The 72089-nt window shown below is 42.4% G+C and overlaps 1 protein-coding gene across 1 annotated transcript; it reads right to left on the reverse strand.

The window, feature by feature from the left end:
* Positions 1-21138: 21138 nt before the first annotated feature.
* Positions 21139-28126, reverse strand: LOC123052565 (DNA repair protein RAD16). The gene is made up of 15 exons (XM_044475809.1): positions 27952-28126; positions 26791-27878; positions 25285-25407; positions 25139-25212; positions 24573-24633; positions 24252-24398; positions 24071-24156; positions 23563-23632; positions 23267-23395; positions 22947-23174; positions 22161-22265; positions 21927-22079; positions 21685-21773; positions 21528-21608; positions 21139-21449 (listed from the first exon to the last, which is right to left on the reverse strand). Exons 1-15 carry the CDS (start codon positions 27980-27982, stop codon positions 21377-21379), a joined length of 2538 nt encoding a protein of 845 aa, XP_044331744.1. The 5' UTR covers positions 27983-28126; the 3' UTR covers positions 21139-21376.
* Positions 28127-72089: the final 43963 nt, after the last annotated feature.

Consider the following 72089-nt stretch of genomic DNA (forward strand, 5'->3'; position numbering starts at 1 on the left):
CGATGGTGATCATGACGGTGCTTTGGAGATGGAGATCAAAGGCACAAGATGATGATGGCCATATCATAATACTTATATTGATTGCATGTGATGTTTATCCTTTATGCTTCTTATTTTGCTTAGTGCGGCGGTAGCATTATAAGATGATCTCTCACTAAATTTCAAGGTACAAGTGTTCTCCCTGAGTATGCACCGTTGCTATAGTTCGTTGTGCCGAGACACCACGTGATGATCAGGTGTGATAAGCTCTACGTTCACATACAGCGGGTGCAAACCAATTTTGCACACGCAGAATACTCGGGTTAAACTTGACGAGCCTGGCATATGCAGATATGGCCTCGGAACACTAAGACCGAAAGGTCGAGCGTGAATCATATAGTAGATATGATCAACATAGTGATGTTCACCATTGAAAACTACTCCATCTCACGTGATGATCGGACATGGTTTAGTTGATATGGATCACGTGATCACTTAGATGATTAGAGGGATATCTATCTAAGTGGGAGTTCTTAAGTAATATAATTAATTAAACTTTAATTTATCATGAACTTAGTACCTGATAGTATTTTGCATGTCTATGTTGTTGTAGATAAATGACCCGTGTTGTTGTTCCATTGAATTTTAATGCGTTCCTAGAGAAAGCTAAGTTGAAAGATGATGGTAGCAATTACACGGACTGGGTCCGTAACTTGAGGATTATCCTCATTGTTGCACAGAAGAATTACGTCCTGGAAGCACCGCTAGGTGCCAAACGCGCTGCATGAGTAACGCCAGATGTTATGAACGTCTGGCAGAGCAAAGCTGATGACTACTCGATAGTTCAGTGTGCCATTCTTTACGGCTTAGAACCGGGACTTCAATGACATTTTGAACGTCACGGAGCATATGAGATGTTCCAGGATTGAAGTTAATATTTCAAGCAAATGCCCAGATTGAGAGATATGAAGTCTCCAATAAGTTCTATAGCTGCGAAATGGAGGAGAATAGTTCTGTCAGTGAGCATATACTCAGAATGTCTGGGTACCACAATCACTTGATTCAGCTGGGAGTTAATCTTCCAGTGGATAGTGTCATTGACAGAGTTCTTCAATAACTGCCACCAAGCTACAAGAGCTTTGTGATAAACTATAATATGCAAGGGATGGATAAGACGATTCCCGAGCTCTTCGCAATGCTAAAAGCTGCGGAGGTAGAAATCAAGAAGGAGCATCAAGTGTTGATGGTCAATAAGACCACTAGTTTCAAGAATAAGGGCAAAGGGAAGAAGGGGAACTTCAAGAAGAACGGCAAACAAGTTGCTGCTCAAGTGAAGAAACCTAAGTCTGGACCTAAGCCTGAGACTGAGTGCTTCTACTGCAAAGGGACTGGTCACTGGAAGCGGAACTGCCCCAAGTATTTGGCGGAGAAGAAGGATGGCAAAGTGAAAGGTAAATTTGATATATGCTACCTCTTGAGCTTGCGTTGGTTTTTCCCTTGAAGAGGAAAGGATGATCCAGCAAAGTAGCGTAAGTATTTCCCTCAGTTTTTGAGAACCAAGGTATCAATCCAGTAGGAGATTACACACAAGTCGCCTCGTACCTACACAAACAAATAAGAACCTTGCAACCAACGCGATAAAGGGGTTGTCAATCCCTTCACGACCACTTGCAAAAGTGAGATCTGATAGAGATAATAAGATAAATATTTTTGGTATTTTTATGATTCAGATTGAAAGTAAAGATTGCAAAGTAAAAATAGATTGGAAACTTATATGATGGAAAATAGACCCGGGGGCATAGGTTTCACTAGTGGCTTCTCTCAAGATAGCATAAGTATTACGGTGGGTGAACAAATTACTGTCGAGCAATTGATAGAAAAGTGCATAATTATGAGAATATGTAGGCATGATGATGTATATAGGCATCACGTCCGCGACAAGTAGACCGAAACGATTCTGCATCTACTACTATTACTCCACACATCGACCGCTATCCAGCATGCATCTAGAGTATTAAGTTCATAAGAACAGAGTAACGCATTAGGCAAGATGACATGATGTAGAGGGATAAACTCAAGCAATATGATATAAACCCCATCTTTTTATCCTCGATGGCAACAATACAATACGTGCCTTGCTGCCCCTGCTGTCACTGGGAAAGGACACCGCAAGATTGAACCCAAACCTAAGCACTTCTCCCATTGCAAGAAAGATCAATCTAGTAGGCCAAACCAAACTGATAATTCGAAGAGACTTGCAAAGATAACAAATCATACATAAAAGAATTCAGAGGAGATTCAAATATTGTTCATAGATAATCTTGATCATAAACCCACAATTCATCGGATCTCGACAAACACACCGCAAAAAGAATTACATCGAATAGATCTCCAAGAGAATCGAGGAGAACTTTGTATTGAGATCCAAAGAGAGAGAAGAAGTCATCTAGCTAATAACTATGGACCCAAAGGTCTGTGGTAAACTACTCACACATCATTGGAGAGGCTATGGTGTTGATGTAGAAGCCCTCCATGATCGATTCCCCTCCGGCGGAGCACCGGAAAAGGCCCCAAGATGGGATCTCACGGGTACAGAAGGTTGCGGCGGTGGAAATAGGGTTTCGTGGTGCTCCTGGATGTTTTCAGGGTATATGGGTATATATAGGAGGAAGAAGTAGGTCGGTGGAGCTGCGAGGGGCCCACGAGGGTGGGGGTCGCGCCCAGGGGGTGCAGGCGCGCCTCCTTGCCTCGTGGCCTCCTCGCTTCTTTCTTGATGTCCACTCCAAGTCCTCTGGATCACGTTTGTTCCAAAAATAACTCCGAAGGTTTCATTCTGTTTGGACTACGTTTGATATTCCTTTTCTGCGAAACACTGAAATAGGAAAAAAGACAGCAATTTGCACTGGGCCTTCGGTTACTAGGTTAGTCCCAAAAATAATATAGAAGTGCTTAGTAAAGTCCATTAAACATCCAAAACAGATAATATAATAGCATGGAACAATCAAAAATTATAGATACGTTGGAGACGTATCAAGCATCCCCAAGCTTAATTCATGCTCGTCCTCGAGTAGGTAAATGATAAAAATAGAATTTTTGATGTGGAATGCTACCTAGCATATTTCTCAATGTAATTTCCTTTATTGTGGCATGAATGTTCAGATCCGAAAGATTCAAGACAAAAGTTTAATATTGACATGAAAATAATAATACTTCAAGCATACTAACAAAGCAATCATGTGTTCTCAAAATAACATGGCCAAAAAAGTTATCCCTACAAAATCATATAGTATGGCTATGCTCAATCTTCATCACATAAAGTATTTAATCATGCACAACCCCGATGACAAGCCAAGCAATTGTTTCATACTTTTGATGTTCTCAAAAAATTTCAATCTTCACGCAATACATGAGCGTGAGCCATGGACATAGCACTATATGTGGAATAGAATGGTGGTTGTGGAGAAGACAAAAAGGAGAAGATAGTCTCACATCAACTAGGCGTATCAACGGGGCTATGAGATGCCCATTAATAGATATTAATGTGAGTGAGTAGGAATTGTCATGCAACGGATGCACTAGAGCTATAAGTGTATGAAAGCTCAACAAAAGAAACTAAGTGGGTGTGCATCCAACTCGCTTGCTCACGAAGACCTAGGGCATTTTGAGGAAGCCCATCATTGGAATATACAAGCCAAGTTCTATAATGTAAAATTCCCACTAGTATATGAAATTGACAACATAGGAGACTCTCTATCATGAAAATCATGGTGCTACTTTGAAGCACAAGTGTGGCAAAAGGGTAGTAACATTGTCCCTTCTCTCTTTTTCTCTCATTTATTTAATTTTTTTATTTGGGCCTTTTTCTCTCTTTTTTTATGGCCTCTTTTTTTTCTCTTTTTTTTTTCTTTTCGTCCGAAGTCTCATCCCGACTTGTGGGGGAATCATAGTCTCCATCATCCTTTCCTCACTTGGGACAATGCTCTAATAATGATGATCATCACACTTTTATTTACTTATAACTCAAAAATTACAACTCAATACTTAGAACAAAATATGACTCTATGTGAATGCCTCCGGCGGTGTACCGGGATATGCAATGAATCAAGAGTGACATGTATGAAAGAATTATAAAGGTGGTTTTGCCACAAATACGATGTCCACTACATGATCATGCAAAGCAATATGACAAGGATGAAGCGTGTCATAATAAACGGAACGGTGGCAAGTTGCATGGCAATATCTCTCAGAATGGCTATGGAAATGCCATAATAGGTAGGTATGGTGGCTGTTTTGAGGAAGGTATATGGTGGTTGTACGATACCGGCGAAAGGTGCGCGGTATTAGAGAGGCTAGCAACGGTGGAAGGGTGAGAGTGCGTATAATCCATGGACTCAACATTAGTCATAAAGAACTCACATACTTATTGCAAAAATCTATTAGTTATCGAAACGAAGTACTACGCACATGCTCCTAGGGGGATAGATTGGTAGGAAAAGACCATCGCTCGTCCCCGACCACCACTCATAAGGAAGACAATCAATAAATAAATCATGCTCCGAATTCATCACATAACGGTTCACCATACGTGCATGCTACGGGAATCACAAACTTTAGAACAAGTATTTCTCAAATTCACAACTACTCAACTAGCATGACTCTAATATCACCATCTTCATATCTCAAAACAATTATCAAGTATCAAACTTCTCATAGTATTCGATGCACTTTATATGATAGTTTTTATTATACCCATCTTGGATGCTCATCATATTAGGACTAATTTTATAGCAAAAGCAAACTACCATGCTGTTCTAAAAGACTCTCAAAATAATATAAGTGAAGCATGAGACATCAATAATTTCTATAAAATAAAACCACCACCGTGCTCTAAAAGATATAAGTGAAGCACTAGAGCAAAATTATCTAGCTCAAAAGATATAAGTGAAGCACATAGAGTATTCTAATAAATTCCGATTTATGTGTGTCTCTCCCAAAAGGTGTGTACAGAAAGGATGATTGTGTTAAACTAAAAAGCAAAGACTCAAATCATACAAGACGCTCCAAGCAAAACACATATCATGTGGTGAATAAAAATATAGCCTCAAGTAAAGTTACCTATAGACGAAGACGAAAGAGGGGATGCCTTCCGGGGCATCCCCAAGCTTAGGCTCTTGGTTATCCTTGAATATTACCTTGGGGTGCCTTGGGCATCCCCAAGCTTAGGCTCTTGCCACTCCTTATTCCATAATCCATCAAATCTTTACCCAAAACATGAAAACTTCACAACACAAAACTCAACAGAAAAATCTCATGAGCTCCGTTAGCGAAAGAAAACAAACCACCACCAAAAGGTACTGTAATGAACTCATTATTTATTTATATTGGTGTTAAACCAAATGTATTCCAACTTCTCTATGGTTCCTACCTTCCGATACTAGCCATAGATTCGTCAAAATAAGCAAACAACACACACAAAATAGAATCTATCAAAAACAGAACAGTTTGTAGTAATCTGGATCAAACGTAAACTTATGGAACTCCAACAATTCTGAAATAAATTTCTGGACGTGAGGAATTTGTCTATTAATCATATTCAAAAAGAATCAAGCTAAAATCACTCTCCAGTAAAAAAAATGGTAGCTAATCTCGTGAGCGCTAAAGTTTCTGTTTTTTACAGCAAGATCATAAAGACTTCACCCAAGTCTTCCCAAATGTTCTACTTGGCACAAACACTAATTAAAACATGAAAACACATATAAACAGAGGCTAGATGAATTATTTATTACTAAACAGAACCAAAAAGCAAGAATATAAAATAAAATTGGGTTGCCTCCCAACAAGTGCTATAGTTTAACGCCCCTAGCTAGGCAAAAAGGCAAGGATAGATCTAGGTATTATCATCTTTGGTGTGCAATCCATAAGTGGCTCTCATAATAGATTCATAAGGTAATTTTATTTTCTTTCTAGGAAGGTGTTCCATGCCTTTCCTTAACGGAAATTGGAATCTAATTTTCCTTCTTTCATATCAATAATTGCACCGATCGTTCTAAGGAAAGGTCTACCAAGAATAATAGGACATGTAGGATTGCAATCTATATCAAGAACAATGAAATCTACGGGCACATAATTCCTATTTGCAACAATAAGAACATCATTAGTTCTTCCCATAGGTTTCTTAATGGTGGAATCCGCAAGGTGCAAGTTTAAAGAACAATCATCAAATTCACGGAAACCTAACACATCACACAAAGTTTTTGGAATCGTGGAAACACTAGCACCCAAATCACATAAAGCATAGCATTCATGATCTTTAATCTTAATTTTAATAGTATGTTCCCACTCATCTAAAGTTTTCTAGGAATAGAAACTTCTAATTCAAGTTTTTCCTCATAAGATTGCATTAAAGCATCAACGATATGTTTGGTAAAAGCTTTATTTTGTCTATAAGCATGGGGAGAATTTAACACGGATTGCAACAAGGAAATACACTCTATTAAAGAACAATTATCATAATTAAATTCCTTGTAATCCAAAATAGTGGGTTCATTGCTATGTAAAGTTTTGACCTCTTCAATCCCACTTTTACCAATTTTTGCATCAAGATCTAAAAACTCCGAATCATTGGGACGCCTTTTAACTAAAGTTGACTCATCTCCAGTCCCATAATTATCAAGATTCATATTACAAAACAAAGATTTAATAGGGGACACATCAATCACTTTTAGATCTTCATCCCTATTATCATAAAAACTAGAAGAACACGCTTTTACAAAGCAATCTTTCTTAGCACGCATCCTAGCGGTTCTTTATTTGCACTCATCAATGGAAATTATCATGGCTTTGAGAGACTCATTGATATCATGCTTAGAGGGAATAGATCTAAGTTTCAAAGAATCAACATCAAGAAAATTCTATCCACGTTCCTAGCCAACTCATCAATCTTAGGCAATTTTTCTTCAAGCAAAGCACTGAAATTCTTTTGAGAAATCATAAATTCTTTAACACTAGTCTCAAAATCAGAGGGCATGTTATTAAAATTTCCATAAGAGTTGTTGTAGGAAATACCATAATTATTAGAGGAATTACTAGGATACGGTCTAGGATTAAAGTTTCCTCTATAAGCGTTGTTACCAAAATTGTTCCTATCAACAAAATTCACATCCATAGATTCATTACTATTCTCAATCAAAGTAGACAAAAGCATATCATTAGGATCAATAGGAGCACTCTTATTAGCAAACAACTTCATAAGTTCATCCATCTTTCCACTCAAAACATTAATTTCTTTTATCGCATGAACCTTTTTACTAGTAGATATTTCGGTGTGCCATTGAGAATAATTAACCATAATATTATCTAGGAGTTTAGTAGCTTCTCCTAAAGCGATTTCCATAAAAGTGCCTCCCGCGGCCGAATCTAAAAGATTTCTAGAAGCAAAATTCAATCCGGCATAAAAAATTTGTATAATCATCCATAAATTCAAACCATGTGTAGGGCAATTACGTATCATTAATTTCATCCTCTCCCAAGGTTGTGCAACATGCTCATGATCAAGTTGCTTAAAATTCATAATATCGTTTCTAAGAGAGATGATCTCAGCGGGAGGGAAATATTTAGAGATAAAAGCATCTTTGCACTTATTCCAAGAATCAATACTATTTTTAGGCAAAGACGAAAACCAAGTTTTAGCACGATCTCTAAGCGAAAACGGAAACAGCTTCAATTTAACAGTATCATTATCCACATCTTTCTTCTTTTGCATATCACACAAATCAACAAATTTGTTTAGATGGGTAGCGGCATCTTCACTAGGAAGGCTAGAGAATTGATCTTTCATGACAAGATTCAGCAAAGCAGCATTAATTTCACAAGATTCAGCATCGGTAAGAGGAGCAATCGGAGTGCTAAGAAAATCGTTATTGTTGGTATTGGAAAAGTCACACAATTTAGTATTGTCTTGAGCCATCATGACAAACGATCCAACACACAAGCACACAAGAAGCAAGCGAAAAGAGATGAACGGAAAAAGAGGGCGAATAAAACGGCAAGGGTGAAGTGCGGGAGAGGAAAACGAGAGGCAAATGCCAAATAATTTAATGCGAGGGATAAGAGTTGTGATGGGTACTTGGTATGTCTTGACTTGACTTGGCGTAGATCTCCCCGGCAACGGCGCCAGAAATCCTTCTTGCTATCTCTTGAGCTTGCGTTGGTTTTTCCCTTGAAGAGGAAAGGGTGATGCAGCAAAGTAGCATAAGTATTTCCCTCAGTTTTTGAGAACCAAGGTATCAATCCAGTAGGAGATTACACACAAGTCGCCTCGTACCTACACAAACAAATAAGAACCTTGCAACCAACGCGATAAAGGGGTTGTCAATCCCTTCACGACCACTTGCAAAAGTGAGATCTGATAGAGATAATAAGATAAATATTTTTGGTATTTTTATGATAAAGATTAAAAGTAAAGATTGCAAAGTAAAAAATAGATTGGAAACTTATATGATGGAAAATAGACCCGGGGGCCATAGGTTTCACTAGTGGCTTCTCTCAAGATAGCATAAGTATTACGGTGGGTGAACAAATTACTGTCGAGCAATTGATAGAAAAGTGCATGATTATGAGAATATCTAGGCATGATCATGTATATAGGCATCACGTCCGCGACAAGTATACCGAAACGATTATGCATCTACTACTATTACTCCACACATCGACCGCTATCCAGCATGCATCTAGAGTATTAAGTTCATAAGAACAGAGTAACACATTAGGCAAGATGATATGATGTAGAGGGATAAACTCAAGCAATATGATATAAACCCCATCTTTTTATCCTCGATGGCAACAATACAATACGTGCCTTGCTGCCCCTGCTGTCACTGGGAAAGGACACCACAAGATTGAACCCAAAGCTAAGCACTTCTCCCATTGCAAGAAAGATCAATCTAGTAGGCCAAACCAAACTGATAATTCGAAGAGACTTGCAAAGATAACAAATCATACATAAAAGAATTCAGAGGAGATTCAAATATTGTTCATACATAATCTTGATCATAAACCCACAATTCATCGGATCTCGACAAACACGCCGCAAAAAGAATTACATCGAATAAATCTCCAAGAGAACCGAGGAGAACTTTGTATTGAGATCCAAAGAGAGAGAAGAAGCCATCTAGCTAATAACTATGGACCCGAAGGTCTGTGGTAAACTACTCACACATCATCGGAGAGGCTATGGTGTTGATGTAGACGCCCTCCGTGATCGATTCCCCCTCCGGTGGAGCGCCGGAAAAGGCCCCAAGATGGGATCTCACGGGTACAGAAGGTTGCGGCGGTGGAAATAGGGTTTTGTGGTGCTCCTGGATGTTTTCGGGGTGTATGGGTATATATAGGAGGAGGAAGTAGGTCGGTGGAGCTGCGAGGGGCCCATGAGGGTGGGGGGCGCGCCTCCCTGCCTCGTGGCCTCCTTGCTTCTTTCTTGGCGTCCACTCCAAGTCCTCTGGATCACGTTTGTTCCAAAAATAACTCACCCGAAGGTTTCATTCCGTTTGGACTCCGTTTGATATTCCTTTTCTGCGAAACACTGAAATAGGCAAAAAAAACAGCAATTTGCACTGGGCCTTCGGTTAATAGGTTAGTCCCAAAAATAATATAAAAGTGCTTAGTAAAGCCCATTAAACATCCAAAATAGATAATATAATAGCATGGAACAATCAAAAATTATAGATACGTTGGAGACGTATCAATATACATGTTATTGATGTGTACCTTACTAATGCTCGCAGTAGCGCCTGGGTATTTGATACTGGTTCCGTTGCTAATATTTGCAACTCGAAACAGGGGCTACAGATTAAGCGAAAATTGGCTAAGGACGAGGTGACGATGCGCATGGGAAATGGTTCCAAAGTCGATGTGATCGCCGTCGGCACGCTACCTCTACATCTACCTTTGGGATTAGTTTTAGACATGAATAATTGTTATTTGGTGCCAGCGTTAAGCATGAACATTATATCTGGATCTTGTTTGATGCGAGACGGTTATTCATTTAAATCAGAGAATAATGGTTGTTCTATTTATATGAGTAATATCTTTATGGTCATGCACCCTTGATGAGTGGTCTATTTTTACTAAATCTTGATAGTAGTGATACACATATTCATAGTATTGAAGCCAAAATATATATGTTAATAATGATAGTGCAACTTATTTGTGGCACTGCCGTTTAGGTCATATTGGTGTAAAACGCATGAAGAAACTCCATGCGGATGGGCTTTTGGAATCACTTGATTATGAATCACTTGATGCTTGTGAACCATGCCTCATGGGCAAGATGACTAAGACTCCGTTCTCCGAAACAATGGAGCAAGCAACAGACTTGTTGGAAAAAATACATACTGATATATGTTGTCCGATGAGTGTTGATGCTCGCGGCGGGTATCGTTATTTTCTGACCTTCACAGATGATTTGAGCAGATATGGGTATATCTACTTGATGAAGCATAAGTCTGAAACATTTGAAAAGTTCAAAGAATTTCAGAGTGAAGTGGAAAATCATCGAACAAGAAAATAAAGTTTCTACGATCTGATCGTGGAGGAGAATATTTGAGTTACGAGTTTGGTCTTCATTTGAAACAATGCGAAATAGTTTCGCAACTCACGCCACCCGGAACACCACGGTGTAATGGTGTGTCTGAACGTCGTAATCGTACTTTATTAGATATTGTGCGATCTATGATGTCTCTTACTGATTTACCGCTATCGTTTTGGGGTTATGCTTTAGAGACGGCTGCACTCACGTTAAATAGGGCACCATCTAAATCCGTTGAGACGACACCATATGAACTGTGGTTTGGCAAGAAACCCAAGTTATCATTTCTTAAAGTTTGGGGCTGCGATGCTTATGTGAAAAAGCTTCAGCCTGATAAGCTCGAACCCAAATCGGAGAGATGTGTCTTCATAGGATACCCAAAGGAGACTGTTGGGTACACCTTCTACCACAGATCCGAAGGAAAGATATTCGTTGCTAAGAATGGATCCTTTCTAGAGAAGGAGTTTCTCTCGAAAGAAGTGAGTGGGAGGAAACTAGAACTTGATGAGGTAACTGTACCTGCTCCCTTATTGGAAAGTAGTTCATCACAGAAATCAGTTCCAGTAATTCCTATACCAGTAAGTGAGGAAGCTAATGATAACGATCATGAAACTTCCGATCAAGTTACTACCGAACCTCGTAGGTAAACCAGAGTAAGATCCGCACCAGAGTGGTACAGTAATCCTGTTCCGGAGGTCATGTTACTTGACAATGACGAACCTATGAACTATGAGGAAGCGATAATGAGCCCAGATTCCGCGAAATGGCTTGAGGCCAAGAAATCTGAGATGGGATCCATGTATGAGAACAAAGTATGGAATTTGGTTGACTTGCCCGATGATCGGCAAGCCATAGAGAATAAATGGATTTTCAAGAAGAAGACTGACGTTGACGGTAATATTACTGTCTACAAAGCTCGACTTGTTGCGAAAGGTTTTCGACAAGTTCAAGGGGTTGACTATGATGAGACCTTCTCACCCGTAGTGATGCTTAAGTCCATCCGAATCATGTTAGAAATTGCCGCATTTTATGATTATGAAATTTGGCAAATGGATGTCAAAACTGCATTCCTTAATGGATATCTTAAAGAAGAGTTGTATATGATGCAACCGGAAGTTTTTGTCGATCCAAAAGGTGCTAACAAAGTGTGCAAGCTCCAGCGATCCATTTATGGACTGGTGCAAGCCTCTCGGAGTTGGAATATACGCTTTGATAGTGTGATCAAAGCATATGGTTTTATACAGAATTTTGGAGAAGCTTGTATTTACAAGAAAGTGAGTGGGAGCTCTGTAGCATTTCTGATATTATATGTTGATGACATATTATTGATCGGAAATGATACTGAATTTCTGAATAGCATAAAAGGATACTTGAATAAGAATTTTTCAATGAAAGACCTCGGTGAAGCTGCTTATATATTAGGCATCAAGATCTATAGAGATAGATCAAGACGCTTAATTGGACTTTCACAAAGCACATACCTTGATAAAGTTTTGAAGAAGTTCAAAATGGATCAAGCAAAGAAAGGGTTCTTGCCTGTGTTACAAGGTGTGAAGTTGAGTCAGACTCAATGCCCGACCACTGCAGAAGATAGAGAGAAAATGAAAGTCATTCCATATACTTCATCCATAGGTTCTATCATGTATGCAATGCTGTGTACCAGACCTGATGTGTGCCTTGCTATTAGTTTAGCACGGAGGTACCAAAGTAATCCAGGAGTGGATCACTGGACAGCGGTCAAGAACATCCTGAAATACCTGAAAAGGACTAAGGATATGTTTCTCGTTTATGGAGGTGACAAAGAGCTTGCCGTAAACGGTTACGTCGATTCAAGCTTTGACACTGATCCGGATGACTCTAAGTCACAAACCGGATACGTATTTTTATTAAATGGTGGAGCTGTCAGTTGGTGCAGTTCCAAGCAGAGCGTCGTGGCAGGATCTACGTGTGAAGTGGAGTACATAGCTGCTTCAGAAGCAGCAAATGAAGGAGTCTGGATGAAGGAGTTCATATCCGATCTAGGTGTCATACCTAGTGCATCGGGTCCAATGAAAATCTTTTGTGACAATACTGGTGCAATTGCCTTGGCAAAGGAATCTAGATTTCACAAGAGAACCAAGCACATCAAGAGACGCTTCAATTCCATCCGCGATCAAGTCAAGGAGGGAGACATAGAAATTTGCAAGATACATACGGATCTGAATGTTGCAGACCCGTTGACTAAGCCTCTCTCACGAGCAAAACATGATCAGCACCAAGACTCCATGGGTGTTAGAATCATTACTATGTAATCTAGATTATTGACTCTAGTGCAAGTGGGAGACTGAAGGAAATATGCCCTAGAGACAACAATAAAGTAGTTATTTATATTTCCTTATACATGATAAATGTTTATTATTCATGCTAGAATTGTATTAACCGGAAACTTAGTACATGTGTGAATACATAGACAAACAGAGTGTCACTAGTATGCCTCTACTTGACTAGCTCGTTAATCAAAGATGGTTAAGTTTCCTAGCCATAGACATGAGTTGTCATTTGATAAACAGGATCACATCATTAGAGAATGATGTGATTGACTTGACCCATCCGTTAGCTTAGCACTATGATTGTTTAGTTTATTGCTATTGCTTTCTTCATAACTTATACATGTTCCTATGACTATGAGATTACGCAACTCCCGAATACCGGAGGAACACTTAGTGTGTTATCAAACATCACAACGTAACTGGGTGATTATAAAGATGCTCTACAGGTGTCTCCGATGGTGTTTTTTGAGTTGGCATAGATCGAGATTAGGATTTTGTCACTCCGGTTGTCGGAGAGGTATCTCTGGGCCCTCTCGGTAATGCACATCACTATAATCCTTGCAAGCAATGTGACTAATGAGTTAGTTACAGGATGATGCATTACGAAACGAGTAAAGAGATTTTCCGGTAACGAGATTGAACTAGGTATGATGATACCGACGATCGAATCTCGGGCAAGTAACATACCGATGACAAAGGGAACAACGTATGTTGTTATGCGTTTTGACCGATAAAGATCTTTGTAGAATATGTGGGAACCAATATGAGCATCTAGGTTCCGCTATTGGTTATTGACCGGAGATGAGTCTCGGTCATGTCTACATAGTTCTCGAACCCGTAGGGTTCGCACGCTTAACGTTCGATGACGATCGGTATTATGAGTTTAGGTGTTTTGATGTACCGAAGGTTGTTCAGAGTCCCGGATGTGATCATGGACATTACGAGGAGTCTCAAAATGGTCGAGACATAAAGAATGATATATTGGACGATGTTATTCGGACACCGGATGAGTTCCGGGGGTCACCGGATAAATATCGGAGTACCGGAAGGGTTATCGGAACCACCGGAGAAGTAATGGGCCTTATTGGGCCTAGGGGAGAGAGAGAGGGGCAGCCAAGGGCTGGCCGCCCCCCCCCCCCCATGGGCCTAGTCCGAATTGGACTAGGGGGAGGGGCGGCGCCCCCTCCTTCCTTCTCTTTCCCCTCTCCTTCCTTCTTCTCCTAGTAGGACTAGGAAAGGGGGGAATCCAACTCGCACTAGGAGTAGGATTGCCCCCCTTGGGCGCGCCCCATAGGGCCGGCCGGCCTCCCCCTTGCTCCTTTATATACGGGGGCAGGGGGCACCCTAGAACACACAAGTTGATTGTTTAGCCGTGTGCGGTGCCCCCTCCACATATTTCCACCTCGGTCATATTGTCGTAGTGCTTAGGCGAAGCCCTACGTCGGTAACTTCATCATCACCGTCAACACGCCGTCGTGCTGACGAAACTCTCCCTCAACCTCAGCTAGATCTAGAAGTTCGAGGGACGTCACCGAGCTGAACGTGTGCAGATCGCGGAGGTGTCGTGCGTTCGGTACTTGATCGGTTGGATCGCGAAGACGTTCGACTACATCAACCGTGTTACTTAACGCTTCCGCTTTCGGTCTACGAGGGTACGTGGACACACTCTCCCCACTCGTTTCTATGCTCTCCTAGATAGATCTTGCGTGATCGTAGGAATTTTTTTGAAATACTATGTTCCCCAACAAATCCTCCCTTAATTTAGCTAAAATTGGATCCAAGGTAGATGAAGATGTTTGTGGCAATGACATAGGAGCAACCTGAGTACTAGCTAGTGGTGCAACTTGTGGGATGGGCGCCGAACCATAATTCGGCGGAAGAGCAAACATGCTTGCGCCTATGGGTGGTGTGACAAAGTGATTCGGCGTTGACACTTAATTGGGCACACTCATAATAGGATTAGGATATGCAGGTGCAGCCACAAGCTAGTTGGTTTGACTAGGGTAATAATTCAATGGCATACTATATTGTTGTTGTATAGGAGGTGCCGATGAAATAGGTAAAGTTGGACTAGGGTTTTCAGGTACACTAACATTACCACCTGATGACGGAGTCATATTTTTCTTAGCATTAGTATTTGCCACAAAAGAATTGTAAGTCATCACATTACCCTTACTAACAAGACTTTCAATCACAGCCACTTGCTCTGGAGAAAAAACTTTACTCACAGTGATTATATCTTGTTCGTCAATGAGGGGAGGAAAATTGACGTTTCCAATTGGAGTGATGTTGCCTTGACGGTCCTTCTTGAAACTTGCAAGAAACGCCTCCAAATCCTCCTCCTCGTGCTTCTTCTTGAACGCTTCAAAAGCCTCTTCACGCTGCTTCTTGCGCGTTTCATAGGCTTGGTGGTGTTCCTCCGATAGTTCATCAAGACTAGGCTTAATGATGTTATCGGCATCAACTTCTGAGGGCTTGGGGAGATTAGACATGGTTGATGATGATTCTTGATCTTTCGTCCCCGGCGGAGTCGCCAAAAAGTGTGTTCACACACGAACACATCACCGTGTACCTCCAACGCCGAGGGTGATGCACCGCAGCTCACGTCGAAGGAGACCCGTCCGGAAGGGCGGTACGCAAGCAATCCGGCGGGTGCTTTTGCGGACCCGAAACGCCACGCGCCCGGGAGGGACCCCGTCTGGACGCGCGGCGGCTATGGGCTGCCCTAGGTCGATTTGCTCGCCCCTAGAGCCTCGAGGATCGCTGCCCTTCAACACGAAGAACGAACGAAGAGCGAGAGAGAAAGAACAAGGGAGAGATGTAAAAACTAGGGTAAAAGTAGTGTATTGATTTGTCGATTGTGTGTTATTCAATCGGCCGTCACCTCTCATCTATTTATGAGGCGGCTGGACTTCCCGTACAAGAAAAGGACTAAAAATTCCGTCCAAAACATCAAAAACCCTAACCTAACTCGGACAGGAATCTTTGGCAATTTTCCGGATCGACTCGGAGCCACCGATTGGTTTGCTTCGGTCTCGCCGAGTGGACGCTGCCAACTCTGTGTATCCTTCTGTAATTTCCAGATCAACTCGGTCTCACCGAGTCAAATCAACTCGGTTTGTCCGAAATGACTCTGTAGCTTCTGTTTCTGACTTTGTTTTGACTTCACAGGTTGCATACGATCTCGGATTAAGACGATTTTTATATAAAAATCAACCGTTTCGACGAGACGCACAACTTTCATGTCGAAACATTTTCGATCAGAGGCCAACTTAATTGAGTTTCGTGCTATTCTTTAATCTGGTGTCAACATGAGCATCTCTGAACTTGTCATAACTATTGCTTCCGAGTTCCGTTTTAAACCATCTTCATATTCATCTTGATCTTTTTGAAGAGAGCTATCCAGAGGTGACTTTTAATCATAAGTTTGAATTAATCTTGATATAGCCTAAACTACTTTTATGACTGTGCCACTTTTGAGCGTCAACACCATCAAATCGGATCTAAACGTCCTAACTATGGGCTGCAGTGATGGCCGAGAAAAAAAAATATCAAAAAACAGGAGTGTGTCACGGATCGGACTCCTGACCAAAGGTCAAGTAAGAAAAGACCCGTCCAACCGCTCTACGTGATTATAATCCCACCTCGCCTACACGTCCCACCAATTTATATATGTGTATTATTCAAAATCAATAAGCCAACTCAAGGAGTGGGTCTCCGAATATATGAAGGAAGAAAAGAGAAGGAATTAGAAGGGGTAGCGAACCAACTTGTAGTTGGGATGGTTAGGTGGACAGTGGTATCTCCAGCCCACCAGGGTTCAAGTTCTGGTGCTTGCATTTATCCTGGATTTATTTCAAGATTTCCGGCGATACGCTTTCAGTGGGAGGAAACGTTCCCGTCGACTACGAGGCGCCTACGGTGACTTCGTATTTTCAAAATGATACCGGCTCAGTCTCTCTGAGGTGCTCATAGGGGTAGGGTGTGCGTGTGTGCGTTCATATAGGTGAGCGTCTGCGCGTATATACAGCGCTTGCGTCTGTACTGTGTTCAACAAAATTAGAAGGGGTAAAATCGGCTCTTATATAACTAAGCAAGAAAGGAAAGGAATTACACAACTCGAAAGGAAAGAAATTATTCCACACACAAGGAAAGAGAAGAAATTAAAGAGAGTAAATTCAGCTCTTATAAAGCAAGAAATGAAAGAAATATAAATTTCGATTGCAGTATGAGTAGTAGGAAGGAAAGAGAAAGAATAAATATATATGAGCACTAAGGAAAAGAATTAAAAGAACGATGTTGTTGCTGGATGTGCATGGGCCGAGGAGGGAGCAATTAAATAAATGACATCAGCTGCGTGCGTGTGCACTTCATAATTTAATAACCATTCATATTTTTCTCACATACAAAAAGGTTGGCTGGCAATGGCCATTCATATTTTTTGAATCTGAGGGTACATATAAATTATGCTTGGTTATGTTTATATTACATCCAATATTATGTGTACTCATTTGATCTAAGGTTATTTTTAGTAACTTGGACTTTTTGTCACGAACAAATCGATGAACCGGCAGTCCAACCAGGTACAGCCGCAACGGTTCAGTTGCCCGTTTGGTTCTAAAAAATATAGTTTGATGGCCATGGTGGAAGAACACGACATAAAGCTCTTTGTATCCCGAAAACGACGAGGAGAAACGAGCAGGTGGCGGCAGCACTTGGCACTTCAAGCAATAGGGAGACAAGACCACAGGGAAAGGAAAATGAGACGAGTTTGTTTGGGCATGTATTTTAGGGAAAGAGCGTGTGTATTGTATTATTTTTATTGTTTTTTTGTGTGCATGAAGTGTTTTGTTTGGGCCAAGCCCAAATCATGAAAATAAACCGTTATCTCTAAAAGTATTCGACATCCTATGATCCCTTTGCATTTATTATCTTTTGCGAATTCTAAAAAACTTTTGGATTAGTTATTAAACTTTTAAATTGTATACAACAATTTCACCGTCTGTATATCCTACTCAGAACACATCCACCACTTTGCTTTCACCCGATGATAATGATAAGTGAAAGGAGGCGCCATCGAAGGACATGACTATGACTTCCTCAACTCTATACTACATGGTCCAAACACCAACATTCTTTTTTTTAGTGCGGACACAGAGTGTGTGGTTTTTTAAGAGAAAGATTGTTTCTAATTGTTTTTTATTTCAAAAAATATGAACATTCTAAAATATGTTCACCATTTTTATACTCAATATTTCCAAAAAATGTACCAATCCTTTTAAAAATGTTTGCATTTAAAAAGATTCTAAAAAATAATAAATCATTTTTTTAAAAAAAATCTTGTGTTAAAAATGTGAATCTTAAAAATTCCATTTTTATAAAAATGATAAAAAATCGAAAATGTTACTTTTTAAAAGTTAAATATTCATGTTCTCTCGAAAGGTAAAAAGACGATTGACAAACTATTCCATACACAACTACTCTTTCATCACATGACGGATGTTAAGGTGGCTTCTTCAAATCCACACTTCATACTCCGAAAAGAGATAATTTGAATTGAATATAAGAAATGTTGTGCAATGGCACGCACAAAGCAAATTTTGCTATTATTTGACCCGTTGCAACGCACGGGCATTTGTAGTCTTTACTAAACTATGACCAGCTGCATAGCAAGCCAGAGTGTCCAGACCCCACTGTTAGCCACTGTAATCGTTCACGTATGGTACGGTGGGACCTCTGTTTGTACGCATGCATGGACCACCAACTAACCAATGACGGTTCATGTCACAGTTTTGCGACAATTTTTTATACACAATATGAGGACAGACAGAAAAAAAATTAAGACGAAATTTATAAGAAAAAACCAATAAAAAGGGAGCCGCCAGGTTCAAATATGTATGTGACCTCGTGGTCGCTCGTGCCTATGCTAACAATCCGGATACGAGCACACGTGAATACGTGATGTGTCAAAGGGATAATAAATATATTTATGTGGTTATTTCTTTCCTTATTCTGGTGTATCTTGTGCTTCCTTTATATTGCCTTTTTTTGTGCGATTCCTTTATATTGCCTTTGCATTTTACTACATTGTTAAGAGATCCTTCAAATGGTCAAAATTCCGTAAATTCTTTCGGACAAATCAACGAAATTGTTGTTTGAATTCAAAAAGAAATTAAAATCTAGATAAAAAAATATAGCATAGAATGTACGTAAATTCTTTGGGATAAATCAATGAAATTTCTGTTTGAATCCAAATGATGTTAAATTTAAAAATCTAGATCAAAGGAAATATAGCGCAGTATGAATGTACTTAATTTTTCAGAAAAATCAACTAAATTTGTGTTTGAATTCAAATGATGTTAAATATAAATATCTAGATAAAAGAAAATATAGTGCATAATGAGTGTATGTAAAGTCTTTGGGACAAATCAATGAGATTTTTATATGAATTCAGATAATTTTAAATTTAAAAATCTAGATAACAGGAAATATAGTGTAGTATGAATGCATGTAATATTTTGGACAAGTCAACTAAATTTTTTGTTTGAATTCGAATATTTTTGAATTTAAAAATTCTAGCTAAAAGAAAATATATAATACAGAATGAATGTACGTAATTTTTTTGGACAAATCAACGAAATAAGAACAGACAAAATAAATTTCTTTTATCCTTATTTTACATCATGTGTCCTCGTGGTCAGGATGGTTAGCTCAGTCACACGCGACGAGCCACCATGAGTTTACAAAGGTTCAAACTGCGGGGTTCCTTATTACTATTTGGTTAGATTTTGCCTTTAATTTTTTCTGGTCAGTCTTGAAATGATATATAAAGCTAAATTGTGCAAGTAGAACGTGAAAATGACATTGGTTTGGTGGATGTACGCGTGAGCCTACTAGCAGTGGTCGTGTGTTCAAAACCACCCGCCCCTCCTTTTTTCATTTATTTGAGGGACTCTATGTGCGCCAAGAAAAAAAAAAGGCAAGATTGTTTTCTGAAAAAAAAATCCAGTGCAGCCGCTACAGCCATTGACAGTGGGCCCTTATGCGCCAAGAAAAAAAAAGGCAAGATTGTTTTCTGAAAAAAAATCCAGTGCAGCCGCTACCAGCCATTGACAGTGGGCCCTTATATGCTGGCACGCCATGTAAGCGCTGAACGTCCAGACAAGTTTGCTGCCCGAAAACATGTATCTTACATTCTTAAGTTGGTCTCAATTCTCTCAACAAGCAAAGTGTCTATCTCATCGTCCCCATTAAGGCCATGCATTGAAGTCTCTCTCCCATTAAGCCATGCAAAATCTGTCACATAAAGGGAGCGTCCTCACTAATGCCATGCATTTAAGTCATACAAAATCTGTCATATAAGTAAACTTATAAATTATAACTATTTTTGCATTAATCTATGCTATGCATGTAAAGGTGCCAGATTATACATGCATGTTAGTCATCCTTCACATTTTTGTTCGAAATGATATATTTAACAGCAACTCAAAAGTTTATGTTCTATTTTAGAGACTTTTTTTATTGATTTTAAGCTTATATTTTTTTAATTAGATTTAGTTATTTTTTAGCAACTATCTATGCATTTTTTTAACAAAGTTACCGCAGCAACTCGTGACGTATCATCCAGTTTTACAAGTTTGTGCACCAAACTACTATCCATCGTGCGCAAGTTGTATGACCTGTCCAAGAAATCGCCTTCCGTGGTCCGTGGTGTATTTGCCTCCCCAAGAAATCGCCTTCCGTGGTCCGTGGCGTTCAGTTTTCTCGGTAGGTTTGGTCCCCACACGTGGTGCTGTTTTGCTAGCTAGATCGGCAGACAGCAGAGACGCAGAGCAGGCGCGAGCAATCACGGCGATGAATGATTAGGCCCGGCAGTTCACACCCGCGGCGACGGATGGTCTTGGCTGTCGTTAGAATTTTTGAAGGAACCACACAGACTGACGATACGGGACTGTGTAGTCCCGGCTAGAGATAAACAGGGCACAGGTGGCAGAGAAGACGGAAAGACTGGCATCAAGCCTGTCCTCAGGTTCGACGGCAAAAGCACAGGCTTAGCATATGCGTGCGTGCAGAGCCATGACTCCATGAGCAGGAGCAGAGTGCAAAGGCAACTGCCCGATAGGGCCACTCTATGCTAGTGGTGCTATCACAAGCAAGGTACGCGCTGACGGCTGATCCTGTGCGTTTTGTTCGTCGGTAGCTTAGCTAAGCAGGGCCGTCCAATCCACAGACCCATGGTCCCAATGGACAAGCGCCCGTGTTTTGCTTTTGCCGTTCCCAAACAAGTAAACTGGATAGAACCCATGTTGTTCCCAAGACCAAAACTACAGAGTACGCCATCCAAAACTCATGATCCCTTAGGGCTGGCTAGAAAAGTAAACAGCATGCTATAGTCAATATGCGAGGCAAGCGTCCTGCTGCTGGCCTCGGGCGCTGCCTGACGGATGTATGTATTCCTCCTTCCTACGCGGCTCCGGGAACATCATCGGGGAAACAAGACGAGCTAGTTCTGGAACAGGAACTTCAGGTCAGCCTCTGTAAGCTTCGACATGGCCTCTGGCGAGTCACCCACGGTGCTGCAAAAAGGACGGGAGGAATGTATCAGCCAACATCATCCCATCCACCCGACCCAAGGATGGCGAAACGAGATTTACCCATCAAACACAAGCTGCTTCTTCTCTTGCAGTTGTAGGATGCGCTCTTCAACTGTGTCCTTGATCACAAACCTCGTGCTTCTGTGTCAGTCAAATCATATATGACAAGTCAGATAAAGGAGGCGGAGTGTCCATTTTAATTAGCATAGCAAATTACCTAATAGGCTTGAATTGTCCGATTCGGTGGATTCGATCCTGCGCTTGGCTCTCCACTGCTGGATTCCACCAAGGATCCATCAAGAAAACCTATCATCCACCAGGGAATATACATATATATATATAAGCAGGAAGCAGGCAGCATCAACTGGATCGTTCTGCTTATTTTGAACGCTGAGCAACTACATGGGTTATTGCTGTCTAACTAACATAAATAAAGGAGGAGGATATGCACTGGCTTACATGAGATGCCACAGTAAGATTAAGAGCTACTCCTCCCGCTTTCAGGCTCATCAGGAAAATCCTGCAATCTGGGTCATTTATGAAGGTATCTATAGCTCTCCCCTTCTCCACCATGTTCATTTTCCCATTAAGTTGCACACACTTGATGCCAGACTGTTAAACCATCATATAAATTATTCCATTTGTCAATAAACAATGCAATGCTAAATATCAGTATGAGTATCAATACTTTACCCTCTGCAGGGAGAATTCAATCAAATCCAAGAACGATGTGAACTGGCTGAAAACAATCCCTTTTGCAGAACCATCATGCTCAATCATGTTTCTTATTTCCTCTCTCTGCATTAAAAAATGTCAATAATGTTTTGCACATATCATGGTCCACTCTGACGTAATAGTAAGATTGCTCTTATTGTGCCTAGTGCTGACCTAAAAGAACCATAATTACACTAGACTTAACAGAACCATTAAATCGCTCTCCGGAAACCTCTCTATACCAAAAGACTTATAATTTGATCAAGGTTAGTTTCATGCCAGGGTGTCCCAGTGATGTCATGAAATATATTAAGCCAATGAGAACAGAGCTGGACTTAGGTAATTGCAGGATACTACTCCCTCCGTCCCATAATATAAGAACGTTTTTTACACTAGTGTAGTGTCAAAAACGTTCTTATATTATGGGACAGAGGGAGTACTTGTTTACTATTGACTCAATAACTTCAGATGGTGTGTCTTATCTTCATAGAGATGAATTAGTTTAGCCCATACAAAATATCCACCTAATAATCAAATATTTGGATAATAATAATACACAGCTGGTTACCACCAGCTCTTGCCAAGATATGGTTACCACCAGCTCTTGCCAAGATACTGAAGGCAAAAACAGTTTCTAGAACTTCCAATGTTACCACTATGCATAAGAGTTTGTTGACAGAAAATTCACTCCCCTACACATCAAGCCTGTCAACATACAGATTGGCTGCAAACAACAAAAATATGCTGACAAGTTGTCCAACTTACCAATGCATCAATTTTCGTACTTGTCTTGAAATCTGCTAGGCTTTGTAGTCTGGCTAGTATTCCTGAGCGTTTGCCACCCTTCAAATTTGCAGGGACCTTTCGTCTCGAGTTTTCTGTTGTTAAGTCAACAGTAAGAGGCGTTGAACAAGATGGACATGAAACATTCCCCAAAGTTGCAGAGTACTCCATCAAACAAGTCTTGCAGAATACATGATCACAAGATGTAACCTTGAAAGGAAAGTTCACATGTGAAAGTCAGCTTATAACCAGTGGAAAACAATGCATGAGCTCAAATAACTTTCCAGGGGCAACCTACTGACCACCACATCTTCTGCCAATTCATGACATATTCCACACTGGCTTTCCATGGCACCATTTTGTTGATTTTTGCATCCTTCCCGAGATTCTGCTGTCTTGGAAAATGCAACAAGGTATGGATGATCGACAGCCTACAATTTGGATGGAACAGTCAACATGTTACTTCAACAAAGAGACATAATTAAGAGTGCAATTCTATAGGGAAAAAAATGGCATAGCAGCATAGACTATAGGCGATTAAAGTAGCTTGTTGCACCCATAAGGAATTCTAAGGATATCCAAGGAATTATGTGCACACCTGTCTCAACCTCGTGAGGAGGTCAAAGATATGTGCATAGTTGTTCAGCAACGTTCCAGCAACAACATACCTGGAGAAAACAGCGTTAACTATCTGAAAAAACTAAAAAAATTCAAAATAGGAAATATAAAGGAGCGTTTGCATACGTAAGCTACTTTACAATGGCATCCAGTGATTACAAAAAGAAAACCTGCTACATCGAGTAATGGATTATGAGCAGAATCTCTTTGCAATGCACCTTGCATCTGTTGTAAGTACAACTCCAGTCCAGAGAAATTGGTGTTTAATTAAATCCAGAGACAAAACAAATGGATGAGCTCTAACCAATAACAATGGCACTTTGCTACGATGTATTGCAAATCAAAGCTGTTTGAAGCTAGTAAAGAAGATTCTTGTTCAGATGAAACTGGATTTTCAACTTTTGCAGAAGCAGCATAATAATCACACAATGTCTACTGAATAATCCATATGGTATCACTACATAAGTAGGAAGGGAAGGAAGACTCACGAATCAAACTGCGTGCAGCTTTGAGTATATAAGGCTTCATAAAATTCCATTTCATTTCTATCAAAAGAGTCCCGCCTCAATGTCACCTAACATGTTAAAAGTTAAACTTCTTGCAACTGGTACAACTATAGACGAGGAGGCATTACATTCATTGTGTATATAACGTGTTGTGCTGACTTACAGTCTTTGGTGGAAGAGCAAGATCTGCAGCTCGGCCTATTTTTGTCCGCCTTAACACTATGCCCTTCAAGACTTTCTCCTTGAGAAGAGTCATGGCTCTTCTGCCCTCAAAACTCGCGGATCCATACAATATTGGTGTCGCTATGTACTGTTAAAAATGGCTTTGTGTTAGCAAAGATGATGTCACAAATAAAAAAACTCCCTCCGTCCCATAATAAAAAATACTCCCTTCGTTTTGCTAGTGTAGTGTCAAAAACACTCTTATATTATGGGACAGAGGGAGTATGTCAAAATCAGGGACATATAGAACCCTGTAACTGACCTTATTCCACCAGCAAAAGTGCCTGACGGATGAGTGACCACAGTCGCATTTTTTCTTCATACTGCAGGAGATTAGGGGTCAATAACTAAAACGAAGAAATAACAATGGGAACAGCAGCAACTCATGACCTGGTGTGATACAACTACAACATTGCAACAGTAACCTTGTTTAGAATCATACTAGAGTAAATTTTAGAAAATACACCTCTTTATAGCAACTAACATTTTACAGAACTACATTTTGAATCTTGCAACAGTTATAAGACCATCCGTAGGTCACACAATTGGTACAAAATAAATCAAATGGTATTGTGATGTATGTATGGTTGACTGGTGGGTCTTATAGGACAGAGCCAAATGTCTAGAGCCCATCAGCATAACTGGACTGCTGTGTGGTTGACCGATGGCACTATAGATCATAACTTTCAAACGATAATATCCTTCCAAAACTGGACTGTGGTTACATGATAGAGTTGACAAATGAATAATTTTTTAAGTAAATCTACACTTATTAATAAAAAATTAGTTGTTCCATCACCAGATATTACTAGTAGAGGCAGATCTTACTTGGTATCTAGTATCTGACAGTCACAGTCCTTGCAGAAGTAGTTCGAGTAGGGAAAGATTTGCAAGAAGCGAATCTGAGAAAACAACAGTAAGAATAGAGGAGGTAAAAGAAAATTGGTCAGGATCTTCAAATGTTAGTTGCAAACCAGCGAGTAAAGTTCTCCAACACGATTTTGCAATGGTGTCCCACTCAGAGCCCACTTGTATTCCGATTCCAATGCAAAAACTGCCCTTGCAGTATTGCATCGTCTATCTTTTATGAAGTGAGCCTGCAGAAAAGAACATGGAGGGAATGAATCATCTTTAAAAAGAAACAGGTCAATCATTGTTGAATTGAATTTCAGGAAAATATTATAAGATTGAAGATACTCATCAAAAAAGACAAAGAAGTCACTGTGTAGTGAGAACACAGCTGTGTGTCTCAAGTACATAAATTGGTCTCAATCCTTGAAATTTCAGAAAACAGTGTAATGATGAACACAAAACACTAAGCCAATAGCAACACACCTAGAAACTGTCCACTTGATAAAACCTAATATGTATCTCTATTATCTACTGAAACATGCGTACAGAAAGTAATATATTTCGAGATGGGACAAGTACTCGTGGACAAGCTTCCTTTTAGACATGAAACTAGGCTGCTGGCCAACATCATCATGTTGAAAAACACCAACAGAACAGGAGCATTCAGTAACACCAGAATGAGCTTGCCAGGGAAAAAGGACCTTGGTATCAAATTCAGAGCTATAAACTTTGTGGATTTTGCATAACTGCTCATTCAGCTTTCATGCTTCATGATGTCAACATGGTGTGCCGACTATTAATAAATAGATTTAGATTAGCAGAAAAACACTTGTGTGCAACTTAATGCACTACAGTGCAATACAGCAAGTAAACCTATCATACGTTATGTTAATTTTTACAAATATACTCCCTCCGTTCCAAATTACTCGTCGTGGTTTTAGTTCAAGTAATTTAGAGCGGAGGGAGTATCATAGAAACCAAATAGTAGAGTTCTGATTCTTGCAAGTGTCATCACCAAAACATTACAACAAAGAACAACCAGATGTACAGGAACAGATCATTGGTCGAAATACTACAACAAGAGCTCTTATCACAATAATGATGAAGCTATTAGAACTTCTAGTATATCACCTGGAAATGCTGTAGAAATAATCTGTTATATCATGTTATGCATTGCCAAAGGATACAGTAACAAGTTCACATGGAGGCTACAATTTTAAAAAGTCCCCCAAATCAGATAGTATAAAATCAACTTAATGTTCTTCATCCAAACATACAGAGTGCGCCTAGCTAACAAATCTAATACAATGTGATCCTTTCTTGCTTAGGATATGAATTTGCCATGTTTTACAGTCCGAAATCATGCTTAGTCTAAGAAAACAGGGTTACAGCCCTAAGAAGTAATACATGGCAGATTGGCGGCATGGACCACGACCAAGTGTTCCGTTTTAAAATCGATTACTTCCTGAGGATTCATATCTATATATGCAGTTTATGCAGATTGGCGGCATGGACCAGGACCAAGTGTTCCCTTCGAAAAATCGATTACTTCGTGAGAATTCATATCTATATGCAGTTTATTATATTGCTGAATAAAAAAAATGCAGCAAGAAAGGGCATATGATCACCTCATCTAAGATAATCCGCTCCCACCGCACTGAGTGTAGAGGTGACTTGCCCCTGGATTTGGTACCCAATTCCTCAAAATCCTCCTCCTCCTCACTACCACTTTTCCTCTTCCCTTTCCCCTTCCCTTTCCCCTTCACTTTGGTGTCAGCCCACTTCTTGCTCGTCTGCTTCGCCTGCTTCTCAGTACGAAGAGCATCGGGCCCACAGTAATATCTCAAGTGAATCTTCAGCTTCTCGGGGTAAAACTGTTTATTGCAGTAGTCACACCGAATCTTGGGTGGCATTATGTGCTTCCGGTAGTCCGCCTCAATGGTGGAGTAGGTGGTGACCACGAAGTCGAAGGTGTCGAAATCGTACTTCTGAGAGCCCCGCCGAGCGCCATGGTAGAGCAGCACGCGCGCGCTGCCTTTGGCCGTGTGCCGCTCGATCTCCTGCGCCCACTGGATGACGGCCACCACGGGGCAGATCACAAGGGTGCACCCTACCCGGCGCATCGGGGGGGCCAGTGACGAGGACGGTGGCGAGGGCGGGGGCGAGCCGGGGGGACGGAGCCGGCGCGCGGTGAGGACGAGCGCGATGCCCTGGATGGTCTTCCCCATCCCCATCTCGTCGGCGAGGATGCCGCCGCGCGAAACCGAGGCCTCCTGCGCCAGGGCCCACGCGAGCCACTCCTTCTGGAAACGCAGCAGCTGGAGCAGCACCTCCGGGGCCGGCTCCGCGGTCGGCACCACCCCAGCGGCCGGGGCGTCCGTCTCCTCCACTGCCCCGGCGCGCTCGTCGAGCCACTTGGTATTAGCCTCCTCCCACTCTTCCCACGGCAGGGGCGGACCGTCCTCGTCGCGCTTCCCCTTCTTCTTCTTCCGCCTCGACTTGGACTTGGGCGGCCGTGGTGACAGCACCGGACGCGGCGCCACCACCTCGATCACCACCGCGGGCGCGGGGGCATCTTCATCGGAGGCAAACTCCTCGTCGTCGTCCGCCACCTCGTCCTCCATATCGGCGACGAAGTCGGAGTCGGAGGTGTTATCGGAGGGGACGCTCTCGTCGTCGTCGTCGTCGCGCCGGCGGCGAAGACTGCCGCCGGAGCCTGCGATGGGGGGGCGGGGAGTCAGGGCTTGAGGGGTGGGATTCGAGGGGTTCAGCGTAAGGAGGCGACTTACCAGATGCATTCTTCCCGTTACGGCGAGGCATCGCGCGGGGCGGCGGCGGCGGCGGCGGTGCGGAAACGGAGGAAGGGCGAGAGGTGGGGAGGGTGGGTTGGGTGAATTTTAAAGTCGGGCCGGGGTTTGGGGGCGTTGGGTTGTGGGGTTAAGTCGGTCATGGGGAGAGGAAAGGGCGGGAAGGAACTGCAGCTGCAGGGGTGGACCGGGTCAGCGGGAGCGGGGAATTGTGCTCCGGAAGGAACAGGTGGATTGTGCTCCGGAAGGAACAGCCGGATTGTGTGTGTGTGTGTCACGTCATGTGTGAACCCAGCCTCGATTAATCCATGGAGTTCCCATGCCAAGGTTCGTCGAGCGTGACAGACAGGCAGGAACAAAAGCGATGCCGATTCATTGCTTTTGCATCCACGCCATGTCTATCGTTGGATACCGGACGGACTAACAGCAACTTTTTCTACAGTGAGGAGTAACATATGGTAACATGCAATACTATATTTATTAGGCTATAGACTCATCTTGCCTTGATATATGTGATATTACTCATACTACTAGTAGTAACTAGCTATGTTATCACTTTTCTCTCTTTCTTCATTAATTGGAGAGCAATAAACAGCATCGTCCGACCCGCGAACCCGCTGCGATCAACGTCGAGTTCTTGGAGAGCGAGCTCAGGAAGACGCTCGAACTACCATCGAGTGACGGCGCGAGGCGCGGCATCAGTCAGATCGGCGTGCGGGGCCTGCTATAGACCACCCAGCACCGGGGGGCCCTGGCGGCCTACCTTACGAGGTGGGCTGTCCGACCTTTACCCGAAAGCTGCGGCAGTTCCAGTGGCCCTCCCACCGCACGTTCAAGCCTGATGTTGGGGAAAAGTACAACGGCAAGATTCACCCATCGGAGTTCCTCAGCATCTACACCATCGCGATGCAAGCCGCTGGGGCTCGCGACGATAAGGTGCTCGCCAACTACTTTCCGTTGGCACTTAAGCCCAACGTCATGTCATGGTTGATGCACCTGCCAGTGGATTCCATCTCTTCCTGGTCGGACCTGTGCCACGAGTTTGTTGGTGCCTTTACCGGAGGCCACCAAGCTCCTGGCCAAGCAAGTGACTTGCATGTCATCCCCCAGAAGGATGGTGAGTGATACATCTCCAATGTATCTATAATTTTTTATTGTTCCATGCTATTATATTATCTGTTTTGGATGTTTAATGGGCTTTAATATACTCTTTTATATTATTTTTGGGACTAACCTATTAACCAAAGGCCCAGTGCAAATTGTTGTTTTTTTGCCTATTTCAGTGTTTCGCGGAAAAGGAATATCAAACGGAATCCAAACGGAACGAAACCTTTGCGAGGATCTTTTTTGGAACAAACGCAATCCAGGAGATTTGGAGTGGAAGTCAGAGACGCAACGAGGCGGCCACGAGGCAGGAAGGCACACCCAGGGGGTAGGCCCACCCCCCCACCCTTGTGGGCCCCTCGTCTCTTTTCGCTTGCTTCTTGTTTGCTTGCGTGTTGGATTGATTGTTTGTCACGATGGCTCAAGACAATACTAAATTATGTGATTTTTCCAATACCAACAACAATGATTTTATTAGCACTCCGATTGCTCCTATTACCGATGTTGAATCTTGTGAAATTAATGCTGCTTTGTTCATGAAAGATCAATTTTCTGGCCTTCCTAGTGAAGATGCCGCTACCCATCTAAACAACTTTGTTGATTTGTGCGATATGCAAAAGAAGAAAGATGTGGATAATGATATTGTTAAATTCAAGCTATTTCCATTTTCACTTAGAGATCGTGCTAAAACTTGGTTCTCTTCTTTGCCTAAAAATAGTATTGATTCATGAAATAAGTGCAAAGATGCTTTTATCTCTAAGTATTTTCCTCCCGCTAAGATCATCTCTCTTAGAAACGATATTATGAATTTTAAGCAACTTGAGCATGAGCATGTTGCACAGGCTTGGGAGAGGATGAAATTAATGATACGTAATTGCCCTACACATGGTTTGAATTTATGGATGATTATAAAAAAAATTACGCCGGATTGAATTTTGCTTCTAGAAATCTTTTAGATTCGGCCGCGGGAGGCACTTTCATGGAAATCACTTTAGGAGAAGCTACTAAACTCCTAGATAATATTATGGTTAATTATTCTCAATGGCACACCGAAAGATCCACTAGTAAAAAGGTTCATGCGATAGAAGAAATTAATGTTTTGAGTGGAAAGATGGATGAACTTATGAAATTGTTTGCTAATAAGAGTGTTTCTTTTGATCCTAATGATATGACTTTGTCCACTTTGATTGAGAATAATAATGAATCTATGGATGTGAATTTTGTTGGTAGGAACAATTTTGGTAACAACGCGTATAGAGGAAACTCTAATTCTAGGTCGTTCCCTAGTAATTCCTCTAATAATTATGGTAATTCCTACAACAACTCTTATGGAAATTTTAATAAGATGCCCTCTGGTTTTGAGACTAGTGTTAAAGAATTTATGAATTCGCAAAAGAATTTCAATGCTTTGCTTGAAGAAAAATTGCTTAAGATTGATGAGTTGGCTAGGAACTTGGATAGAATTTCTCTTGATGTTGATTCTTTGAAACTTAGATCTATTCCACCTAAGCATGATATCAATGAGTCTCTCAAAGCCATGAGAATTTCCATTGATGAGTGCAAAGAAAGAACCGCTAGGATGCGTGCTAAAAAAACATTGCTTTGTGAAAGCGTGTTCTTCTAGTTTTCATGATAATAATGATGAAGATCTAAAAGTGATTGATGTGTCTCCTATTAAATCTTTGTTTTCCAATATGAATCTTGATAAAGATGGGACCGGAGATGAGTCAACTTTAGTTAAAAGGCGTCCCAATGATTCAGAGTTTTTAGATCTTGATGCAAAAATTGGTATAAGTGGGATTGAAGAGGTCAAAACTTTACATAGCAATGAACCCACTATTTTAAATTTCAAGGAATTTAATTATGATAATTGTTTTTTGATAGATTGTATTTCCTTGTTGCAATCTGTGTTAAATTCTGCTCATGCATATGATCAAAACAAAGCTTTTAGTAAACATATCGTTGATGCTTTAATGAAATCTTATGAAGAAAAACTTGAATTAGAAGTTTCTATCCCTAGAAAACTTTATGATGAGTGGGAACCTACTATTAAAATTAAGATTAAAGATCATAAATGCTATGTTTTATGTGATTTGGGTGCTAGTGTTTCCACGATTCCAAAAACTTTGTGTGATGTGTTAGGTTTCCGTGAATTTGATGATTGTTCTTTAAATTTGCACCTTGCGGATTTCACCATTAAGAAACCTATGGGAAGGATTAATGATGTTCTTATTGTTGCAAATAGGAATTATGTGCCCATAGATTTCATTGTTCTTGATATAGATTGCAATCCTACATGTCCTATTATCCTTGGTAGACCTTTTCTTAGAACGATTGGTGCGATTATTGATATGAAAGAAGGAAATATTAGATTCCAATTTCCATTAAGGAAAGAAATGGAACACTTTCCTAGAAAGAAAATTAAATTACCTTATGAATCTATTATGAGAGCCACTTATGGACTGCATACCAAAGATGACAACACCTAGATATATTCTTGTTTTTATGCCTAGCTAGGGCGTTAAACGATTGCGCTTGTTGGGAGGCAACCCAATTTTATTTTTGTTCCTTGCTTTTTGTTCCTGTTTAGTAATAAATAATTCATCTAGCCTTTGGTTAGATGTGGTTTTATGTTTTAATTAGTGTTTGTGCCAAGTAAAACCTATAGGATCTTCTGGGGTGCTAATTATTTGACCTTGCTGAAAAAGGCAGAAACTTTCTTCTCACGAAAACAATTGTTAAAAATCACCAGAAAGTGATAAAATATTGATTCCAATTGCAGTAGATCAATAAACAAATTATCTAGGACGTCCTATGTTTTTAGATTTTTTGGAGTTCCAGAAGTATGCATTTGATACAGATTACTACAGATTGTTCTGTTTTTGACAGATTCTGTTTTTCGTGTGTTGTTTGCTTATTTTGATGAATCTATGGCTAGTATAAGGGGGGGTATGAACCATAGAGAAGTTGCAATACAGTAGGTTTAACACCAATATAAATAAACAATGAGTTCATTACAGTACCATAAAGTGGTGGTTTGCTTTCTTATACTAACGGAGCTCATGAGATTTTCTGTTAAGTTTTGCGTTGTGAAGTTTTCGAGTTTTTGGGTAAAGATTTGATGGATTTTGGAATAAGGAGTGGCAAGAGCCTAAGCCCGGGGATGCCCAAGTCACCCCAAGGTAAAATTCAAGGACAACGAAAAGCCTAAGCTTGGGGATGCCCCGGAAGGCATCCCCTCTTTCGTTTTCATCTATCGGTAACTTTACTTGAGGCTATATTCTTATTCACCATATGATATGTGTTTTGCTTGGAGTGTCTTCTATGATTTAAGTATTTTCTTTTTAGTTTACCACAATCATCCTTGTTGTACACACCTTTTGAGAGAGACACACATGAATCAGAATTTATTAGAATACTCTATGTGCTTCACTTATATCTTTTGAGCTAGATAATTTTGCTCTAGTGCTTCACTTATATCTTTTTAGAGCACGGTGGTGGTTTTATTTTATAGAAATTATTGATCTCTCATGCTTCACTTATATTATTTTGAGAGTCTTTTAGAACAGCATGGTAATTTGCTTTGGCTATAAAATTAGTCCTAATATGATGGGCATCCAAGATGGGTATAATAAAAACTTCCATATAGAGTGCATTGAATACTATGAGAAGTTTGATACTTGACGATTGTTTTGAGATATGAAGATGTTAATATTAGAGTCGTGCTAGTTGAGTAATTGTGAATTTGAGAAATACTTGTGTTGAAGTTTACAAGTCCCGTAGCATGCACGTATGGTAACCTTGTGTAACAAATTTGAAGCATGAGGTGTTTCTTTCATTGTCCTCCTTATGAGTGGTGGTCGGGGACGAGTGATGGTCTTTTCCTACCAATCTATCCCCCTAGGAGCATGCGCGTAGTGCTTGGTTTCGATGATTTGTAGATTTTTACAATAAGTATGTGAGTTCTTTATGACTAATGTTGAGTCCATGGATTATACGCACTCTCACCCTTGCATCATTGCTAGCCCCTTCGGTACCGTGCATTGCCCTTTCTCACCTTGAGAGTTGGTGCAAACTTCGCCGGTGCATCCAAACCCCGTGATATGATACGCTCTATCACACATAAACTGTGACGCCCTCGATTCAATCGCACACAATCATACACGCAAATGTGTACGATCAAGACCAAGGACTCACGGGAAGATATCACAACACAACTCTAGACACAAATTAAAATAATACAAGCTTTATATTACAAGCCAGGGGCCTCGAGGGCTCGAATACATAAGCTCGAATACAAAAGAGTCAGCGGAAGCAACATTATCTAAGTACAGACATGAGTTAAACAAGTTTGCCTTAAGAAGGCTAGCACAAAAGTAACATCGATCGAAAAGTCAAGGTCTCCTGCCTGGGAGCCTCCTAACTACTCCTGGTCATCGGCGGTCTCCACGTAGTAGTAGGCATCGGCGGTGGCATCTGGCTCCTGGGCTCCGACATCTGGTTGCATCAACCGGAAAGAAGAAGAAATGGGGAAAAGGGGGAGCAAAGCAACCGTGAGTACTCATCCAAAGTACTCGCAAGCAAGGATCTACACTACATATGCATCAGTATCAATGAAAAGGGTTGTATCTGTGGACTGGACTGCAGAATGCCAGAAGAGAAGGGGAAAGCCTAGCTATCGAAGACTAGCATCTTCTGGAAACCACCATCTTGCAGCAACAGGGGGGAGTAGAGTAGCATAAAGTAAAGTAGTAGTAGTGTTATCAACCTCGGCCAGAGATCCTTTCTCGACTCCCTGCGAGAAAGCAATCCCAGAGCCATACTATCCAGTTCTCATCTCCAATTCTCATCTCCATTTCTCATCTCGGGTATCCAGTTCTAGTTGTATCGATCGGGAAACAACTCCAAGTGTCCGTTACCGTAGGACAGGCTATCGATAGATGTTTTCTTCCCTGCAGGGGTGCACCAACTTACCCACCACGCTCGATTAACTCCGGCCGGACACACTTTCCTGGGTCATGTCCGGCCTCGGCCAAACAATACGCCGCAACCCGACCTAGGCTTAATAGAGAGGTCAAGCACGCCGGGCTAAACCTATGCTCCCAGGGGTCATGGGCCATCTCCCCGGGAACTCCTGCATGTTGCGTGGGCGGCCGGTGAGCAGACCTAGCTACCACCTTAAAAAAGGCAGGAGCTTACCAGTCCAACCCGGCGCGCGCCGCTCAGTCGCTGACGTCTATAAAGCTTCGGCTGATGTATACGACGCAGAACGCCCATACTATGCCCACGTGATGGTTAGTGCTATCAGGCTAGAGGCCCCTCGGATCAAATATACAAATCGTAGTGGATTAGGAGCACGCGGTAACAAGTAGAGACTCACGAAAGATGTGACCCCGTTGCCCCGTCTCGAGGACTTGCGGCAAGGGCTAGGAATGCCCGGCCACGCCTCGTAATTATCTCGCGGGCACCCTCCAGGTCAACCCGTCTCCACATCACTCGCGGGTACCCCTCAGGGTCGACCCGCCTTTCCAAGTAACAGTGGTAAAGTCCAAGTATCCGTGTGTCCAAACATCAAGGGGAAAACCCGAGGAATCACCCTCGGTGAATTCCACTCGATGTAATCATCAAGGTGAACGTAAGAGGAACCACCCTCGAGGTTCACACTTGAGGGGTTGCACGACAGAGTCGTATCGGAAGTGGTTAAGGCGGAATCACCCTCGATGACCACGATCGAATAGCTACACTACAGGGTTAACATCAGAAGTGTTGTAGAGGTCTCACCCTCGGCACTCGATAGTAACCCAGTAGTGTCGAGCAACTAAGGGGAAAGTGATGTGCGGTGCCGGGGCCTGGTCTTCGATCCCGTTGATCGGGTCTTCAATGATGAAGCAGGGGCAACAAAGACAAGGTGGGGGTCACTGATGGATCACTAACCAACCTATACTAAGCAGTTTAGGATAAGCAGGTAAGGTACAATGAGCAGGTTACAAAAGCAGACTATGCATCAGAATAGGAGCAAACAATAACAGTAGTAAAATCTAATGCAAGCATGAGAGAATGGAATGGGCGATATCAGGATGATCAAAGGGGGGGGCTTGCCTGGAAACTTGCTGAAAAGGAAGAAGTGTCGTCGTTGACGTAGTCGATCACAGGGGCAGCATCGGTCTCGGGGTCTACCGGAGAGAAGAGGGGAAGAAACAATAAATATAAAGCAAACAAAGCATCATAATGCATAACATGGTAAAACGCGGTGTTAGGGGTGAACTAACGCAGTGCTAGGTGATACAGATGAAGAGAGAAAACATCCGGGAATGTAATCCCGGTTCCGGACCTGTGTTAGACAGATAACCGGAGGGGGAATGTTCCATGTTCAGATAGTTAGAGACATCTGACAGGTAAACGGACCGTGTATTCGGATTCGTCTCGTCGTTCTGAGCAACTTTCATATATAAAGTTTTTCGATCCGAGCTACGCATTTTCTATTAATTCTAAAGTTTTAAATCAATTTCTAAAATTTCTGGTTTTATTTTAATTTGTTTTAATCCGAGCTGACCAAGTCAACTTTGACTACTCAAAAGGGCAGGGTGTGGCCACATTTCATAGGTTGTACCTAAACAAATACATAAAACTAATCTAATTGAAAGGGACCCACATGTCATCTACACATTATACTAATCAAATAATTTAATTAACCTAACTATTCCTAGACTAGTCTAACTGGGCCGGCCATGCTGGGCACTAACATGTTGGCCGAACATGCTAGGCACGCATGCACGGGAGTCACAGCGACCATGGCCTACGGCGGCAGCAGCAAGCAGTAGCCAAGAGCAACAGTGGTAGTAATTAGGAGCAGCAGCGACAGGGATTAGAGCAACTCCAATAGGGCGACCCATTTCGTCCGTCCGCGTCTGTTTGGGTCGGCGCGGATAAAAGTAGCGGCCCAACGCGCCGACCCAAACTCAAATCGTGTCCGTCCGGCGTCCGCGCCGACCCATTTCCGGCCCAAAATTGCGCCTAGAATGCGTCGGCGTGGACACGAAGCGGACGCGCCGCGCGTCTCCTCGCCGTCCGCCGCATCCCCACCTGGCGACCGTCCAACTACCTTGGTCAACATAATTTATGACGACCGCCCACCTTGGGCCCACGCGTCAGCGACGACGGTCGTCCTTTTTTAAGCTGGGCGTGCGGCGGGTCCGTCCTCATCCACTAGCACTCGCCCCCCATCCCCATCTGGCCACCCCTGCCCCCACGCCGGCAACAACCCTAGCCACCGCCAGCATGGGTTTCTTCTCCGGCATCGGCAGCAGCCGCAAGGGCAAAGCCCCCGCGCGCCATTCCCCCTCCCTCCCCGCCCTCCCCGCGCCGGCGCGCGCTCCCCGGCAGAGGCAGCGCATCAACGTGCCGTTGCACCAGGCCGAGTGGCACTGGCACCACCGCGTGCCTCTGCCGTACCCGGACGTGACGCTGCCGCACGACTGGCATTTGGATCCAGAGAGGATCCCAGTGCTGACGGCGCCGCGGACGGCCAGGGCCCATGCGGAGCAGGTGCGGCGCCGGTGGGCGTTGCTGACGTCGGAGCAGCGCGCCAACCCGCGCTTCGCCGTCGACTCGATCAACTGGGCTCGATGGTTCGCCTTCGAGCACGAGGAGGCGAGGCGACGCGGCGTCCGCGGCGTCGACCACAGCCTGCCGCCACCCGCGCTCGTCGTCCGCGACGAGGACCAGGAGGCCGAGGCCGCCTACCAGGCGGCCATCAGGAGAGCGAGGAGGAGGAGCGGTGGAGGGAGGCGGACGAGGCGGCTTTCGAGGCAGCCATGGCGGAGGCCATGGCCCTCTCCGTGGCGGGCGACTGCGTCGTGCCGCCGGTGGCCCCGCCGTCCCCGCCCAAAGCCGAGCCGGAGGAGCCGGCCTACCTCGAGCGCTACTCCTGGACCGGAGTAGTCCGTGAGTGGGTCAGCGCTCCGCCGATCTGGCTCGGGGCGACGGAGAAGCAGGAGGCGGCCTACCTCGACCACTGGCGCCGCGTTCGTCTTGCCGAGGACCGCCGGGAGGGCGAGCGCCCACAGATGCTCGAGCGCGAGGCCGAAGAGGAGGCGCGCCAGGCCCAGGCAGCGGCGTCAAAGCCCGACATCACCGCCGTCTGGAACACGGCGTTCCCCTGGGCCGGCCCTGCGCCGACGTTGATCGACCTCATCGGTCCCGACGCAGACGCCGCCGCCGACGAGGACGCCTAGGGCAGCGCGTCGTCTAGTTTAGTGTTTTATTAATGTAATGTGGACTTTCGCCGGCCTTCGTGGCCGGCTTTTATGTTTAATTAAATGCATGTATTTATTTTCAAAATGCTTGCAATACTTTTTTTGGCGCGCCTATGAAATGGGTCGGGCCAGCGTTGGGCGCTCGCGCCGACCCAAACACAGCGTCGGACGTTTGTGTCCGCCGGGCCGACCCAAACGGACAAAAGCGGACAAAAGCGCCGTCCGTTTGGGTTGGCCCGTTGGAGTTGCTCTTAGAAGCAGGGAGCAGCAGTAGTGGCGGCATGAGCAGCAGCCAAAGCAGCAGGAGCGTAGCAGGAGGCAGTAGCAAGCACGGCAAGCAGTAGGCAGCAGCGGACGAGGCAGCAGGCGGGCGTGAGCGAGCCCAGGCGCGTGCGGGCGACTGCGGAGAGGCAGCAGCGTAGACGAGCAGGGGCGCGGCCCCGGTGGGCGCGGCCAGGCCCCGACGGGTACGGCTGGAGTGGCGCGCAGGGCGCAGCCTCGAGGAGGCAGGACGCGGGCGGCTGTGTGGCACGCGTGCGGTGCGCGGCCGGGGGCATGCGCGGGGCGGCCACAGGCGTACGGGAGCACCGGGCAGAGGCGCGCGAGGCTCGCCGAGCTCGACAGGGTCGAGTTAGCGGTCACGGCGAATAACGACGTCGGCTGTAGGCGGTGATGGTAGCTACAACACGGGTTCAATGTGTAAGGAGAGGGCTTCCGAAGAGGAGCTCACCGTGTAGGCACACGAGGACCCGTTGTAACGCCCCGAGACCGATGCTCTAGACGCCTTCCATGTTTTGTGTGTCGGCTGTGTTATTTATTTGTTTGTTGCATTCATCATGTCATCATTTGCATTGCATCGGCACTCTGTTGCCGTCATGTTTTCATAAAACTTGCATCCGCTCGTAGTTGCCGCGTCCCCCCTTGCTTTCGTGACCGTTCCGAGACCAACCTTGTTCTTCGTTTTCCCCTTGCTTAAACCGGAGTCTCTCGTGCATAGACCCCCCTCATGTGCGCATCTGAAACTTACCCGAACCCGACCCGGGTTGTTGTTACCGATGGGTCCGGATCATCCCCTAACATCCCGAAAGTATCTTCGGTTCTTTATTGGACTCTCCCTAGCCTATTTTTTCGTCCGCCCGATTACGATCGGAGGGAGAAGATAGCCCCTAACCTAACCCACTCGCTATATATAGTCTAAACCGAGACCAAATCCCTAATTTCTAGGGATCCTCCTAGCCGCCGCCGCCACTCTCTCCCGCATCTTCCTCGGGATCTTCCCCGATCCAAAATTCCCACCAACCAGAGCCCTCCCATGGTTCCCCTCGACTCCTCCCGAGGCCAGCCACCGAACCAGCAGCTGCTCCAGGCCGTCGCCCCCAGTCATCCTCGACCTCCACGGCCTCCTCCCCGTCCCGTTCATCTGCACCGCTGCCGTCACGCCAAGGCCGGCGCCCCTCTGCTCAGCTCGCCTCGGACCAGCAGCAGGTCCATGCTGCCCTACCTTAGCTTCTCCTCCTTTTCTCCGCTCGCCGGACCGACTGACCCTGCTGTCACTGCCGTTTTGTGCAGGTCTGGACGACCTTAAGCAGGCAGGGCCACCCGAGAGGCCTAGCCCCGAGGAGACCCCATGTCGCCTTCGTCCTTGACATCTCCGGCCAGATCCGGAGGTTCGCCGCCCCTCTCCGTCCCCGCAGTCCCGTGTCGCCGCCGGCAACCACTCCCAGCAGGCCTCGTCGCCTCTCCTCCCTTTCTTCTCTTCTCTCAGTTTTTCTCTCTGCCCCGCAGGAACCAGGAGCTCCACGCCATGGCCGCCCCTTGGTGCTTCGTGCAGCGCCTGACATGTTCCTTCCTGTGGCCTCAGCCTCGCGCGCCGCGCCAGCGCAACAGTGCCTTGTCCACTCGCCGTCTTCGCCGCCCGTGGGCCTCCCTGCCCGACGCCATGGATGGCCGCCGCCCCGCTGCTCCGAGACCCAAGTCCCGTCGATCTATAGCCCGAGCTCGCGCCTGTCCTCGACGGAGTCCTTCTCCTCGCCGCTGCCTTCGCCAAGTCCCTCGCCGGAGTGCTCGTCCCCAAGTTTCGCGCCTCTGCTTCCCCTGCATCGCCCCCCGTCTTCTGCCTCGTCCTCGTTCGAGCAGAGAACGAGCGCACGCTGCCGCCGCGCGTTGACCCGCGCCCGAGTCGCGTCTAGCACGAAGGCCCAACGCCTCTTCCATCGACTGGGCCGAGCCCATGGGTGAGCAGCCCCTCCAGCCCCTTTCCTGTACACTATCGGGCCAGCCAGATTCGGCCCGCGTACGTTTTTTTCAGATCTGCGATTTTGCTAAGTAACCAGGGAACTGCATGTTTACAGATTGCACCCTCATGTTCATGCATTTAATAACTCCACAACTGTGCATCGGTTTAAAATGTTTTATATATGCAAAATGCTTAGAATTTCATCTAGTTTCATAATATACCACTTTCATCCATGTTTAAGATGTTTAAATGTGTTGTTTGAATTAATTTGCATAAATAGCATGTTAAAATGAATTATTTCATAACTAATTAACCGTAGCTTGGATTTAAATAAACTTTATATGTAAATGGGGTAGAAAATGCTTAGAATAACATGGTGACACTACTTTGCATGTTTAACAACTCTAAATTTGTGTATAGGGCAGAACAGTAGCAAATTCAAAATATGCATATGGGGATTTTCCGGAATTGTTGTTTGTCATTCCGGCCTCATTTAAACTTGCCTAAATAGTTAGTTTACTTATGCTTCACATCTTGCCATGTTTAACAACATTTAATATTGTTGGGTACATAAATGAGAGGGAACTAAATAATTGATATGGTGTTTCGTCAATATGCAACTCGTTGCATATTGAGCTCCACTTAATTTGTAGTGTTGTTTGTTGCACTTTGCCATGCCATGCTCATTAAATTGGACACGCATCATACTTGATTGTGCATCATGCCATGTTTATGTGATAGTTGTTCACCATGTTGTTTGCTTCTTTCCGGTGTTGCTTCTTCGGGTTAGTTCCGATAACATCGCGTTTGTGAGGATTCGTTCGACTTCGTCCGTTTGTCTTCCTCATGGACTCGTTCTTCTTCCTCGCGGGATCTCAGGCAAGATGACCATACCCTCGAAATCACTTCTATCTTTGCTTGCTAGTTGTTCGCTCTATTGCTATGCCGCGCTACCTACCACTTGCTATATCATGCCTCCCATATTGCCATGTCAAGCCTCTAACCCACCTTTCCTAGCAAACCGTTGTTTGGCTATGTTACCGCTTTTGCTCAGCCCCTCTTATAGCGTTGCTAGTTGCAGGTGAAGATGAAGTTTGCTCCATGTTGGATCATGTTTATGTTGGGATATCACAATATCTCTTATTTAATTAATGCATCTATATACTTGGTAAAGGGTGGAAGGCTCGGCCTTATGCCTGGTGTTTTGTTCCACTCTTGCCGCCCTAGTTTCCGTCATACCGGTGTTATGTTCCCTGATTTTGCGTTCCTTACGCAGTTGGGTGATTTATGGGACCCCCTTGACAATTCGCTTTGAATAAAACTACTCCAGCAAGGCCCAACCTTGGTTTTACCATTTGCCTACCTAAGCCTTTTTCCCTTGGGTTTCCGGAGCCCGAGGGTCATCTTTATTTAACCCCCCCGGGCCAGTGCTCCTTCGAGTGTTGGTCCGAACCGAGCAGCCCGCGGGGCCACCTCGGGGCAACTTGAGGGCTGGTTTTACTCGTAGCTTGACTTATCCGGTGTGCCCTGAGAACGAGATATGTGCAGCTCCTATCGGGATTTGTCGGCACATCGGGCGGCTTTGCTGGTCTTGTTTTAACATTGTTGAAATGTCTTGTAAACCGGGATTCCGAGACTGATCGGGTCTTCCCAGGAGAAGGTTTATCCTTCGTTGACCGTGAGAGCTTATAATGGGCTAAGTTGGGACACCCCTGCAGGGTAATATCTTTCGAAAGCCGTGCCCGCGGTTATGAGGCAGATGGGAATTTGTTAATGTCCGGTTGTAGAGAACTTGACTTAATTAAAATGCATCAACCGCGTGTGTAGCCGTGATGGTCTCTTCTCGGCGGAGTCCGGGAAGTGAACACGGTTCTTGGGTTAGGTTTGATGTAAGTAGGAGTTCAGGATCGCCTCTTGATCATTTCTAGCTTCTCGACCGTTGCGTTGCTCCTCTTCTCGCTCTTATTTGCGTATGTTAGCCACCATATATGCTTAGTGCTTGCTGCAGCTCCACCTCATTACCCCATCCTTTCCTATAAGCTTAAATAGTCTTGATCTCGCGGGTGTGAGATTGTTGAGTCCTCGTGACTCACAGATACTTCCAAAACAGTTGCAGGTGCCGACGATACCAGTGTAGGTGACGCAACCGAGCTCAAGTGGGAGCTCGATGAAGAACTTGGTCGTCACTATGTTTCGTTTCCTGATGATCAGTAGTGGAGCCCAGTTGGGACGATCAGTGATCTAGCATTTGGGGTTATCTTCTTTTTATCTGGATTTGACCGTAGTCGGTCTATGTGTGTATCTTGAATGATGTATGAATTTATTTATGTATTGTGTGAAGTGGCGACTGTAAGCCAACTCTTCATCCCATTCTTGTTCATTACATGGGATTGTGTGAAGATGACCCTTCTTGCGACAAAACCTACAATGCGGTTATGCCTCTAAGTCGTGCCTCGACACGTGAGAGATATAGCCGCATTGTGGGCGTTACACCCGTCGATAGATTAGGAGCAGCAGGCGTCGCCGAATCCGAAGAAGGTCACCGGCGGCAGCCGTGGGGAGGATGAGGTCGATTCGGTCGATGCGGTGGCGCGGAGCTCGCGTTCTTCGGCGCAGACGAAGCACAGGGTCGCAGCCAGGCTCCTGGACACGGTCCCAGGCCAAGGGGTGGTCGGTGGGCCCGGGAAGACGCCAGCCATGGCGACGGTGGCGGCGGTCTCCTCCAGATCGGGAAGAGCAGCGAGTGTGGGGAAGAAGTGGGAGAGGCAAGTGGAGGGGAGGCAATGAGGCCGAGGGGGCCCGTCCCTGTGGCCTAAGGCCCAGGAGCAGGGGGTTTCTTTTCTTTCCTTTTAATTTTTTTCTTTTATTTGTTTTGTTTCTGATTCTTTTCAAATTATTTTAGTTTTAAAACACAAAACTTGCACCACAATTTGTGATATATAATAGGCCACTGCCATAATAACTTTGGCACTTAAATAAATTAGTTTGTAACTTTTACCATTTAAAAAACATTTAAAATATTGTACTGGCCCCTGTTTTAATCATTTTAAGGCACCTGAACACTTTATAAAAAATTGGTTTCACCAAGAAAGTTACTCATCGATTAATTCTAATGCGATGAACATTTTTTATTTTACTGTTTGAATAAATATTATTTTTACTTTATTTTAAATTTGAAATTGAATTCGGTTTGGATTAAAGTGAGGTTTAGAAAATCAATTGCGATGACGTGGCACAAATAACAGGAGTTTACTGAAGCATGACACCCGGGGTGTTACATAAACCTCCTTATATCTTCCGCAAAACAACCACCATACCTACCTATTATGGCATTTCCGTAGCCATTCCGAGATATATTGCCATGCAACTTTCCACCGTTCCATTTATTATGACACGCTTCATCATTGTCATATTGCCTTGCATGATCATGTAGTTGACATCGTATTTGTGGCAAGGCCACCATGCATAATTTTTCATACATGTCACTCTTGATTCATTGCCTATCCCGGTACACCGCCGGAGGCATTCATATAGAGTCATATTTTGTTCTAGTATCAAGTTGTAATTCTTGAGTTGTAAATTAATAGAAGTGTGATGATCATCATTATTAGAGCATTGTCCCATGTGAGGAAGTAAAAAAAGGCCAAATAAAAAAAAAGAGAAAGGCCAAATAAAAAAAGAAAGGCCAAAAAAAGGAAGGCCCAAAAAATGAGAGAAAAAGAGATAAGGGACAATGCTACTATCCTTTTTCCACACTTGTGCTTCAAAGTAGCACCATGATCTTCATGATAGAGAGTCTCTTATTTTGTCACTTTCATGTACTAGTGGGAATTTTTGATTATAGAACTTGGCTTGTGTATTCCAACAATGGGCTTCCTAAAATGCCCTAGGTCTTCGTGAGCAAGCAAGTTGGATGCACACCCACTTAGTTTCTTTTGTTGAGCTTTCATACATTTATAGCTCTAGTGCATCCGTTGCATGGCAATCCCTACTCCTCGCATTGACATCAATTGATGGGCATCTCCATAGCCCGTTGATTAGCTGCGTCGATGTGAGACTTTCTCCTTTTTTGTCTTCTCCACACAACCCCCATCATCATATTCTATTCCACCCATAGTGCTATGTCCATGGCTCACGCTCATGTATTGCGTGAAAGTTGAAAAAGTTTGAGAATACTAAAGTATGAAACAATTGCTTGGCTTGTCATCGGGGTTGTGCATGATGAGAGCATTTTGTGTGACGAAAATGAAGCATGATCAAACTATATGATTTTGTAGGGATGAGCTTTCTTTGGCTATGTTATTTTGAGAAGACATAATTGTTTAGTTAGTATGCTTGAATTATTATTATTATTATGTCAATATTAAACTTTTGTCTTGAATCTTTAGGATCTGAACATTCATGCCACAATAAAGAAAATTACATTGTAAATTATGTTAGGTAGCATTCCACATCAAAAATTCTATTTTTATAATTTACCTACTCGAGGACGAGCAGGAATTAAGCTTGGGGATGCTTGATACGTCTCCAACGTATCTATAATTTTTTATTGTTCCCTGCTATTATATTATCTGTTTTGGATGTTTAATGGGCTTTAATATACTCTTTTATATTATTTTTGGGACTAACCTATTAACCGAAGGCCCAGTGCAAATTGTTTTTTTTGCCTGTTTCAGTGTTTCGCAGAAAAGGAATATCAAACGGAATCCAAACGGAACAAAACCTTCGCAAGGATCTTTCTTGGAACAAACGCAACCCAGGAGACTTGGAGTGGAAGTCAGGGAAGCAACGAGGAAGCCACGAGGCAGGAGGGCGCGCCCAGGGGGTGTAGGCGCGCCCCCACCCTCGTGGGCCCCTCGTAGCTCCACCGACCTACTTCTTTCACCTATATATACTCTTATACCCTGAAAACATCCAGGGGAGCCACGAAACACTTTTTCCACCGCCACAACCTTCTGTACCCGTGAGATCCCATCTTGGGGCCTTTTCCGGCGCCCGGCCAGAGGGGGAATCGATCATGGAGGGCTTCTACATCAACACCATAGCCTCTCCGATGATGTGTGAGTAGTTTACCACAGACCTTCGGGTCCATAGTTATTATCTAGATGGCTCCTTCTCTCTCTTTGGATCTCAATACAAAGTTCTCCTCGATGTTTTTGGAGATCTATTCGATGTAATTCTTTTTGCGGTGTGCTTGCCGAGATCCGATGAATTGTGGGTTTATGATCAAGATTATCTATGAACAAAATTTGATTCTTCTCTGAATTCTTATATGCATGATTTGATATCTTTGCAAGTCTCTTCGAATTATCAGTTTAGTTTGGCCTACTAGATTGATCTTTCTTGCAATGGGAGAAGTGCTTAGCTTTGGGTTCAATCTTGCGGTGTCCTTTCCCAGTGACAGCAGGGGCACCAAGGCACGTATTGTATTGTTGCCATCGAGGATAAAAGATGGGGTTTATATCATATTGCTTGAGTTTATCCCTCTACATCATGTCATCTTGCCTAACGCGTTACTCTGTTCTTATGAACTTAATACTCTAGATGCATGCTGGATAGCGGTCGATGTGTGGAGTAATAGTAGTAGATGCAGAATCGTTTCTGTCTACTTGACACAAACGTGATGCCTATGTTCGTGATCATGCCTATATATTCTCATAACTATGCACTTTTCTATCAATTGCTCGGCAGTAATTGATACGTCTCCGTCGTATCAACTTTTCCAAACACTTTTGCCCTTGTTTTGGACTCTAACTTGCATGATTTGAATGGAACTAACCCGGACTGACGCTGTTTTCAGCAGAATTGCCATGGTGTTATTTATGTGCAGAAACAAAAGTTCTCAGAATGACCTGAAACTCCACGGAACTTATTTTTGGAAAATAATAAAAATACTGGAAGAAGAATCCACGTCAGGGGGGCCTCCACCTGTCCACGAGGGTGGGGGGTGCGCCTGCCCCCCTGGGCGTGCCCCCTGCCTCGTGGGCCCCCTGACGCTCCACTGACCTCAACTCCAACTCCATATATCCGTGTTCAGGGAGAAAAAAAATCAGAGAGAAGGATTCATCGCGTTTTACGATACGGAGCCGCCGCCAAGCCCTAAAACCTCTCGGGAGGGCTGATCTGGAGTCCGTTCGGGGCTCCGGAGAGGGGAATCCATCGCCGTCGTCAGCATCAACCATCCTCCATCACCAATTTCATGATGCTCACCGCCGTGCGTGAGTACCATCGTAGGCTTGCTAGACGGTGATGGGTTGGATGAGATCTATCATGTAATCGTGTTAGTTTTGTTAGGGTTTGATCCCTAGTATCCACTATGTTCTGAGATTGATGTTGCTATGACTTTGCTATGCTTAATGCTTGTCACTAGGGCCCGAGTGCCATGATTTCAGATCTGAACCTATTATGTTTTCATGAATATATGTGAGTTCTTGATCCTATCTTGCAAGTCTATAGTCACCTACTATGTGTTATGATCCGGCAACCCCGAAGTGACAATAATCGGGACCACTACCGGTGATGGCCGTAGTTTGAGGAGTTCATGTATTCACTATGTGTTAATGCTTTGGTCCGGTACTCTATTAAAAGGACGCCTTAATATCCCTTAGTTTCCATTAGGACCCCGCTCCCACGGGAGGGTAGGACAAAAGATGTCATGCAAGTTCTTTTCCATAAGCACGTATGACTATATTCGGAATACATGCCTACATTACATTGATGAATTGGAGCTAGTTCTGTGTCACCCTATGTTATGACTGTTACATGATGAACCGCATCCGGCATAATTTTCCATCACCGATCCAATGCCTACGAGCTTTTCACATATTGTTCTTCGCTTATTTACTTTTCCGTTGCTACTGTTACAATCACTACAAAACCCAAAAATATTACTTTTGCTATTGTTACCGTTACTTCCATATTACTTTGCTACTAAATACTTTGCTGCAGATACTAAGTTATCCAGGTGTGGTTGAATTGACAACTCAACTACTAATACTTGAGCATATTCTTTGGCTCCCCTTGTGTCGAATCAATAAATTTGGGTTGAATACTCTACACTCGAAAACTGTTGCGATCCCCTATACTTGTGGGTTATCAAGACTATTTTCTGGCGCTGTTGCCGGGGAGCATAACTCTATTCTTTGAGTCACTTGGGATTTATATCTGCTGGTCACTATGAAGAACTTGAAAGACATGAACAAAAATTTATCCCTCAACTACGAGGGGAGGTAAGGAACTGCCATCTAGCTCTGCACTTGATTCACCTTCTGTTTTGAGTAAGCTTGCGACACCTAAACCTACTTCTGCTATTAATTCTGATATGTCGCATGTTATTAATGATGCCACTTCTGCTATGCATGATACTTATGATGAAACTACTTCTATGCTTGATACTACTGTGCCACTTGGTGAATTTCTTGATGAACAACTTGCTAGGGCTAGAGAGAATGAAATTCTTGAAACTGATAATATTGATGATAGTGATGATGAAGACTCTCCCCCTAATAAATATGAATTGCCTGTTGTGCCTGAGGGTTATGTTCTGGATGAAGAATCTGCTAGAGCCATTTCTTGCTTGCAATGATAGAAGTGATCTTAAGAAGTTATTAGCTAAATGGAAGCAGCAATCTCTTAATGCTAGAATGAAACCAGACCCTGCTTTTGCTACTTCACCTATCTTTGTTACTGATAAGGATTATGAATTCTCTGTTGATCCTGACATAATTACTTTGGTTGAATCTGATCCTTTTTATGACTATGAATCTAAAACTGTTGTGGCACATCTTACTAAATTAAATGATATAGCCACCCTATTCACTAATGATGAGAGAACTAGTTACTTTTATATCCTTAAAATATTCCCATTCTCATTAAAGGGTGATGCTAAGACATGGTTTAATTCTCTTGATCCTGGTTGTGTGCGTAGTCCCCAGGATATGATTTATTACTTCTCTGATAAATATTTCCCTGCTCATAAGAACAAGCTGCTTTAAGGGATATATATAATTGTGTGCAAATTGAAGAAGAGAGTCTCCCACAAGCTTAGGGGAGGCTTCTCCAATTACTTAATGCTTTGCCTGATCATCCTCTTAAGAAAAATGAAATACTTGATATCTTTTATAATGGACTAACCGATGCTTCCAGAGATTACCTGGATAGTTGTGCTGGTTCTGTTTTCAGGGAAAGAACACCGGATGAAGCTGAAATTTTATTGAATAATATGTTGACAAATGAAAATAATTGGACACTTCCTGAGCCAATTCCTGAACCTATTCCTAAACCAACTCCGAAGAAGAGGGGTGTTCTATTTCTCAATCCTGAAGATATGCAAGAGGCAAAGAAATCTATGAAAGAAAAGGGTATTAAAGCTGAAGATGTTAAGAATTTACCTCCTATTGAAGAAATACATGGTCTTAATTTACCGCCTGTTGAAGAATCACATGGTCTTGATAACCCGACACAAGTAGTAAAGGTAAATTCTCTCTATAGATTTGATGAAGGTGATATTCCTCACTATAAGTCTGCCAGACAATGCTTAGAAGAGTTTGATAATTTTATTGTCAAACAAGAAAACTTCAATGCTTATTTTGGTAGACAATTGAAATACAATTTCGATACGCTTGAATATTTGGGTGATTATATGTCTAGAGTTAAAGGTGAACTTAAACTCATTACTAAACATGTTTCTATGGTTACCACTCAAGTCGAACAAGTACTTAAAGCTCAAAATGATTTGCTCAATGAATTGAATAGTAAGAATAATGATAATGTCGTTAGAGTGGCTACTAGAACTGGTAAAATGACTCAGGAACCTTTGTGTCCTGAAGGCCATCCTAAGAGAATTGAGCAAGATTCTCAAAGAAATAATATTGATGCACCTAGTCCTTCTAAAAGGAAGAAAAAGAAAAATGATAGGACTTTGCATGCTTCTAGTGAACCTATTGCTGAACCACCTGAGAATCCAAATGATATTTCTATTTCTGATGCTGAAACACAATCTGGTAATGAACATGAACCTAATGAAAATGTTAATGATAATGTTCATGATGATGCTCAACCTAGCAATGATAATGATGTAGAAATTGAACCTGCTGTTGATCTTGATAACCCACAATCAAAGAATCAACGTTATGATAAGAGAGACTTTGTTGCTAGGAAGCACGGTAAAGAAAGGAGACCATGGGTTCAGAAACCCATGCCTTTTCCTCCCAAACCATCCAAGAAAAAGGATGATGAGGATTTTGAGCGCTTTGCTGAAATGATTAGACCTATCTTTTTGCGTATGCGTTTGACTGATATGCTCAAAATGAATCCTTATGCTAAGTATATGAAAGAAATTGTCACTAATAAAAGAAAGATACCGGAAGCTGAAATTTCCACCATGCTTGCTAATTATACTTTTAAGGGTGGAATACCAAAGAAACTAGGAGATCCAGGAGTACCCACTATACCATGCTCCATTAAAAGAAACTATGTTAAAACTGCTTTGTGTGATCTTGGAGCCGGTGTTAGTGTTATGCCTCTCTCTTTATATCGTAGACTTGATTTGAATAAGTTGACACCTACTGAAATATCTTTGCAAATGGCTGATAAATCAACTGCTATACCTGTCGGTATTTGTGAGGATGTGCCTGTTGTGGTTGCAAACGTTACTATTTTAACGGACTTTGTTATTCTTGATATTCCCGAGGACGATAGTATGTCTATTATTCTTGGAAGACCTTTTTTGAATACTGCAGGGGCTGTTATTGATTGCAACAAAGGCAATGTCACTTTTCATGTTAATGGTAATGAGCATACGGTACACTTTCCGAGGAAACAACCTCAAGTCCACAGTATCAATTCTATTGGAAAAGTTCCATCGATTATTTTTGGAGGTTTTGAATTTCCTCTTCCTACTGTCAAGAAGAAATATGATAGTCTTATTATTGGGGATGTGCATATCCCCGTTGAGGTAACATAGTGTTATTCGAAATTTCTCCGGTTCCATGTTATTCGGAACGAGTTTGTTAACAAGACTTGATCAACCTTGTTAGTGGATTCCTTTTGATGAGTATGAGATGGATGAAATTAGAAAGCACAACCTTCTGTACCCTCCTTTTACTTTCTGTTATTTAGTTGAAATAAAGTAAAAATAGTATTTTTTTTCTGTTTTCTGAATTATCCGTGCAATATAAAAATACCCCGAAAACAAAAGTTCTCCAAATGCCCTAAAAATGGAATATGATTTTTTCTGGAATATCTAGCACTGAGAACACAGCAGGGGGAGCAAGCACCTGGCCACGAGGGTCCAGGGCACGCCCCCTGCCTCGTGGGCCCATGGTGGCTCCCCTCCACTTATTCCTGCACCCACACACTTCTTCTTCCTCCCAAACAAATCACCATTCAGCTCAAGCACGAGTTCTAGCTCATTTAGCTGCGATTTTCGATCTCCTTGCTCAAAGCACCTCTAACAAAACTGCTTTGGGAGATTTTTCCTTGGTATGTGACTCCTCCATTGGTCCAATTAGTTTTTGTTCTAGTGCTTTATTCATTGCAAATTTGTGCTGCCTAGGTGACCATGTTCTTGAGCTTGCATGTCAAATTTATATGGTCCCAAGTAGTTCTAATGCTTGATATAGTCTCTAGGCACTTGTAGGAGTAGTTGCTATCAATTTTGTTGAGCTTGGTTCACTTTTATTTGAAGTTACTAAAAATTTCAGAAATTTTTCAGAGGAAGAAATATGCTTAGGAAAATATACCAAGGTGGTCCTTCAAGGAAGCAAGGACCCAGGCTCGCAATGCGCGATGCCGATGATGAGCCACCAAGGAACGCTCTAGTGCGGCCTTGTGAATGGCCTTCAGAAGGCTTTATGGATCGAGCGGGAATCAAGGAAGAATTTAACGCGTATTTGTGTAACGCTGATCTTGTGAGCTTCGAGGGAGAAAAGTGCCGCCAGTACCACTATCCACTAGTTCCTTTGCGAGGAGGTTTGAATTTTCATCTTCACGCAATTCTCAAACTGTCCTGTTTGATCTCTATGAAAAAAATCTTATACTATGGACTTAGAGGATTTTACCACTGCTTGCAAACTTCCACAATGGGGTAGTACTAGTGAACCCCGCAAATCTGAATTTAGAGAATTTCTTGCTAGTATAACCGTGGGGGAATCTAGAGACATAACACAAGCTACCATAGGGAGCATTCATTTTCCTGCTATACATTATTTTGCTCTCTTTATAGGTAGGTGCATACATGGTAAGGATGAAGCATGTCACATGTGTGTCCCTGACCTCAGTATTCTTAGGAGTGCTGTGTTAGGAGAAAAATCTTATAATTTGGGAGCCATTATTGCGCGTAGGTTGCATCACAATAGATTTAATGGAGATTTCTTTGGTGGAATTTATGCAACCCGCTTAGCTGATTTTCTTGGTGTAACCATACGTGATGATGATATTGAATTGCCTCCTACTTATCTAGACTTTAATGCCATGGTTCACCATCAGTTTGTCGAGAGGAATGAACCACCTCTCCAGTACCGACTAATCTTTGACAGGCGTCACGCTGTCAATATTGTCCTCCCTGCTCCTGCTCTCTTTGACTTTCAGGCAAAGGGAAGACATTTTATAACCAGAGAGGAGGCAAATGAGTATATAAGGAGGACGAGGGCAGCTCGCCTCCAAGCTGCAGCCCATGATGCAATAACTGCTGCATCTTAGTACGACCCCAACTACAACTTTGGGTATCCTCCAGGCCATCCGTGGCAATAAACCAACTTAGGCCAAAATCCTAAGCTTGGGGGAGTATGTATTTCTCACTGACATTACATCCATGTTCACACACTCATTGCTAGATGTCGGTGCTCATACTTTTTCACTGTAATATCCATGCTAGTTTATTTTCTTTTTCCTGCTTTCTTCTTGTGTGTTTGATAAACCTTAAGAAAACCAAAAAAAATTAGTGTAGCTTTTAGTTAGTTTACTTTTCATGCTGTAGTAGTAATAATTAAAAGAAACCCCAAAAAGATTCCCCGTTCTTCTTTTGCTTGTTGGGAGCTTTCCCGTGTAAATAGTTTTATTTCTTTTCTTTTCTTTGGGGGTCGATAGGAGAAGATCATGATTAAATTGTTGAAGTGGCTCTTATATGCATTATTGTTGATTTAACCAAGAGTCCATATTGCCATGTCTTCTCCTGCTTATTGAATGCTTGCAGATTCCAGCTTAGTCCAATGCATGTGCACTCTTATTATTTTCACATCGTTCGGTCGTGCAAGTGAAAGGCAATTATGACGATATATGATGGACTGATTGAGATGAGAGAAGCTGGTATGAACTCGACCTCTCTTGTTTTTGTAAATATGATTAGTTCATCGTTCCTGATTCAGCCTATTATGGATAAACATGTTTGCAATGACAATTAGAGATTATAGTTGCTCGTGCCATGCTTGATTAGCTATGAGTTATAATGGTTTACCTTGCGTGCCAACATGCTATTAAAATGGTTGTGATGTGGTATAGTGGGGTGGTATCCTCCTTTGAATGATTTAAGTGACTCGACTTGGCACATGTTCATACATGTAGTTGAAACAAATCAACATAGCCTTCACGATATTTATGTTCATGGTGGATTATATCCTACTCATGCTTGTACTCAATGTTTATTAATTTTAATGCATGTTCATGACTGTTGTTGCTCTCTAGTTGGTCGGTTCCCAGTCTTTTGCTAGCCTTCACTTGTACTAAGCGGGAATACTGCTTGTGCATCTAATCCCTTAAACCCCAAAGTTATGCCATATGAGTCCACTATACCTTCCTATATGCGGTATCTACCTGTCGTTCCAAGTAAATTTGTATGTGCCAAACTCTAAACCTTCAAATGAAATTCTGTTTTGTATGCTCGAATAGCTCATGTATCAACTAGGGATGTCCTTATCTTCCATGCTAGGCGGGTTATTCTTAAGAGGAGTGGACTCTGCTCCTCACTCACGAGAAAATGGCTGGTCACCGGGATGCCCAGCCCCATTCTTTATGCAAACTAAATCAAAATAATTGCAAACAAAACTCCCCCTGGGGCTGTTGCTAGTTGGAGGCACTCGTTGTTTCGAGCAAGCCATGGATTGATGCTTGTTGGTGGAGGGGGAGTATAAACTTTACCATTATGTTTGGGAACCGCCTATAATGTATCGCCATCTCTTGGTTGTTATGTTGACAATGAAAGTATGCCGCTCAAAATATTATTTATCTCTGCTTTAAAACCGAGCTCTGGCACCTCTACAAATCCCTGCTTCCCTCTGCGAAGGGCCTATCTATTTACTTTCATGTTGAGTCATCACCCTCTTATTAAAAAGCACCAGCTGGAGAGCACTGCTGTCATTTGCATACATTACTATTACTTTATATTGGGTATGACTATGACTGGATCTCTTTTACCATGAATTACAATGTCTAGTCAGTCCTTGATCTTTAAAGGTGCTCTGCATTTATGTTTTGCGGTCTCAGAAAGGGCTAGCGAGATACCATCGTGTTATATCATATTATGATTGTTTTGAGAAAGTGTTGTCATCCGAGATTTATTATTATTGCTCGTTAGTTGATTATGCCATTGATATGAGTAAACATGAGACCTAAGTGTTATTGTGAATGTGGTTAGTCATAATCTTTGCTGAAAACTTGAATGCTGGCTTTACATATTTACAACAACAAGAGCAAACAGAGTTTGTAAAAGTTTTTCTTTATCACTTTCAGTTTATCAACTGAATTGGTTGAGGACAAGCAAAGGTTTAAGCTTGGGGGAGTTGATACGTCTCCGTCGTATCTACTTTTCCAAACACTTTTGCCCTTGTTTTGGACTCTAACTTGCATGATTTGAATGGAACTAACCCGGACTGACGCTGTTTTCAGCAGGATTGCCATGGTGTTATCTTTGTGCAGAAATAAAAGTTCTCGGAATGACCTGAAACTCCACGGAACTTATTTTTGGAAAATAATAAAAATACTGGAAGAAGAATCCACGTCAGGGGGGCCTCCACCTGTCCACGAGGGTGGGGCGCGCGCCCCCTGCCTCGTGGGCCCCCTGGCGCTCCACCGACCTCAACTCCAACTCCATATATTCGTGTTCGGGGATAAAAAAATCAGAGAGAAGGATTCATTGCGTTTTACGATACGGAGCGCCGCCAAGCCCTAAAACCTCTCGGGAGGGCTGATCTGGAGTCCGCTCGGGCTCCGAAGAGGGGAATCCGTCGCCGTCGTCATCATCAACCATCCTCCATCACCAATTTCATGATGCTCACCGCCGTGCGTGAGTAATTCCATCGTAGGCTTGCCGGAAGGTGATGGGTTGGATGAGATCTATCATGTAATTGAGTTAGTTTTGTTAGGGTTTGATCCCTAGTATCCACTATGTTCTGAGATTGATGTTGCTATGACTTTGCTATGCTTAATGCTTGTCACTAGGGCCCGAGTGCCATGATTTCAGATCTGAACCTATTATGTTTTCATGAATATATGTGAGTTCTTGATCCTATCTTGCAAGTCTATAGTCACCTACTATGTGTTATGATCCGGCAACCCCGAAGTGACAATAATCGGGACCACTCCCGGTGATGACCGTAGTTTGAGGAGTTCATGTATTCACTATGTGTTAATGCTTTGGCCCGGTACTCTATTAAAAGGAGGCCTTAATATCCCTTAGTTTCCATTAGGACCCCGCTGCCACGGGAGGGTAGGACAAAAGATGTCATGCAAGTTCTTTTCCATAAGCACGTATGACTATATTCGGAATACATGCCTACATTACATTGATGAATTGGAGCTAGTTCTGTGTCACCCTATGTTATGATTGTTACATGATGAACCGCATCCGGCATAATTTTCCATCACCGATCCAATGCCTACGACCTTTTCACATATTGTTCTTCGCTTATTTACTTTTCCGGTGCTACTGTTACAATCACTACAAAACTCAAAAATATTACTTTTGCTATCGTTACCGTTACTTCCATATTACTTTGCTACTAAATACTTTGCTACAGATACTAATTTATACAGGTGTGGTTGAATTGACAACTCAACTGCTAATACTTGAGAATATTCTTTGGCTCCACTTGTGTCGAATCAATAAATTTGGGTTGAATACTCTACCCTCGAAAACTGTTGCGATCCCCTATACTTGTGGGTTATCAGTAATTTGTTCACCCACCGTAATATATGCTATCATGAGAGAAGCCACTAGTGAAACCTATGGCCCCCGGGTCTATTTTACATCATATAAGTTTCCGATCTATAATTCTAGTTAACTATTTATTTTGCAATCTTTATTTTCCAATCTATACAACAAAAATACCAAAAATATTTATCTTATTATCTTTATCAGATCTCACTTTTGCAAGTGGTCGTGAAGGGATTGACAACCCCTTTATCGCATTGGTTGCAAGGTTCTTGATTGTTTGTGCAGGTACTAGGCGATTTGCGTGTAGTTGATAACCCACAAGTATAGGGGATCGCAACAGTTTTCGAGGGTAGAGTATTAAACCCAAATTTATTGATTCGACACAAGGGGAGCCAAAGAATATTCTCAAGTATTAACAGTTGAGTTGTCAATTCAACCACACCTGGATAACTTAATATCTGCAGCAAAGTATTTAGTAGCAAAGTAGTATGATAGTAGTGATAATGGTAGCAAAAGTAATATTTTTGGGTTTTGTAGTGATTGTAACAGTAGCAACAGAAAAGTAAATAAGCGGAGAACAATATGTGAAAAGCTCATAGGCATTGGATCAGTGATGAAGAATTATGCCGAATGCGGTTCATCATGTAACAGTCATAACATAGGGTGACACAGAACTAGCTCCAATTCATCAATGTAATGTAGGCATGTATTCCGAATATAGTCATACGTGCTTGTGGAAAAGAACTTGCATGACATCTTTTGTCCTACCCTCCCGTGGCAGCGGGGTCCTAGCGGAAACTAAGGGATATTAAGGCCTCCTTTAAATAGAGTACCGGACCAAAGCATTAACACATAGTGAATATATGAACTCCTCAAACTACGTTCATCACCGGGAGTGGTCCCGATTATTGTCACTTCGGGGTTGCCGGATCATAACACATAGTAGGTGACTATAGACTGGCAAAATAGGATCAAGAACTCACATATATTCATGAAAACATAATAGGTTCAGATCTGAAATCATGGCACTTGGGCCCTAGTGACAAGCATTAAGCATAGCAAAGTCATAGCAACATCAATCTCAGAACATAGTGGATACTAGGGATCAAATCCTAACAAAACTAACTCGATTACATGATAAATCTCATCCAACCCATCACCGTCCAGCAAGCCTACGATGGAATTACTCATGCACGGCGGTGAGCATCATGAAATCGGTGATGGAGGATGATTGATGATGACGATGGTGACGGATTCCCCTCTCCGGAGCCCCGAACGGACTCCAGATCAGCCCTCCCGAGAGAGTTTAGGGCTTGGCGGTGGCTCCATATTGTAAAACGCGATGAATCCTTCTCTCTAATTTTTTTCTCCCCGAACGTGAATATATAGAGTTGGAGTTGAGGTCGGTGGAGCTCCGGGGGGGCCACGAGGCAGGGGGCGCGCTCTGGGGGGCAGGCGCGCCTCCCACCCTCGTGGACAGGGTGTGGACCCCTGGCCTTGATTCTTTTGCTAGTATTTTTCATTATTTCCAAAAATAATCTCCGTGAAGTTTCAGGTCATTCCGAGAACTTTTGTTTCTGCACAAAGATAACACCATGGCAATTTTGCTGAAAACAGCGTCAGTCCGGGTTAGTTCCATTCAAATCATGCAAGTTAGAGTCCAAAACAAGGGCAAAAGTGTTTGGAAAAGTAGATACGACGGAGACGTATCAACTCCCCCAAGCTTAAACCTTTGCTTGTCCTTAAGCAATTCAGTTGATAAACTGAAAGTGATAAAGAAAAACTTTTACAAACTCTGTTTGCTCTTGTTGTTGTAAATATGTAAAGCCAGCATTCAAGTTTTCAGCAAAGATTATGAACTAACCATATTCACAATAACACTTAGGTCTCATGTTTACTCATGTCAATGGCATAATCAACTAGCGAGCAATAATAATAAATCTCGGATGACAACACTTTCTCAAAACAATCATGATATGATATAACAAGATGGTATCTCGCTAGCCCTTTCTGAGACCGCAAAACATAAATGCAGAGCACCTTTAAAGATCAAGGACTGACTAAACATTGTAATTCATGGTAAAAGAGATCCAATCATAGTCATACCCAATATAAATTAATAGTAATGGATGCAAATGACAGCGGTGCTCTCCAGCTGGTGCTTTTTAATAAGAGGGTGATGACTCAACATAAAAGTAAATAGATAGGCCCTTCGCAGAGGGAAGCAGGGATTTGTAGAGGTGCCAGAGCTCGATTTTGAAATAGAGATAAATAATATTTTGAGCGGCATACTTTCATTGTCAACATAACAACCAAGAGATGGCGATATCTTCCATGCTACACACATTATAGGCGGTTCCCAAACAGAATGGTAAAGTTTATACTCCCCCTCCACCAACAAGCATCAATCCATGGCTTGCTCGAAACAACGAGTGCCTCCAACTAACAAGAGTCCCGGGGGAGTTTTGTTTGCAATTATTTTGATTTGATTTGCATAAAGCATGGGACTGGGCATCCCGGTGACCAGCCATTTTCTCGTGAGTGAGGAGCGGAGTCCACTCCTCTTGAGAATAACCCGCCTAGCATGGAAGATACGGACAACCCTAGTTGATACATGAGCTATTCGAGCATACAAAACAGAATTTCATTTGAAGGTTAGAGTTTGGCACATACAAATTTACTTGGAACGGCAGGTAGATACCGCATATAGGAAGGTATGGTGGACTCATATGGAATAATTTGGGGTTTAAGGGATTGGATGCACAAGCAGTATTCCCGCTTAGTACAAGTGAAGGCTAGCAAAAGACTGGGAAGCGACCAACTAGAGAGCGACAACAGTCATGAACATGCATTAAAATTAATAAACATTGAGTGCAAGCATGAGTAGGATATAATCCACCATGAACATAAATATCATGAAGGCTATGTTGATTTGTTTCAACTACATGCGTGAACATGTGCCAAGTCAAGTCACTCGAATCATTCAAAGGAGGATACCACCCTATTATACCACATCACAACCATTTTAATAGCATGTTGGCACGCCAGGTAAACCATTATAAACTCCTAGCTAATTAAGCATGGCATAAGTAACTATAATCTCTAATTGTCATTGCAAACATGTTTATTCATAATAAGCTGAATCAGGAACGATGAACTAATCGTATTTACGAAAACAAGAGAGGTCGAGTTCATACCAGCTTCTCTCATCTCAATCAGTCCATCATATATCATCATAATTGCCTTTCACTTGCACGACCGAACGACGTGAATAATAATAATAGTGCACGTGCATTGGACTAAGATGGAATCTGCGAGCATTCAATAAACAGGAGAAGACAAGGCAATATGGGCTCTTGGTTAAATCAACAATAATGCATATAAGAGCCACTTCAACAATTTCATCATGGTCTTCTCCTATCGACCCCCAAAGAAAAGAAATAAATCTATTTACACGGGAAAGCTCCCAACAAGCAAAAGAAGAATAAGAAATCTTTTTGGGTTTTCTTTTTAATTACTACTACTACAAGCAAGAAAGTAAACTAGCTAATCGCTACAACTAATTTTTTTGGTTTTCTTAAGGTTTAACAAACACACAAGAAGAAAGCAAGAAAAAGAAAATAAACTAGCATGGATATTACAGTGAAAAAGTATGAGCACCGACAACTAGAATGAGTGTGTCAACATGAATGTAATGTCGGTGAGAGATACGTACTCCCCCAAGCTTAGGCTTTTGGCCTAAGTTGGTCTATTGCCATGGCTGGGCTGGTGGATATCTGAAGTTGTAACTGGGGTCGTACTGAGATGCAGCGGCTATTGCATCGTGGGCTGCAGCTTGGAGTCGAGCTTCCCTCGTCCTCCTCTCGTACTCGTTTGCCTCCTCCCTGGTTATGACATATCTCCCCTTTGCCTGAAAGTCAAAGAGAGTAGGAGCAGGGAGGACAATATTGACGGCGTGACGCCTGTCAAAGATTAGTCGGTACTTGAGAGGCGGTTCATTCCTCTCAACAAACTGATGGTGAACCATGGCATTAAAATCTAGATAAGAAGGAGGCAATTCCATATCATAATCACGAATAGGTATTCCAAGAAAATTAGCTAGACGGGTTGCATAAATTCCGCCAAAGAAATCTCCATTAATTCTATTATTATGCAACCTACGTGCAACAATGGCTCCCAAATTATAATGTTTATCTCCTAACACAGCGCTCCTGAGAACACTGAGATCAGGGACACACATGTGGCATGCTTCATCCGTACCATTTATGCACCTACCTATGAAGAGAGCAAAATAATGTATAGCAGGAAAATGAATGCTCCCTATGGTAGCTTGTGTTATATCTCTAGACTCCCCCACAGTTATACTAGCAAGAAAATCTCTAAACTCAGATTTGCGAGGTTCACTAGGACTACCCCATTGTGGAAGTTTGCAAGAAGTATTAAAATCCTCTAAGTCCATAGCATAAGAATTTTCATAAAGATCAAACAGGACAGTTTGAGAATTGCGTGATGATGAAAATCTAAACCTCCTCACAAAGGAATCAGTGAGATAGTGGTACTGACGGCAGTTATCTGCGTCGAAGCTCACAAGATAAGCGTTACGCACATATGCGTTGAATTCTTCCTTGATTCCTGCTCGATCCATGAAGTCCTCTGAAGGCCATTCACAAGCCCGCACTTGAGCTTCCCTTGGTGGTTCATCGTCGACATCGCGCATTGCGAGCCTGGGTCCTTGCTTCCTTGAAGGGCCACCTTGGTACATTTTCCTAAACATATTTCTTCCTCTGAAAAATTTCTGAAAATTTTAGTAACTTCAAATAAAAGTGAACCAAGCTCAGCAAAATTGATAGCAACTACTCCCTCATGTGCCTAGAGACTATATCATGCATTAGAACTACCTGGAACCATATAAATTTGACATGCAAGCTCAAGAACACGGTCACCTAGGCAGCACAAATTTGCAATGAATAAAGCACTAGAACAAAAACTAATTGGACCAATTGAGGAGTCACATACCAAGGAACAATCCCCCAAAGCAGTTTTGTGAGAGGTGCTTTGAGCAAGGAGATCGAAAATCGCAGCAAAATGAGCTAGAACTCGTGCTTGAGCTGGTTGGTGATTTTTTTGGGAGGAAGAAGGAGTGTGTGGATGCTGGGATAAATGGAGGGGAGCCACCATGGGCCCACGAGGCAGGGGGCGCGCCCTATAGGGGTGGGCACGCCCTGGACCCTCGTGGCCAGGTGCTTGCTCCCCCTGCTGTGTTCTCAATGCCAGATATTCTCAAATATTCCAGAAAAAATCATATTTCATTTTCGAGGCATTTGGAGAACTTTTATTTTCGGAGTATTTTTTATTGCACGGATAATTCAGAAAACAGACATAAAATACTAATTTTACTTTATTTAATCTAAATAACAGAATGCAAAAGGAGGGTACAGAAGGTTGTGCTTTCTAACTTCATCCATCTCATGCTCATCAAAAGGAATCCACTAACAAGGTTGATCAGGTCTTGTTAACAAACTCATTCCGAATAACATGGAACCGGAGAAATTTCGAATAACACTATGTTACCTCAACGGGGATATGCACATCCCCAATAATGAGAATTTCATATTTCTTCTTGACAGTAGGAAGAGGAAATTCAAAACCTCCGAAAATAATCGATGGAATTTTTCCAATAGAATTGATACTGTGGACTTGAGGTTGTTTCCTTAGAAAGTGTACCGTATGCTCATTACCATTAACATGAAAAGTGACATTGCCTTTGTTGCAATCAATAACAGCCCCTGGAGTATTCAAAAAGGGTCTTCCAAGAATAATAGACATACTATCGTCCTCGGGAATATCAAGAATAACAAAGTCTGTTAAAATAGTAACGTTTGCAACCACAACAGGCACATCCTCACAAATACCGACAGGTATGGCAGTTGATTTATCCGATATTTCAGTAGGTGTCAACTTATTCAAGTCAAGTCTACGATATAAAGAGAGAGGCATAACACTAACACCGGCTCCAAGATCACATAAAGCAGTTCTAACATAGTTTCTTTTAATGGAGCATGGTATAGTTGGTACTCCTGGATCTCCATTGGTATTCCACCCTTTAAGGTATAGCAAGCATGGTGGAAATTTCAGCTTCCGATATCTTTCTTTTATTAGTAACAATATCTTTCATATACTTAGCATAAGGATTCATTTTGAGCATATCAGTTAAACGCATACGCAAAAAGATAGGTCTAATCATTTCAGCAAAGCGCTCAAAATCCTCATCATCCTTTTTCTTGGATGGTTTGGGAGGAAAAGGCATGGGTTTCTGAACCCATGGTTCTCTTTCCTTACCGTGCTTCCTAGCAACAAAGTCTCTCTTATCATAACGTTGATTCTTTGATTGTGGGTTATCAAGATCAACATCAGGTTCAGTTTCTACATCATTATCATTGCTAGGTTGAGCATCAAGATGAACATTATCATTAACATTATCACTAGGTTCATGTTCATCACCAAATTGTGTTTCAGCATCAGAAATAGAAATATCATTGGGATTCTCAGGTGTGTCAGCAACATGTTCACTAGAAGCATGCAAAGTCCTATCATTTTTCTTTTTCTTCTTTTTAGAAGGACTAGGTGTATCAACATTATTTCTTTGAGAATCTTGCTCAATTCTCTTAGGGTGGCCCTCAGGATACAAAGGTTCCTGAGTCACTTTACCCCCTCTAGTTGCAACTCTAACAGCAAATTCGTTATTCTTACTATTCAATTCATTGAGCAAATCATTCTGAGCCTTAACTACCTGTTCTACTTGAGTGGTAACCATAGAAGCATGTTTGCAAATAAGTTTAACTTCACCTTTAACTCTAGACATATAATCACTCAAGTGTTCAATCATATAAGCATTATGTTTTAATTCTCTACCAAAATAAGCATTGAAGTTTTCTTGTTTGACAATAAAATTATCAAACTCATCTAAGCATTGGCTAGCAGACTTATAACAAGGAATATCACCTTCATCAAATCTATAGAGATAATTTACCTTTACTACCTGTGTGGGGTTATCAAGACCATGTGTTTCTTCAATAGGTGATGAATTAAGACCATGTATTTCTTCAACATGAGGTAAATTCTTAACATCTTCAGCTTTAATATCTTTTTCTTTCATAGATTTCTTTGCCTCTTGCATATCTTCAGGACTGAGAAATAGGACACCCCTTTGCTTCGGAGTTGGCTTAGGAGTTGGTTCAGGAAGTGTCCAATTATTTTCATTAGTCAACATATTATTCAATAGAATTTCAGCTTCATCGACAGTTCTTACCCTGAAAACAGAACCAGCACAACTATCCAGGTGGTCTGTGGAAGCTTCGGTTAGTCCATTATAAAAGATATCAAGTATTTCATTTTTCTTGAGAGGATGATCAGGCAAAGCATTAAGTAATTGGAGAAGCCTCCCCCAAGCTTGTGGGAGACTCTCTTCTTCAATTTGCACAAAATTATATATTTCCCTTAAAGCAGCTTGTTTCTTGTGAGTAGGGAAATATTTAGCAGAGAAGTAATAAATCATATCCTGGGGCCTACGCACACAACCAGGATCAAGAGAATTAAACCATATCTTAGCATCACCCTTTAATGAGAACGAAAATATTTTAAGGATATAATAGTAGCGAGTTTTCTCATCATTAGTGAACAGGGTGGCTATATCATTTAATTTAGTAAGATGTGCCACAACAGTTTCGGATTCATAGCCATAGAAAGGATCAGATTCAACCAAAGTAATTATATCAGGGTCGACAGAGAATTCATAATCCTTATCAGTAACAAAGATAGGTGAAGTAGCATAAGCAGGATCATATTTCATTCTAGCATTCAGAGATTTTTGTTTCAGCTTAGCTAATAATTTCTTAAGATCACTTCTATCATTGCAAGCAAGAAAGTCTCTAGCAGTTTCTTCATCCATAACATAGCCCTCAGACACAACAGGCAATTCATATATAGGGGGAGAATCTTCATCATCACTTTCATCAATATTATCAATTTCAGTAATTTCATTCTCTCTAGCCCTAGAAAGTTGTTCATCAAGAAATTCACCAAGTGGCACAGTAGTATCAAGCATAGAAGTAGTTTCATCATAAGTATCATGCATAGCATAAGTGGCATCATTAATAACATGCGACATATCAGAATTAATAGCAGAAGTAGGTTTAGGTGTCGCAAGCTTACTCAAAACAGAAGGTGAATCAAGTACAGAGCTAGATGGCAGTTCCTTACCTCCCCTCGTAGTTGAGGGATAAATTTTTGTTTTCCCGTCTTTCAAGTTCTTCATAGTGACCAGCAGATATAAATCCCAAGTGACTCAAAGAATAGAGCTATGCTCCCCGGCAAGAGCGCCAGAAAATAGTCTTGATAACCCACAAGTATAGGGGATCGCAACAGTTTTCGAGGGTAGAGTATTCAACCCAAATTTATTGATTCGACACAAGGGGAGGCAAAGAATATTCTCAAGTATTAGCAGTTGAGTTGTCAATTCGACCACACCTGGGTAACTTAATATCTGCAGCAAAGTATTTAGTAGCAAGGTAGTATGATAGTAGTGATAATGGTAGCAAAAGTAATATTTTTGGGTTTTGTAGTGATTGTAACAGTAGCAACAGAAAAGTAAATAAAAGGAGAACAATATGTGAAAAGCTCGTAGGCATTGGATCGGTGATGGAGAATTATGCCGGATGCGGTTCATCATGTAACAGTCATAACATAGGGTGACACGGAACTAGCTCCAATTCATCAATGTAATGTAGGCATGTATTCCGAATATAGTCATACGTGCTTATGGAAAAGAACTTGCATGACATCTTTTGTCCTACCCTCCCGTAGCAGCGGGGTCCTAGCGAAAACTAAGGGATATTAAGGCCTCCTTTTAATAGAGTACCGGACCAAAGCATTAACACATAGTGAATACATGAACTTCTCAAACTACGTTCATCACCGGGAGTGGTCCCAATTATTCTCGCTTCGGGGTTGCCGGATCATAACACATAGTAGGTGACTATAGACTTGCAAAATAGGATCAAGAACTCACATATATTCATGAAAACATAATAGGTTCAGATCTGAAATCATGGCACTCGGGCCCTAGTGACAAGCATTAGGCATAGCAAAGTCATAGCAACATCAATCTCAGAACATAGTGGATACTAGGGATCAAACCCTAACAACACTAACTCGATTACATGATAAATCTCATCCAACCCATCACCGTCCAACAAGCCTACGATGGAATTACTCACGCACGGCGGTGAGCATCATGAAATTGGTGATGGAGGATGGTTGGTGATGACGATGGCGACAGATTCCCCTCTCCGGAGCCCCGAACGGACTCCAGATCAGCCCTCCCGAGAGAGTTTAGGGCTTTGCGGCGGCTCCATATCGTAAAACGCGATGAATCCTTCTCTCTAATTTTTTTTCTCCCCGAACGTGAATATATAGAGTTGGAGTTGAGGTCGGTGGAGCTCCAGGGGGCCCACGAGGCAGGGGCGCGCCCTGGGGGCAGGCACGCCTCCCACCCTCGTGGACAGGGTGTGGCCCCCCTAGCCTTGATTCTTTTGCCAGTATTTTTAATTATTTACAAAAATAATCTCCGTGAAGTTTCAGGTCATTCCGAGAACTTTTGTTTCTGCACAAAGATAACACCATGGCAATTCTGCTGAAAATAGCGTCAGTCCGGGTTAGTTCCATTCAAATCATGCAAGTTAGAGTCCAAAACAAGGGCAAAAGTGTTTGGAAAAGTAGATACGACGGAGACGTATCATTAGTCTCCTACTGGATTGATACCTTGGTTCTCAAAAACTGAGGGAAATACTTACGCTACTTTGCTGCATCACCCTTTCCTCTTCAAGGGAAAACCAACGCATGCTTAAGAGGTAGAAGTGAGTTCCTGCGTAAGGACATACAAAGATTCAGCCGCTTACAACACACTGAAGATTCCGGGGCCGCTGACCATCATCACTGTCCCCTCTGACAAGAAAGACGCGCTCATCTGCGCCGACCAACTCTACCGAGAGGCAGTTGCAGCAACTGCCACCAAGGCACTTGCTCCTGCCGCGGAAGCCCCGGTAAGGAAGAAGGCCGGCAAGACCCCTTCCGGCGAGACCTCTTCCGGCAAGACCTCTGGCACCCACTCCGGCAAGCGTGCCTCTTCGGAGTGCTGCGCTCCCGTCGAGGACGTGCCAGAGAGCTCCACCGGCAAAAGCAAGAAGTCCAAGGCTGCACCACCTGAAACTAAGAAGGTGTCCATCAAGGAGGACGGCACGAGCGGGGCTTTCACTATAAGCTCCACCCTCGACAGCAAATAGGAAAGGGCACTCGTCGCCTTCCGAATGTCGATGTATTTGCATGGCAAGCATCTGACATCCCCGACGTTCCCAGGGAGGTGATTGAGCACCATCTTGCTGTATGTCCTCACGCACGGCCCGTCAAGCAGAAGGTCAAGAAGCAAGCTTTGGAGCGACAAGAGTTTATTATCGAGGCGATCAGGAAGTTAGAGGCGGCAGGCCTGGTTAGAGGAGTGCTCCACCCTACGTGGCTGGCCAATCCGGTAGTGGTTCATAAGGCAAATGGGAAATGGAGGATGTGTATTGACTACACGGATTTCAATAAAGCCTATCCAAAGGATCCTTTCCCTCTGCCGCACATCGACCAGATTGTGGACTCCACTGCCGGGTGTGACATGTTGTCATTCCTCGACGCTTATTCAGGATACCACCAGATCTTCATGATGAAGGAAGACAAAGAAAAAACCGCGTTCATCACCCCATGTGGTACGTACTATTTTGTATGGAGTGCTGGATCAACGTTTGCCCGAGTAGTCCAGATTGGTTTTGAGCCCCAGCTACATAGAAATATGGAAGCTTATATGGACGACATAGTTGTCAAAACCAAGGACAAGGCCACGCTCGTACAAGATCTAGAAGAAACATTTGCAAACCTGCGCAAGATCAACCTCAAGCTCAACCCAGAGAAGTGTGTGTTCGGTGTCCCGTCCGGCAAACTTCTTGGGTTCTTTGTGTCTCAACGCGGAATCGAAGCAAATCCCGACAAGATCAAAGCCATTGAGCAGATTGAGGCGCTGAAACGAGTCAGGGACGTCCCTAGGCTCACCGGCTGCGTTGCTGCCTGCTACCTCTTGAGCACTGCGTTGGTTTTCCCTTGAAGAGGAAAGGGTGATGCAGTAAAGTAGCGTAAGTATTTCCCTCAGTTTTGGAGAACCAAGGTATCAATCCAGTAGGAGATCACGCACAAGTCCCGTGCACCTACACACACAAATAAGAACCTCACAACCAACGCGAAAAAGGGGTTGTCAATCCCTTCACGGTCACTTACGAGAGTGAGATCTGATAGATATGATAAGATAATATTTTTGGTATTTTTATGATAAAGATGCAAAGTAAAATAAATGACAATAAAAATAGCTAAGTGTTGGAAGATTAATATGATGGAGAATAGACCCGGGGGCCAAAGGTTTCACTAGTGGCTTCTCTCAAGAGCATAAGTATTACGGTGGGTGAACAAATTATTGTCGAGCAATTGATAGAAGTGAGCATAGTTATGAGAATATCTAGGTATGATCATGTATATAGGCATCACATCCATAACAAGTAGACCAAAACGATTCTGCATCTACTACTATTACTCCACACATCGACCGCTATCCAGCATGCATCTAGAGTATTAAGTTCATAAGAACGGAGTAACGCTTTAAGCAAGATGACATGATGTAGAGAGATAAACTCATGCAATATGATATAAACCCCATCTTGTTATCCTCGATGGCAACAATACAATACGTGCCTTGCTGCCCCTGCTGTCACTGGGAAAGGACACCGCAAGATTGAACCCAAAGCTAAGCACTTCTCCCATTGCAAGAAAGATCAATCTAGTAGGCCAAACCAAACTGATAATCTGAAGAGACTTGCAAAGATAACCAATCATACATAAAAGAATTCAGAGAAGATTCAAATATTGTTCATAGATAATCTTGATCATAAGCCCACAATTCATCGGCCTCGACAAACACACCGCAAAAGAAGAGTTACATCAAATAGATCTCCAAGAGAATCGAGGAGAACTTTTTCTTGAGATCCAAAGAGAGAGAAGAAGCCATCTAGCTAATAACTATGGACCCGAAGGTCTGAGGTAAACTACTCACACATCATCGGAGAGGCTACGGTGTTGATGTAGAAGCCCTCCGTGATCAATGCCCCGTCCGGCAGGACGCCGGAAAAGGCCCCAAGATGGGATCTCACGGGTACAGAAGGTTGCGGCGGTGGAACTAGGTTTTCGTGGATGCCTCTGATGGTTTGGGGGTACGTAGGTATATAAAGGAGGAAGAAGTACGTCGGTGGAGCAACGTGGGCCCCACGAGGGAGGAGGGCGCGCCTGGGGGGGGGGGGGGTAGGCTCGCCCCCTGGCTCGTGCTCTCCACGTTAATTTCTTTACGTGGACTCCAAATCCTCTAGATCACGTTTGTTCCGAAAATCACGTTCCCGAAGGTTTCATTCCGTTTGGACTCCGTTTGATATTCTTTTTCCGCGAAACACTGAAATAGGCAAAAAACAAAAATTTGGGCTGGGCCTCCGGTTAATTGGTTAGTCCCAAAAATAATATAAAAGTGTATAATAAAGCCCATTAAACATCCAAAACAGAATATAATATAGCATGGAACAATAAAAAATTATAGATACGTTGGAGACGTATCAAGCATCCCCAAGCATAATTCCTGCTCGTCCTCGAGTAGGTAAATGATAAAAACAGAATTTTTGATGTGGAATGCTTCTTAGCATAATTTGCAATGTAATTCTCTTAATTGTGGTATGAATATTCAGATCCGAAATATTCAAGACAAAAGTTTAATATTGACATAAAAATAATAATACTTCAAGCATACTAACTAAGCAATTATGTCTTCTCAAAATAACATGGCCAAAGAAAGTTATCCCTACAAAATCATATAGTCTGGCTATGCTCTATCTTCATCACACAAAATATTTAATCATGCACAACCCCGATGACAAGCCAAGAAGTTGTTTCATACTTTTGGTGTTCTCAAACTTTTCAATCTTCACGCAATACATGAGCGTGAGCCATGGACATAACACTATATGTGGAATAGAATGGTGGTTGTGGAGAAGACAAAACGGAGAAGATAGTCTCACATCAACTAGGCGTATCAACGGGCTATGGAGATGCCCATTAATAGATATCAATGTGAGTGAATAGGGATTGCCATGCAACGGATGCACTAGAGCTATAAGTATATGAAAGCTCAACAAAACAAACTAAGTGGGTGTGCATCCAACTCGCTTGCTCACGAAGACCTAGGGCATTTTGAGGAAGCCCATCATTGGAATATACAAGCCAAGTTCTATAATGAAAAATTCCCACTAGTATATGAAAAGTGATAACATAGGAGACTCTCTATCATGAAGATCATGGTGCCACTTTGAAGCACAAGTGTGATAAAAGTATAGTAGCATTGTCCCTTCTCTCTTTTTCTCTCATTTTTTTGTTTGGCCTTTTCTCTTTTTTTATGGCCTTTTTTTTAGTTCGGAGTCTCATCCCGACTTATGGGGGAATCATAGTCTCCATCATCCTTTCCTCACTTGGGACAATGCTCTAATAATGATGATCATCACACTTTTATTTTCTTTACAACTCAAAACTTAGAACAAAATATGACTCTATGTGGATGCCTCCGGCGGTGTACCGGGGTATGCAATGAATCAAGAGTGACATGTATGAAAGAATTATGAACGGTGGCTTTGCCACAAATACGATGTCAATTACATGATCATGCAAAGCAATATGACAATGATGAAGCGTGTCATAGTAGACGGAACGGTGGTAAGTTGCATGGCAATATATCTCGGAATGGCTATGGAAATGCCATGATAGGTAGGTATGGTGTCTGTTTTGAGGAAGGTATATGGTGGGTGTATGATACCGGCGAAAAGTGCGCGGTATTTGAGAGGCTAGCAATGGTGGAAGGATGAGAGTGCGTATAATCCATAGGCTCAACATTAGTCATAAAGAACTCATATACTTGTTGCAAAAATCCAGAAGTTATCAAAGCAAAGTATTACGCGCATGCTCCTAGGGGGATAGATTGGTAGGAAAAGACCATCGCTCGTCCCCGACCGCCACTCATAAGGAAGACAATCAATAAATAAATCATGCTCCGACTTCATCACATAATGGTTCACCATACGTGCATGCTACGGGAGTCACAAACTTTAACACAAGTATTTCTCAAATTCACAACAAGTAAACTAGCATGACTCTAATATCACCATCTTCATATCTCAAAACAATTATCAAGCATCAAACTTCTCATAGTATTCATCACACTCATAAGATTTTTTTTACTAATCTTGGATGCCTGTCATAATTAAAGCAAATTACCATGCTGTTTTGTAGGACTCTCAAAATAATATAAGTGAAGCATGAGAGAACAATAGTTTCTATAAAACAAATCCACCACCGTGCTCTAAAAGATATAAGTGAAGCACTAGAGCAAAAACTATATAGTTCAAAAGATATAAGTGAAGCACATAGAGTATTCTAATAATTTCCGAATCATGTGTGTCTCTATCAAAAGGTGTGTACAGCAAGGATGATTGTGGCAAACTAACAAACAAAGACTCAAATCATACAAGACGCTCCAAGCAAAACACATATCATGTGGTGAATAAAAATATAGCTCCAAGTAAAATTACCGATGGACGAAGACGAAAGAGGGGATGCCTTCCGGGGCATCCCCAAGATTTGGCTTTTTGGTGTCCTTAGATTATATTGGGGTGCCATGGGCATCCCCAAGCTTAGGCTCTTGCCACTCCTTGTTCCATAATCCATCAAATCTTTTACCCAAAACTTGAAAACTTCACAACACAAAACTCAACAGAAAATCTCGTGAGCTCCGTTAGCGAAAGAAAACAAAACACCACTTCAAGGTACTGTATTGAACTCATTCTTTATTTATATTGGTGTTAACTTCTATATGGTTTATAAATTATTTTACTAGCCATAGATTCATCAAAATAAGCAAACAACACACGAAAAACAGAATCTGTCAAAAACAGAACAGTCTGTAGTAAACCATAACTAACGCAAACTTCTGGAACTCAAAAAATTCTGCCAAAATAGGACGACCTAGACAATTTGTTTATTGATCTACTTCAATTGGAATCAATATTTTATCACGTTATGGTGATTTTTAACAATTGTTTTCATGAACATAAAGTTTCTGGAATTTTTAGCAAGATCAAATAACTATTATCCAAGAAGATCCTATAGGTTTAACTTGGCACAAACACTAACTAAAACACAAAAACAAATCTAACCAGAGGATAGATCAAAGATTTATTCCTAAACAGAAGCAAAAAGCAAAAAACTAAAAATAAAATTGGGTTGCCTCCCAACAAGCGCCATCGTTTAACGCCCCTAGCTAGGCATTGATAATTTTAATGATGCTCACATCAAAGACAAGAATTAGAGCACAAAGAGAGCATCATAGAACACGTGATAAACACATCTAAGTCTAACATACTTCCTATGCATAGGCATTTTATAAGCAAACGAATTATCATAGCAAGTAAAAATTAGCATATGCAAGGAAGAAGAAAGAGACGATAGCATTCTCAACATGACGAGAGTTAATTTAGTAACATGAAAATTTCTACAACCATATTTTCCTTTCTCACAATAATTACATGTAGGATCATAAGCAAATTCAACAATATAGTTATCACAAAACATATTCTTAACACGATCCACATGCATGCAAAGTTGACACTCTTCAAAATAGTGGGATTAACATTAACTAAAGTCATGAGCTCTCCAAACCCACTTTTATCAAAAATACCATAAGATTGAATATTCTCCAAATATGTGGGATCTAAAGTTGACACTCTTCCAAACCCACTTTCAATATTATTGCAAAAACTATTATCAATCTCATATTCATCATGGGGCTTAATTTTTTTTAAGATCATAAGAAGAATCACCCCAATCATGATCATTGCAACAAGTAGTAGACATAGCAAAACTAGCATCCCCAAGCTTAGGGTTTTGCATATTATTAGCACAATTGACATCAATAGAATTTATAGTAAAATCATTGCAATCATGCTTTTTATTCAAAGATCTATCATGAATTACTTTATAAAGCACTTCATCACAATTTCCAGATTCACGAATTTCAAGCAAAACCTCATAAAGATAATCTAGTGCACTCAACTCACTAGCAATAGGTTCATCATAATTGGATCTCTTAAAGAGATTAGCAAGTGGATGAGGATCCATAAACTTTTAGCAAGCGAAGATGCAAGCAAAAAGAAGACACACGGCAACACAAGCAAACGAACGGAAGAGGGCGAACCAAATGGCAAAGGTGAAGTGGGGGAGAGGAAAACGAGAGGCAAATGGCAAATAATGTAATGCGAGGGATAAGAGTTTGTGATGGGTACTTGGTATGTCTTGACTTGTGCGTAGACTCCCCGGCAATGGCGCCAGAAATCCTTCTTGCTACCTCTTGAGCACTGTGTTGGTTTTCCCTTGAAGAGGAAAGGGTGATGCAGTAAAGTAGCGTAAGTATTTTCCTCAGTTTTTGAGAACCAAGGTATCAATCCAGTAGGAGATCACGCACAAGTCCCGCGCACCTACACAAACAAATAAGAACCTCGCAACCAACGTGAAAAAGGGGTTGTCAATCCCTTCACGGTCACTTACGAGAGTGAGATCTGATAAATATGATAAGATAATATTTTTGGTATTTTTATGATAAAGATGCAAAGTAAAATAAACGGCAATAAAAATAGCTAAGTGTTGGATGATTAATATGATGGAGAATAGACTCAGGGGCCATAGGTTTCACTAGTGGCTTCTCTCAAGAGCATAAGTATTACGGTGGGTGAACAAATTATTGTCGAGCAATTGATAGAAGTGAGCATAGTTATGAGAATATCTAGGTATGATCATGTATATAGGCATCACGTCCATAACAAGTAGACCAAAACGATTCTGCATCTACTACTATTACTCCACACATCGACCGCTATCCAGCATGCATCTAGAGTATTAAGTTCATAAGAACGGAGTAACGCTTTAAGCAAGATGACATGATGTAGAGAGATAAACTCATGCAATATGATATAAACCCCATCTTGTTATCCTCGATGGCAACAATGCAATACATGCCTTGCTGCCCCTGCTGTCACTGGGAAAGGACACCGCAAGATTGAACCCAAAGCTAAGCACTTCTCCCATTGCAAGAAAGATCAATCTAGTAGGCCAAACCAAACTGATAATTTGAAGAGACTTGCAAAGATAACCAATC

The sequence above is a fragment of the Triticum aestivum genome, chromosome 2D, assembly GCF_018294505.1.
Source record: "Triticum aestivum cultivar Chinese Spring chromosome 2D, IWGSC CS RefSeq v2.1, whole genome shotgun sequence".
Classification (NCBI taxonomy): Eukaryota; Viridiplantae; Streptophyta; class Magnoliopsida; order Poales; family Poaceae; genus Triticum; species Triticum aestivum.

Coding starts and splice junctions, on each gene's coding strand:
- LOC123052565 (XM_044475809.1), bottom strand. CDS start 27,982: ATGCCTCGCCGTAACGGGAAGAATGCATCTG. Junction 24,399..24,572: donor ACTTTTGCTGGTGGAATAAG/GTCAGTTACAGG, acceptor CATTTTTAACAG/TACATAGCGACACCAATATT. Junction 23,633..24,070: donor AGCTGCACGCAGTTTGATTC/GTGAGTCTTCCT, acceptor TGTTTTCTCCAG/GTATGTTGTTGCTGGAACGT.